Below are 71,224 nucleotides of genomic sequence, written 5' to 3' on the forward strand. Positions count from 1 at the left end.
CCCATATCTCAAGTGATGCGTGTTAATGTTCGGATCGAGTGTCAGGCCTCTTAACAAATCTGCCCTGTACAAAATAAGTCTTCACCATTGATTCTTATGTGTAATGTTATGGAACTGAGTATTGATCCAGGTGCTAGCGTAGGCCTATATTTCTGATTCTATCTATAGGGTCTGTCTTGCTGAATCAAATCTAATTGTATTAGTCACATGTGCCGAATACAACAGGTATCGTATTCACACTTACAGTGCAGTTGGAAAAAAATATGGATAAGAATAAGAGATAAAAGTAACAAGTAAGAGCAGCAGTAAAAAAATTATATATACAGGGGGTTGCCGTTACAGAGTCAATGTGTGGGGGCACCGGTTAGTTGAGGTAGTATGTACATGTAGGTAGAGTTAATTAAAGTGACTACGCATAGATGACAACAGAGAGTGGCAGTGGTGTGGACGGAGGGCAATGCGAGTAGTACGGGTAGCCATTTGACTAGTCTTATGGCTTGGGGGTAGAAGCTGTTTAGAAGCCTCATGGACCTAGACTTGGTGCTCCGGTACTGCTTGCCGTGTGGTAGCAGAGAGAACAGTCTATGACTAGGGTGGCTGGAGTCTTTGACAATTTTTAGGGCCTTCTTCTGACACCGCCTGGCATAGAGGTCCTGGATGGCAGGAAGCTTGGCCCCAGTGATGTACTAGGCCGTTCGCACTACTCTCTGTAGTGCCTAGTGTAACGGATGTGAAATGGCTAGCTAGTTAGCGGTGTTCGCGCTAAATAGCGTTTCAATCGGTGACGTCACTTGCTCTGAGACCTTGAAGTAGTGGTTCCCCTTGCTCTGCAGGGGCCGCGGCTTTTGTAGAGCGATGGGTAACGATGCTTCGTGGGTGACTGTTGTTGATGTGTGCAGAGGGTCCCTGGTTCGCGCCCGGGTATGGGCGAGGGGACGGTTTAAAGTTATACTGTTACATTAGCAATCAAAGGCCATACCAGGCAGTGATGCAACTAGTCAGGATGCTCTCGATGGTGCAGCTGTAGAACCTTTTGAGGATCTGAGGACCCATTTTCAGTCTCCTGAGGGGGAATAGGTTTTGTTGTGCCCGCTTCACGACTGTCATTGTGTGCTTGCACCATGTTCGTTTGTTGGTGATGTGGACACCAAGGCACTTGAAGCTCTCAATCTGCTCCAATGCAGCCCCGTCGATGAGAATGGGGGTGTGCTTGGTCCTCTTTTTCCTGTAGTCCACAATTATTTCCTTTATCTTGATCACATTGAGGGAGAGGTTGTTGTCCTGGCACCACACGGCCAGGTCTCTGACCTCCTCCCTATAAACTGTCTCGTTGTTGTCGGTGATGCATCAGCAGTTTTGTGAATAATCACAATACAGGTATGATGAAAATACTTAGCAGAGGAATTTGGTTTATCGTATAGGACTGTGAACCTGATGCTCTTTCAGTATGTTGCGGAGCTATGTCTTCTCAATATGTTTGTGTTCTGCACTGCCTCAGCATTGGGCAAAAAAAAAAAAAAAACACATTCGACAATGTTTTTTAATTTTTTAAAATTTGTTTACATAATTTGATATCTATAATCAATAGTGACCATACATAGATATCTATTTGACATGCTATGTATTCAGAAACATAGGATTTTATGATATTCCATTTCCCACCTAGCACTGCACTCTTTTGTTGTGCTCTCACGCTACGGTGCGAGATCCAGTCCCGACTGCGCGGTCGCAATATGCCTCAACTTGTCCCCTCCCCCGCGGACTGCCTGGCTTGAGATGAGTGGAAGATGTCGGTTTCGGGTCTGAAGGCCGAATTGAAGTTTTTGGAGTCAATTTTTGACCCAAACCACGAACGTTTCAGAATTATCGATTGGAAGCCTGATGAGCTTAGTTGTCAGTTTAATGTAACCGGTGAAAAACTCCTGATTATACATTGCAACATCACGGTAAGAAAGAAGCTAACGTTAGCTAGCCTGTTAGCACAGGACGAGAGGATAAACATGACGAATTTGGCATTTTCAACGCGAACACAATTTGTGTCACAAATCAGCTAGCTAACTAGATAATTAAACTACGAATGTGTTCAGAATTCAGTTTGTTTATACTTTAATAACGGGTCTTATATTCAGCTATAGTTAGCTATGCTATTTAGCAAACAACAAACAAGCTCATATGTGGTAAACGTTTAGTTAGTTGGTTGTTATAGACTAGCTAGCTAATGTTAGCTTGTTGGCTAATGCGTCTGAGAAAAAAAACAAACCCCAACTAAAATACATTTGACCCTCAACCAACCTATAAAATGAAAGCTAGCTGTTAATTGTAGCTTATTATTTTTATATATATATATTTGTTGTTGCTTATACAATAAGACAAGGTAACGTGACATGTGAACACGCAATTGCTGACTAATGCGGAATAAAAGTCCCCGTGTGAAAATGGTTGTTTTTTAGTATGAGCTATGGGTTTAGCTAATTGATGTCGCAACAACTCGGATGAGCTTTTAACAGCCAACAAATAAAACATCAGGACGTAACGTTACAAGTCAGCGCACGTGACTTCGTGACTAGCTTGTTAGTGCGTGTTGTGTAGCTATGGATGTTTTTCCCGAATGTGATCTAGCATTTCTTTATTCTGAAGTAGCTCCAGCTATCTAGCTAATCAAATCAAATAGTATTGACCCGTGTATACATATTTGGCAGATGTTATTGCAGGTGTAGCGAAATGGTTTGTTTCTATCTCCCAACAGTGTAGCAATACCTCACAATACAAATACCAATCCAAAGAATAAAAAATAAATACACTAAGGAAATGTCAGTTAACCAGTTATTTATGTTTTGTAGATATCGCTACACTGAACAAAAATATAAATGCAACATGTCAAGTGACGGTCCCATGTTTCATGAGCTGAATGAAGATCCCAGGCATTTTTCATGCTCACAAGAAGGTTGTTTGTCTTAAATGTTATGCACACATTTGTTTACATCCCTTTTAGTGAGCATTTATCCGTTGCCAAGATAATACATCCACCTGACAGGTGTTGCACATCAAGAAGGTGATTAAACAGCAGGATCATTACACAGGTGCACCTTATGCAGGGGGCAATAAAGGCCACCCTAAAATGTGTAGTTTTGTCACACAACACAATGCCACAGATGTCTCAAGTTTTGAGGGAGCGTGCAATTGGCATGCCGACTGCAGGAAATTCCACCAGAGCAGTTGAGAGATAATTGAATGTTCATTTGTCTTCCATAAGCTGCCTCAACGTCATTTTAGAGAATTTGACAGTATGTCTAACCGGCCTCACAACCACACGTAACCAGCCCATGACCTCCACATCCAACTTCTTCATCTGCGGGATCGTCTGAGACCAGCAACCCTGACGGCTGATAAAACTGTGGGTTTGCACAACCGAAGAATTTCTGCACAAACTGTCAGAAACCGTCTCAGAGAAGCTCATCTGCATGCTCGTCGTCCTCACCAGGGTCTTGACCTGACTGCAGTTCGGCGTCGTAACCGATATCAGTGGGCAAATGCTCACCTTCGATGGCAAAATGGCACACTGGAGAAGTGTGCTCTTTACAGATGAATCCCAGTTTCAACTGTACCGGGGAGATAGCGTTCTGTGGGCGAGCGGTTTACTGACGTCAACGTTGTGAACAGAGTACCCCATGGTAGTGATGGTGTTATGGTATGGGCAGGTACAAGCTACGGACAACGAACACAATTGTATTTTATTGATGGCAATTTGAATGCACAGAGATACCGTGACGAGATCCTGAGGCCCACTGTCGTGCCATTCATCCACCCTCCATCACCTTATGTTTCAGCATGATAATGCACGGCTCCATGTCACAAGGATCTTTACACAGTTCTTGGAAGCTGAAAATGTCCCATTTCTTCTATGGCATGCATACTCACCAGATGTGACCAGTCGAGCATGTTTTATTTAAGGTATCAGTAACCATCAGATTCAAGTCTGTATTCCCAGTCATGTGAAATCCATAGATTAGGGCCTAATTCATTTATTTAAATTGACTGATTTCCTTATGAACTGTATCTCAATTTAAAATCTTTGAAGTTGTTGCGTTTTTTAAATATTTTCGTTCAGTGTAGATAGATAGCTAGATGGTGTGTCAGTTCAGCGCTGCTCCATTACAGCTTTTCCTAGTAATGTGATCAACTGGTCACCACCTCTCTCCCGTGTTTTTTTTCTCTCAACCTCTCATTCCCAGGAGTCATACCCCTCTATACCCCCAATCTGGTTTGTTGACTCTGATGACCCAAGTCTGACAGAGGTGTTGGAGCGCCTGGAAGATGTCAGAAAGGGCACCTCTCTGGTAAGTCACTCACCTGTGTGTGTGTGTGTGTAGACTCTGGACCTCCCTCTTTACACCAACATAAAATGTGCTGCAGGGTGTAGCTACCAGCTCTCTTGGAAGGCATAGGCCCTAATAGCACGTACAAAATTGGTAGCTAAGTTTGGAAGGCATAGGCCCTAATAGCACGTATACAATTGGTAGCTAAGTTTGAAAGGCATAGGCCCTAATAGCACGTATACAATTGGTAGCTAAGTTATTGTAAATAGGGTCAGTTGACACTATACAGGGCCTTCAGAAAGTATTCACACCCCTAGACTTTATCACAGCCTGAATATAAAATTTATTAAATTGAGATTGAGATTTTGTGCCACTGGTCTACACACACTGTCAAAGTGGAATGTTGTTTTTAGAAATTAATAAAAAAATTTAAAAAATGAAGGTCTTAAGTATTCAACCCCTTTGTTATGGCAAGCCTAAATAAGTTCAGGAGTAAAAATGTGCTTAAGTTGCATGGACTGTGTGCTGCAGATTGCTGAGAATTTAAGATAAAAGCTCATTTTCTCACACATTTCAAACAGACATGGCTCAAAAACAAAGAACAAATGACAATTCCAAGTGAACTTACTTTTAAAGAGCACGACGTTCATGTCAATAGGAATAACATTAATGTTGTCTAACATTGTGTAAAGACACTATCAAAAAACAATTTACCCAACAACAAAAAAAACTACCGTGTTTAAAATGTAGTAAATTTGCCTAAATTACAGTCAGAATGTACCAAGTATAATTTATTATACTTATTTACATGTAATTCATATTTAGAAGTACAATTATCCAAAATGTGACTATATTCAAAGTATTCCAAAACCCACACAAAGTAGGCTATTTGATTGACAACGATTCTTACTTCTGTAAAAATTCAGAGACTATTTCAAAATGTAGGGAACCTCTCAATAAGATTTAGTACAGACCAGGCCTGACACACAATTTTAGAAATAGCCTACTTTGACAATTCAGTGAATGCAACACATTTATTAGAGATGCATTCAGTCATCTCTAACTCCTCTTCCTCCCTGCCTTTTGCTGACTCTCCACATCAGTTTCCCTGACTTCCACTGACCTGGAGGAACAGAGGAACAGGGGAGAGGAGAGAAGCAATAAATAGGATACAGTTGCGGTCCGGAACATAATCTCTCTCTCTCCCTCTTACATGATCTTCCTTCCTCATTCTTTTTCTCAACCATTTATGTAATAATAATCAATTGTGATCGTTACACGCCTCCCATTTCCCCCTCTCTCCTCCAGTTAATTCACGTTTTCTTGACTGACAGACTAACTACAGAGTTCACCAATGTTAGCTGAGTAGTTACTCATCTGGGACAGTTTCCAAATGAATTGTGTCTGTAGAAACAGGACAAAACAAGCAACTTGTTAGCTATAAATAAATATCCAACTGATCATATGAGCTCCACTGCACAGGCCTCTACTACCCTAACAGCTAAGCTGACAAATAATAGGAAACCAAGGCAATGTATAGCCTATGGATATCTTCACCGTAGCAAACATGACAAACCATAACCTACACCCAACCGATAAAAACAAATGACTCTAGCCTTAATTTCGGTGGCTAGATAGCTGGTGGTCTGTATTAGCAAGCTAGTGAAGGTTGATGCTTTGTGAGCACAACCCTAATTTACAGCAACATACAACTTTTCTTGCCTGGCAGACTAACTAGTTAGTCCCCCCCACACACACACACACACAAAAATGATTTTCGGTAGCTGACTATATACAGCTAAACACTGCAACTATTTCCATGACAAAGAGCAATCATTCTCGCTCGCCTGTACTAATAACCAAGTCATCGTGACATGATTTGCTAATCTGAGAGCTTAGTCACCATGAGGCCAATGGTGACTTTCAAAAAGTAAGTTTAATGGCTGTGATAGGAGAGAACTGAGGATGGATCAACAACATTGTAGTTACTCCACAATACTAACCTAAATTACAGTGTAAAGAAGGAAGTCTGTACAGAATAAAAAAAATATTCCAAAACATGCATCCTGTTTGCAATTAAGTCAAATAAATAAACTTCTTGTCCTGTTTACAATGTATTCTGTTTAGGGCAAATCCAACACAACACATCACTGAGTACCACGCTTCGTATTTTGAAGCATGGTAGTGGCTGTATCATGTTATGGGTATGCTTGTCATTGGCAAGGACTATAAGGAGTTTCAGGATAAAAGAAACTGAATAGCGTTAAGCACAGGCAAAATCCTAACAGAACTTGGCTCAGTCTGCTTTCAACAGACATTGGGAGACAAATTCGCCTGTCAGCAGGACAATAACCTAAAACTCGAGGCCAATTATTATATACTGTTGTTCGAGCCCTGAATGCTGATTGGCTGACAGCCGTGGTATATCAGACCGTATACCACGGGTAGGACAAGACATGTATTTTTTACTGCTCTAATGACATTGGTAACCAGTTTATAATAGCAATAAGGCACAATATGGCCAATATACCACAGCTAAGGGCTTTGACTAAGAACAGCCCTTAGCCGTGTATATTGGCCGTATAACACTACCCCTCGGACCTTATTGCTAAAATATACTGAGTGCACAAAACATTAAGAACACCTTCCTAATATTGAGTTGCACCCCCCCTTTTCCCTCAGAACAGCCTCAATTTGTCGGGGCATGGACTCTACAAGGTGTCAAGTGTTCCACAGGGATGCTGACCCATGTTGACTCCAATGCTTCCCACAGTTGTCAACTTGGCTGGATGTCCTTTGGATGGTTTGACCATTCATGATCCACACGGGAAACTGTTCAGCATGAAAAACCCAGCAGCGTTGCAGTTCTTAACACACTCAAACCGATGCATCCTGGCACCTACTATCATACCCCGTTCAAAGGCACTTCAACCTTTTGTCTTTCCCATTCACCCTCTGAATGGCGCACATACACAATCCATGTCTTTAATTGTTTTGAAGGATTAAAAATCCTTCCTTAACCTGTTTCCTACCCTTCATCTACACAGATTAAAGTGAATTTAACAGGTGACATTCAAACCCTCTAGTCAAGAGTTGGTGCGTTAATCTAAGTAACAAAGATCCCCATAAATGGAGGAAGGAAAGGAAGGAAAATAAAAATGACGAATGGAGGTAGTTTTGTGCCAACTAAAATAAGGGATTAAATATGTTTTTGTTTTTTTAAACAAATCTTTCCGGAATTTTCTTATACAGGTACTCTTAGATATTGGACAGACACTTCAAAAATGTATTCCTTACGATGTCGTTTTTTTTCTTCTAATTATGTGTTTGTTATTTAATGCATTTCTATGGGCTACGGTAGTAAAGTCCAAATTCAATATCTTATGAACTCTTATTTTATATTTTATATTTTATTTTTTAATAGCTAAAGCGGTACTACAATTCAACATCAAATAGCTAAATGATCCGTGGTATGACGTTCTTAAAACAAAGTCAACTTAGAATCCCTCTCTTTCATCTGGATTCACCTGGTCAGTCAATATCATGGAAAGAGCGGGTGTTCCTAATGTTTTGTACACTGGAGGTGCTTATCAAGGCAAACGTTAAATTTTCCCGGGTGGCCTAGTTAGTTTTGACATAAATCGGCTTGAAAATCTATGGCGAGACTTAAAAATGTCAACTTTGCAGTATTTTTGTTTTGTGTGTTAATTCTTACATTAGCCCAGAACGTTTTTGTGTTAATACATACAGCCGTAAATAACCTTTGGATATCAGAGTGGCGGTAAATCGCCAGAATTCCGACCAGAAATACAAATTTCCCAAATTGGATCCTTTGTTCGTACCCCCCAAGGCAATTGAACTCATCCCAGAGGCTGCTCCAAGACACCACCAGCGGAGAACTATTCTGAGTGTACTTCTAGTCCGACACGGGAGGCGTGCACACCATCCACCGCTTCCGAGTATATTACTCGCTAATGTTCAGTCTCTGGACAATAAAGTAGACGAGCTCAGGGCGAGGATCTCCTTCCAGAGAGACATCCGGTATTGTAACATACTCTGTTTCACAGAATCATGCCTCTCTCCGGATATACTGTCCCTGTCCATACAGCCAGCTGGGTTCTCAGTACATCGCGCAGACAGATATAAAGAACTCTCTGTGAAGAAGAAAGACGGACGTGTATGTTTCATGATTAACTACTCGTGCTGTGATTGTGATATCGTACAGGAACTTACGTCCTTTTGTTCACCCAACCTAGAATACCTCGACAATAGTCACAGCCATGTATTTTTTCCCCCTCAAGCCGATACCACAATGGCCCTCAAGGAACGTTACTGGACTTTGTGCAGACTGGATACCACATCCTGAGGCTGCATTTATTGTAGCAGGGGACTTTAACAAAGAAAATGAGGAAACCGCTACCGAAGTTCTATCAACACATTTGCCTGTACTATTGGCGCTTCAAAAACTCTGGACCACTCTCCTTTCCGGGATGGCTACAAGGCCCTACCCCTACCCTCGCTTCGGACAATCAGATCACGACTTCGTTCTGCTCCTCCCTATAGGCAGAAACTCAAACAGGAAGTACCCATGCTAAGGTCTATTCAACACTGGTCATGCAAAACGTCAGTACAGAGACAGTGGAGTCGCAATTCAACGGCTCAGACTCAAGATGTATGTGGCAGAGACTCCAGACAATCACAGATAACAAAAGGAAAACCAGCCAAGTCGTGTACACAGAGGTCTTGCTCTCGGACAAGCTAAATACCTTCACCCGCTTTGAGGATAACACAGTGCCACCGACGCGGCCCGCTCTCGAGGACTGTGGGCTCTTGTTCTCCGTTGCCGACGTGAGTAAGACATTTAAGCTCGCTAACCCTCGCAAGGCTGCCGGCCCTACGACATCCCTAGCCACGTCGTCAGAGCCTGCGCGGATCAGATGGCTGGAGTGTTTACGGATATATTCAAACTCTCTTTATCCCAGTCTGCTGTCCACACTTGCTTCAAGATGTCCATCATTGTTCTTGTACCCAAGAAAGTCATTTAATTTACCTTTGCTATCGCCCAGTAGCATGCACTTCTGTCATCATGAAGTCCTTTGAGATACTAGTTAGGGATCATATCACCTCCACCTTACCTGACACCCTACACCCACTTTTTGCATACCGCCCGAATAGATCAACTTACGACGCAATCGCCATCACACTGCCCTATCCCATCTAGACAAGAAAAATACCTATGTAAGAATGCTGTTAATTGACTACAGCTCAGCCTTCGACACCATAGTATCCTCCAAGTTCATCACTAAGCTCAGGGCCCTTGGTCTGAACCCCGCTCTGTACAACTAAGTCCTGGACTTTCTGACGGGCTGTCCCCATGTGGTGAAGGTAGGAAACAACACATGGAGAAGGTGAAATCTTCAAGTTCCTTGGTGTACCCATCACTGACCTCCTGAAATAGTCCACCCACACAGACAGTGTGGTGAAGAAGGCGCAACAGCGCCTCTTCAACATCAGGCGGCTGAAGAAATTCTACAACTTGATTGGAGTCCACCTGTGGTAATTTCAATTGATTGGACATGATTTGGAAAAGCACACACCTGTCTATATAATGTCCCACAGTTGACTGCATCTCAGAGCAAAAACCAAGCCATGAGGTCGAAGGAATTGTCCTTACAGCTCCAAAACAGGATGTGTCGAAGGCACAGATCTCGGGAAGGGTACCAAAACATTTCTGCAGCATTGAAGGTCCCCAAGAACACAGTGGCCTCCCATCATTCTTAAATAGAAGACGTTTGGAACCACCAAGACTCTTCCTAGAGCTGGCCACCCCGCCAAACTGAGCAATCGGGGGAGAAGGGCCTTGGACAGGGAGGTAACCAAGAAACCGATGGTCACTCTGACAGAGCTCCAGAGTTCCTTCAATAAACTCAATATTAGGAAGATGTTCATAATGTTTTGTACACTCAGTATGTGTAAAGTTTACGTACTGTTTTACTCATTTTAATATATATATATATATATATACTGTATTCTACTGTATTTTAGTCCGTGACATTCCTCGTCCTAATATTTATATATTTCTTAATTCCATTATTTGACTTTTAGATTTGTGTGTATTGTTGTGAATTGTTAGATACGACTGCACTGTTGGGGCTAGGAACATAAATAAATATGTGTATGTGACCAATCACATTTGATTTGATCAACCACCAACTTGACAGAGCTTGAAGAGTTAAAAAAAAAAAAAAAGTGCAAATATTGTACAATCCAGGTGTGTAAAGCACGTAGAGAATTTACCCAGAAAACCTCAGTTGTCCTCGTTGACTATGGTGATTATAACGTGTATTGACTTGGGTTTGAATTCTTATCTAAATCAAGATGTATACATTTAATTTTTTAATAATTAAAAAAATGAATTTTTCTCGGGCTTTGCCATTTAGAGTATTTTGTGTAGATCATTTAAAAAAAAAATAATAATAATAATAATAATTTATATCCCAATTTGTAACACAACACAATGTGGATAAAGTCTAGGGGTATGAAATACTTTCCAAAGGCACAGTACGTACAATTTAGCAGATGCTTTTATCCATAGCGACTTAGTCATACGTGCATCATTTTTTTCCCCCCGTATGGGTGTTCCCCAGCGGGAATGTAAACTAATGACCCTTGGCGTTACAAGTGTCATACTCTACCGACTGAGCCACAAAGAACACTGACTAAGTTGCTCTGACTCTCATGGAAATCATAATACCTCCTTCAAAAGTGTTTGATCATTTACAGTAAAACGTTGTAGGTATTGTATTATTGCGAAAAAGGGTTCAGAGATATTGTAGCTGCTGTAGAATGATAGTTGACCTGTTTATTATTTTCTTTCGCTCTTTCTCCCAGCTCCTACAGCAGCTAAAGCGTCTCATCTGTGACCTGTGTCGGCTGTACAACCTGCCACAGCACCCAGATGTTGAGATGCTAGATCAGCCACTCCCTGCTGGGCCCATCAACCCAGAGCGCAAGGTAGGGCTCATTTTAGAATTCAATTATATTTCTATGGTAAGCCTGACAACCTCATATAAAAAATTATCTAGAATTGGTGGAACCCACAGTTTTGAAGCCAGACGATATTCAGTTGGTTTTGAATCACATTTTTAGATACATATTTCTGGCGAACATTATTTGCATCAGATTTAAATTGAAATATAGTGATTTATGGATGGCGAGCCTTGTATTCTGGGCTTGGGTAACATTCCATACACCATTGATACAAACACAAAGTATATATATTTTTTTTGTGTGTTATTTTTCCCACTTTCCCGTATAGCATGGACCAGCGGATGAAGTGACATCCGAGGAGGAGGATGAAGAAGAAATGGGCGAGGTGTGTGTGTCTGTACATGTTTACCTACGAATGTACCAGGGTTGGGCAGTTTTACGGTTGCGTCATCGATCGACGGACTCTTGACAGCCATCGTCGATGGTGACGGCATCGCGATGTCACAAACAGGGTTTAGCATATTTGAATTTGACTGCACCTCCGGAGTCTGGCAGCACAATAGCACAGCGCTGTTCTGCACACAGCCGGGTGATGTGCCAAATGGCCTATTTGCCGTAGCTTACATTTTCAATGCAAGCACTGCCTTCAGAAAGTATTTCATAAGCCTTGACTTATTCCACATTTTGTTGTTACATCCTGAACTCTAAATAAATATAATCCAAATATTTCTGACCCATCTACACAATACCCTATAATGACGAAGTGAAAACATGTTTTTTAGACATTTTTGTAAATTTTATAGAACATTTAAATACAGAAATCTCATTTACATAAGTTTTCACACCCCTGAGTCAATACTTTGTAGGAGCACCATTGGCAGCGATTACAGCTGTGAGTCTTTCTGGGTAAATTCTCTAAGAGCTTTGCACACATGGATTGTACAATATTTGCCTATTATTATTTTTAAAAATTCTTCACGTTCTATCAAGTTGGTGGTTGATCCTTTCTAAACAGCCATATTCAAGTCTTTTCAAGCCAATTTAAGTCAAAACTGTAACTAGGCCACTCAGGAACAATCAATGACGTCTTGGTAGGTAACTCCAGTGTGTATTTGTCTTACTGTACATTATGAAGCCGATTGTCCTTCTAAAAAGGTGTATTTTGTCTCCCAGTATCTGTTGGAAAGCAGACTGAACCAGATTTTTCCTCAGGGTTTTTTGCCTGTGTTTAGCTCTATTTTTATTTAATTTTTTATCCCAAAAAACTCCATAGTCTTTGCCATAAACAAGCATAACCATAACATGATGCAGCTTCCACCATGCTTGAACATTTTTGAAGAGCTGTACTCAGTGATGTGTTGTGTTGGATTTGCCACAAACATAACACATTGTATTCAGGTCAAAAAGTACATTTCTTTGCCAAATATTTTGCAGTTTTACTTTAGAACATTGCAAACATGTTTTGGACTATTTTTCTGTACAGGCAACAAACAAAAAATCGCTCTGTGATTTAGGTTAGTATTGTGGAGTAACTACAATGTTGTTGATCCATCTTTAGTTTTCTCATATCACAGCCATTAAACTCTGTTTTAAAATCACCATTGGCTTAATGGTGAAATCCCTGAGCGGTTTCCTTCCTCTCCGGCAACTGAGCTAAGAAGGACGTCTATATCTGTGTTCTAGTGACTGGGTGTATTGATACACCAGCCAAAGTGTAATTTAATAACTCCACCATGCTCAAATGGATATTCAATGTCTTCTTTTTAAAATGTTTTACCCATGTGTGGAGATGAGGTAGTCATTCAGAAATCATGTTAACCACTATTATTGTTCACAGAGTGAGTCCATGCAACTTATGTGACTTGTTAACCCGTATCCGGGAGCGTAATCATAGCCTCAAGCTCATTACCATAACGCAACGTTAACTATTCATGAAAATCGCAAATGAAATGAAAGAAATATATTCACTCACACGCTTAGCCTTTTGTTAACAACACTGTCATCTCAGATTTTCAAAATATGCTTTTCAACCATAGCTACACAATAAGCATTTGTGTAAGAGTATTGATAGCCTAGCATAGCATTAAGCCTAGCATTCAGCAGGCAACATTTTCACAAAAACAAGAAAAGCATTCAAATAAAAATAATTTACCTTTGAAGAACTTCGGATGTTTTCAATGAGGAGACTCTCAGTTAGATAGCAAATGTTCATTTTTTTCCAAAAAGATCATTTGTGTAGGAGAAATTGCTCCGTTTTGTTCATCACGTTTGGCTAAGAAAACCCCCCGAAAATGCAGTCACTTACAATGGCAAACTTTTTTCCAAATTAACTCCATAATAGTGACAAACATGGCAAACGTTGTTTAGAATCAATCCTCAAGGTGTTTTTCACATATCTATTCGATGATAAATCATTCATGGCAGTTGGGTTTCTCCTCAGGAGCAAACGGAAAAGTACTGCAGCTGGAGATTACGCAATAATTGCGACTGAGGACACCAAGCGACCACCTGGTAAAGGTAGTCTCTTATGGTCAATCTTCCAATGATATGCCTACAAATACGTCACAATGCTGTCGACACTATGGGGAAACGACAGAAAGTCGAAGCTCATTCGTGGCCCATTCACAGCCATATAAGGAGTCATTGGAACACAGCGCCTTCAAAATCTGGGGCACTTCCTGTTTGAAATTTCATCTTGGTTTCGCCTGTAGCATCAGTTTTGTGGCACTCACAGACAATATCTTTGCAGTTTTGGGAACGTCAGAGTGTTTACTTTCCAAAGCTGTCAATTATATGCATAGTCGAGCATCTTTTCGTGACAAAATTTCACGCTTAAAACGGGAACGTTTTTTTATCCAATAATGAAATACCGCCCCCAGAGTTCCAAGATAAAGCTTTTTTTTTTACTGAACTTATTTAGGCTTGTCATAGCAAAAGGGTTGAATACTTATTCACTCAGCTTTTTATTTGTATTTATTTTGTAAAAATGCTGAAAAACATAAATCCACTTTTGACGTTATGGGGTTGTGTGTGTGTGTGTAGGCCAGTGACACAATCTCAATGTAATCAATTTTATATTCTGTCTGTAATACAACAAAATGTGGAAGAAGTCAAGAATACAATGTATTAGGTGGTTAGACTGTTGTCTTGCGTTATGTTATTAATAATGTAGCTTGACACATGACTTGCGCTCCCGAGTGGCGCAGCGGTCTAAAGGCACTGCTATCTCAGTGCTTGTGGGGTCACTGTAGTCCCTGGTTCGACTCCAGGCTGCATCACATCCCGGCCGTGATTGGGAGTCCCCTAGGGCGGTGCACAATTTGGCTCAGCGTGGTCCGGGTTTGTCTGGGGTAGGCCGTCATTGTAAATCAGATTTTTTTTTCTTTTTCTTAACTGACTTGCCTTTAAAAATGAAGTTAAATAAATGCCTATTAAAAAATAATAATAATTTGACATAGATATAATTGTTTTTAATAAGTGATTTAAGTATTTTTATGGACAAAATATAAAATGCCCTACCAATTCGTAAATCATTCTGTCGCCTAGACTAGCCTAAATAACAAGGTGTAACACTGTTTAGGCCTAGCAATGTGTCCTTGTAATATTGCCTTCTTCCCGCCAATTGACCCCTATCGTCTATTCCTGCCATGTTTGGATTGGACGATCTGTCATTTTAATACCGCCCAACCCTACTATGTGTAATGATATGGAGACCGATAATGTCCACATTCATCATAAACTTCTTGTGCTGTATATACATTCTCTTGTGTTTTCTATACAATATGCAATAAAACTGTAGATTATGTTCAGCAGGACATTGAAGACTTGGACCACTATGAGATGAAGGAAGAGGAGCCAGTGGACGGGAAGAAGTCAGAGGACGACGGAATAGAGAAGGTAATTACCCCACATGCATCTCTGTCTACAAAACATTAAGAACACTTGCTCTTTCCATAACAGACTTACCAGGTGAAAGCTATGATCCCTTATTGATGTCACTTGTTCAATCCACTTAAGTGTAGTTGAAGAGGAGGAGACGGGTGAAAGAAGGATTTTTATGCCTTGAGACATGGATTGTGTATGTGTGCCATTGAGTGCTTGAGGTGTCACTACAGACCCGGGTTTTATCCCGGGCTGTGTTGCAGCCGGCCGCGACCGGGAGACTCATGAGGCGGCGTACAATTGGCCCAGTGTTGTCCAGGTTAGGTGAGGTTTTGGCCACCCGAGATGTCCTTGTACCATTGTACCCCAGCTACTACTGTGGCGGGCCTGGAGCATGCACGCTGACACGGTCACCAGGTGTGCTGTGTTTCCTCCCAACACTTTGGTGCGGCTGGCTTCCGGGTGAGCATTGTGTCAAGAAGCAGCACGGCTCGGGTGGGTTGTGTTTCGGAGGACGCACGTCTCTCGACCTTCGCCTCTCCCGAGTCCGTACAGGAGTAGCAGCAATGGGACAAGACTGTAACTACCAATTGGATACCACAAAATTGGGGAGAAAAGGGAGGGGGGGGGGGGGGGGAGGTGCCAACAAAAAAATCTGTGTATCAACAATAATCCACCACCCAAAGGACATTCAACCAACTTGACCATACTGTGGGAAGCATTGGAGTCAACATGGGCCACCAGCCCTGTGGAACGCTTCAATCACTTTTGGATGAAAAGGGGGTGGTGGGGGGGTGCAACTATATTAGAAATGTTTTTTTTTATGTTCAGTGTATATAGTTGACTTTTCGTTTTACCGTCTTCCTTAGGCTGGTTTGCGTCTGTTCAGCTATTACGTTCCATTCCTTGTACTCTGTGTCGTTTACCAAAGAGGCCAATAGCGTCTGGCTCCAGCAGAAGCCCTTTTCAGGAAACGGACGCTGCGAGACCTACGAGCTCAGACAAGACGCAATGGTGCAAGAGGACTAGCTAGTGTTTTACCTTTTAGCTATATTGTAGAATTAATGGAAACGAACACTAGGCTTTGGCATTATGAGTACTCTGTTTCTCTGTAAATAATTGTAATATTGAAGGTAAAAAAAAAACAGGGAAAAATCCCTAACCAGGAAATGTAAAACAGAGAAAACAGAATTCAGGAAATACAAAATATAATTTTACGGAAACCCCCCTGATAGTTTATTAACCATTATTTGACCAGGTATATTTACAGGACACATCTCTTGTACACCAATGACCTGGTGAAGTGTTTCATGGTAGAGGAGAAGAATGTGCTTATTTGAAAGCTATACAAAAAAAACCTTTCAGTTTTTAAAAAGTAGCTGATTTTGTCTGGTCGAAACCAGTCTGTCAAAAGTTGCTAGCTAATGTCTAAATTCGCTAACTAAATACATAAATGCAATTGTGACCCTTCGCTAAGCCCCGCCACCCTTGGTTACTGTTGCATTTTCCTGGGAAGTCCCTATTTTCCCATTCAACCACTGCCGAAGTCCCCTCACAATGATCTCAAACTGTTTTAAATACTCAATGAAAATGAACACAGACTACCCCCTTGCTAATCAGGAAACTCTTGGGTGTGTTGTGGTGGACTTGTCATTACAATTGGTTCAGTGGAACCCTGTCAAAATGTTATTTCCAACCACCAATGACCAACTCGGCCATAAATCCCAGCTGCATATTGAATGTTGAGATTGACGAAAAGGCCAGTCTCTTTGGAAAATGACATGGAGTGGCGTGTTAGACTGTTAGGCGTGTTAGACTGTTAGGCGTGTTAGACTGTTAGGCGTGTTAGTCTGTTAGGCGTGTTAGACTGTTAGGCGTGTTAGACTGTTAGGCGTGTTAGACTGTTAGGCGTGTTAGACTGTTAGGCGTGTTAGTCTGTTAGGCGTGTTAGTCTGTTAGGCGTGTTAGACTGTTAGGCGTGTTAGTCTGTTAGGCGTGTTAGTCTGTTAGGCGTGTTAGTCTTCCCTACAGGTTATTTTTTTATGCCTCTTACATTTTTTTTTACACAATACCTTTTTTTATACTTTTATTCGCTAATGTAATTCATAGGAGAAATTTGCAAGTAACCATTTCATTATACATACATACATACATCTTTTACTATTGTTTTACTATCTTATTTATATATATATATATATTTACAAATAAATTATTTTTTTCATCTAACTTTTTATTATTAAATGAAGCACTTCCTACTGCATTTCTTTTTTTGGTACGAAATGTGCTATATAAATACAATTTGATTTGAAGGAGAACCTGGCCATCCTGGAGAAGATCCGTAAGAACCAGAGGCAGGACCACTTGAACGTAAGTGCTCATTCGGTAAGGTTTCTTTCTTCTTTTTCAGGGGGGGACGGGAACATTTCTACAGTTATATAGTGTCTCTGATTTTTTTCTTCTTAACCTAGTCCATGGGGACCACCAGCCATGTTTAATCCAGTCCAAAAAACTAGCTCGCCTGATTCAACAAGTTCACTAATCATAAAGCCCATGATTGGCTAAATCAGGTGTGTTGAGTGTTTTGGAATAGATTAAAAGTAGGTGTGGTCCCCGGGAGGACTGGATTGAGAAATGGTGCTCTGTTAGCCTGGTTCTGATCCCAGTGGTGTTGCGATGCCTGTTTCAGGGTGCCGTCTCTGGTTCCGTTCAGGCCTCCGATCGTCTCATGAAGGAACTCAGGGAGATCTACAGATCACAGAGTTACAAGACAGGTGAGTCCTGGCCTGGTTCAGTTTAGGACTGGGCGATATATCGAATTAATTCGTTTTTTGTTTGTTGTGATTTTCTTTTTTTCGCTTCTTTTTTTTTTAAAACCTCACGCCAACTAATTTGAGAGATCATATCTTCCTCTCTGACAAGCGGTTTCAACTCACTATTTACATTTGATGTTTGGTCCAAAATAATTGGTGTTATGGACACAAACACATTGAGACATTACTTTACTGTAATAGAGGAGTTCACTTCTCTATCAATACCCTTTTTATGTCTCAACTAGTCAAATTGCCAGCAGATCAGACACTGCTGAAATACTCCATCCCTTTAGTGTCTACCCCTCCCCAGTTGGCCCTCCCCCTTTAGTGTCTATCCCCTCCCCAGTTGGCCCTCCCCCTTTAGTGTCTACCCCTCCCCAGTTGGCCCTCCCCCTTTAGTGTCTATCCCCTCCCCAGTTGGCCCTCCCCCTTTAGTGTCTATCCCCTCCCCAGTTGGCCCTCCCCCTTTAGTGTCTATCCCCTCCCCAGTTGGCCCTCCCCCTTTAGTGTCTATCCCCTCCCCAGTTGGCCCTCCCCCTTTAGTGTCTACCCCTCCCCAGTTGGCCCTCCCCTTTAGTGTCTGGGCCTCCCCCTTTAGTGTCTGGGCCTCCCCCTTTAGTGTCTGGGCCTCACCCTTTAGTGTCTGGGCCTCACCCTTTAGTGTCTGGGCCTCACCCTTTAGTGTCTGGGCCTCACCCTTTAGTGTCTGGGCCTCACCCTTTAGTGTCTGGGCCTCCCCCTTTAGTGTCTGGGCCTCACCCTTTAGTGTCTGGGCCTCCCCATTGGCCCTCCCCAGTTGGCCCTCACCTTTTTTTAGTCATTCAGTTTTTGTAATGATTTAGTTTGTCCCCATTGGTTCAAACTGTACAGTGTCTACTCCTCCCCATTGGTTCAAACTGTTCAGTTTCTACTCCTCCCCATTGGCTCAAACCCTTCAGTGCTTGTAGATCTGGGCTGATGAAAACAATCATAACATGTTTATTAACTCCTTAGGGTCCATTTCCACGCTCCTTGGAAAACTTGTATTGGCATAATTGGGAGAGAAAAAATCCCCATCAAAATCCACCTGTTTTTTACAGTGATGTTCACCTGTATATATCTTGTTATTAATTTCCAGGTATTTATTCAGTGGAGCTAGTCAATGACAGCCTTTATGAATGGCACGTCAAAATAAGAACGTAAGTATTCAGATCCGGGTATTATTTCATAGAGATGTGTAGTTTCCTAGCTGTCCAAGTCCGGATAATATAGTCTAATCATTCGGTCATTTATTTTAACAGGGTAGACCCAGATAGTCCGTTACATAGTGACTTGCAAGTTATGAAGGAGAAGGAAGGGGTGGACTACATTCTGCTCAGTTTCTCATATAAAGTAAGTTTAATTTGTTGATCGATTTAAAAAAAAAAAAAATAATAATAATATTACTTTTTTTTATATACGTTCATTTGTCTTTTATTTGACGTGAAAGAGGTTTTGAGCTAAAAATATTTCTTCTTGTTTGACTCTTGCAGGATAACTTTCCTTTTGACCCACCGTTCGTACGGGTCGTCTCTCCTGTGCTGTCTGGCGGGTGAGTGCTGCTCAGTGATGTCCTTGGAGGGATCGGTTCGTTGTGTCCTTGGAGGGATCGGTTCGTTGTGTCCTTTGAGGGATCGGTTCGTTGTGTCCTCGGAGGGATCGGTTCGTTGTGTCCTCGGAGGGATCGGCTCGTTGTGTCCTCGGAGGGATCGGCTCGTTGTGTCCTCGGAGGGATCGGCTCGTTGTGTCCTCGGAGGGATCGGCTCGTTGTGTCCTCGGAGGGATCGGCTCGTTGTGTCCTCGGAGGGATCGGCTCGTTGTGTCCTCGGAGGGATCGGCTCGTTGTGTCCTCGGAGGGATCGGCTCGTTGTGTCCTCGGAGGGATCGGCTCGTTGTGTCCTCGGAGGGATCGGCTCGTTGTGTCCTCGGAGGGATCGGCTCGTTGTGTCCTCGGAGGGATCGGCTCGTTGTGTCCTCGGAGGGATCGGCTCGTTGTGTCCTCGGAGGGATCGGCTCGTTGTGTCCTCGGAGGGATCGGCTCGTTGTGTCCTCGGAGGGATCGGCTCGTTGTGTCCTCGGAGGGATCGGCTCGTTGTGTCCTCGGAGGGATCGGCTCGTTGTGTCCTCGGAGGGATCGGCTCGTTGTGTCCTCGGAGGGATCGGCTCGTTGTGTCCTCGGAGGGATCGGCTCGTTGTGTCCTCGGAGGGATCGGCTCGTTGTGTCCTCGGAGGGATCGGCTCGTTGTGTCCTCGGAGGGATCGGCTCGTTGTGTCCTCGGAGGGATCGGCTCGTTGTGTCCTCGGAGGGATCGGCTCGTTGTGTCCTCGGAGGGATCGGCTCGTTGTGTCCTCGGAGGGATCGGCTCGTTGTGTCCTCGGAGGGATCGGCTCGTTGTGTCCTCGGAGGGATCGGCTCGTTGTGTCCTCGGAGGGATCGGCTCGTTGTGTCCTCGGAGGGATCGGCTCGTTGTGTCCTCGGAGGGATCGGCTCGTTGTGTCCTCGGAGGGATCGGCTCGTTGTGTCCTCGGCGGGATCGGCTCGTTGTGTCCTCGGCGGGATCGGCTCGTTGTGTCCTCGGAGGGATCGGCTCGTTGTGTCCTCGGAGGGATCGGCTCGTTGTGTCCTCGGAGGGATCGGCTCGTTGTGTCCTCGGAGGGATCGGCTCGTTGTGTCCTCGGAGGGATCGGCTCGTTGTGTCCTCGGAGGGATCGGCTCGTTGTGTCCTCGGAGGGATCGGCTCGTTGTGTCCTCGGAGGGATCGGCTCGTTGTGTCCTCGGAGGGATCGGCTCGTTGTGTCCTCGGAGGGATCGGCTCGTTGTGTCCTCGGAGGGATCGGCTCGTTGTGTCCTCGGAGGGATCGGCTCGTTGTGTCCTCGGAGGGATCGGCTCGTTGTGTCCTCGGAGGGATCGGCTCGTTGTGTCCTCGGAGGGATCGGCTCGTTGTGTCCTCGGAGGGATCGGCTCGTTGTGTCCTCGGAGGGATCGGCTCGTTGTGTCCTCGGAGGGATCGGCTCGTTGTGTCCTCGGAGGGATCGGCTCGTTGTGTCCTCGGAGGGATCGGCTCGTTGTGTCCTCGGAGGGATCGGCTCGTTGTGTCCTCGGAGGGATCGGCTCGTTGTGTCCTCGGAGGGATCGGCTCGTTGTGTCCTCGGAGGGATCGGCTCGTTGTGTCCTCGGAGGGATCGGCTCGTTGTGTCCTCGGAGGGATCGGCTCGTTGTGTCCTCGGAGGGATCGGCTCGTTGTGTCCTCGGAGGGATCGGCTCGTTGTGTCCTCGGAGGGATCGGCTCGTTGTGTCCTCGGAGGGATCGGCTCGTTGTGTCCTCGGCGGGATCGGCTCGTTGTGTCCTCGGCGGGATCGGCTCGTTGTGTCCTCTGAGGGATCGGCTCGTTGTGTCCTCTGAGGGATCGGCTCGTTGTGTCCTCTGAGGGATCGGCTCGTTGTGTCCTCTGAGGGATCGGCTCGTTGTGTCCTCGGCGGGATCGGCTCGTTGTGTCATTATCCATCACAAATGCAAATCATTCTGAACTACTGTTTTAACCAATGAGACTAGTTTGATGATAAAAGGAACATGACCTTTTTTTTTAAACAATTTAAAAAATATATATATTTATTTTATTTTTTATTTTACCTTTATTTAACGAGGCAAGTCAGTTAAGAACAAATGATTATACCTACTGTGATATGTAGTTGTCATACATAGCTACTTTATGTTGAATACACTCGTTTGTTGACTGTCTGCTAAATGACAAGAATGAGATGGGCCTAATCGTTGTCTGGTTACGTGGACCGGTCCTGGTACTTCTCCGTCTTGAACTGGTACTGAGCTAATACTTCTCTTCATTCATTCTGTTTCAGTTACGTTCTTGGCGGAGGGGCCTTGTGTATGGAACTTCTCACAAAACAGGTCTGTAATCATATTTAACCATTCACACAATGTTCATCCCTAACCAAAGTGGTTGAGGAAGTTGGCTCTTTCTCTTAGCTCAATTGTCTTCCCTCCTTTGTTGCTCTCTTCTGACAGAAAGTGACCAGGTGAAAATCGGCCTAATGATGTATTTCTTTACAGGGCTGGAGCAGTGCCTATTCCATAGAGTCTGTGATCATGCAGATCAATGCCACTTTAGTCAAAGGAAAAGCCAGAGTGCAGTTTGGAGCCAATAAGGTAGGCTAATGCATTCAACATCCTGGTAATTGGTACCAGTGTTATGAGGTTGTTGAAGATGAGTCTGATCTGCTTTAATTAATTAATTAATTACTTTTCAGAACCAGTACAACCTTGCCAGAGCACAACAGTCATACAAATCCCTGGTCCAGATTCACGAAAAGAATGGTAAGTCCCAACTATCAATCCATATGAGGTTGAATGATGTGAAATATTGATAATATATATACACCAGTGGGTACTATGGCAACCTCCTGTGTTATTTTTGTTCAGGCTGGTACACACCTCCTAAAGAAGACGGCTAAAGAAGGCACTCCTCATACTCACTGGGAACAGAATAATGTCTTTGGGTCAAAAACTTTCTTTTTTTTTTTTTTGAGGGGGGGGGGACTATTTTCTCCCTTCTGACTTATCAGGAGTAAGTAAATAATTTTTCTCCTGGAAACCAACTGACAAAATTCTTCCATCTCGCCTGTCGTCGTCGTCGGCTCAGTTAACCAGTATCTCTGCCTGGTCCAACAACAGGCTAGCCCCCCCCCCTGTCCCCGTCGCTCTCACATCACTCCACTTCCTCTGAGGGCCGTGTTTGTGGAGACTGAGGGCATCGTGCACATCTTTTTTTTTCTCTACGCAGAAAGGTTCTTGTTTTCCCTTCGCTTAAAAATGTGGAGAATGTTATTCTTCTTCTGTACATACGCTGGTGTGACAACGTGGGCTTGACCATAAAATCACCATCTGTTTCTCCTGGGAGAGAGAGAGAGAGAACACTGATGTTCTGACAAGACGAGAGCTAGTTGGTTTGTTCGTAGCCATGTCCTTCTCTGTTTTTAGTGTGACTCTGTCAGCTCTGACCTTACAGCCACGGCATGGTCAGTGGGATTTAACTGAACGCTCTGAGGTGACTGTTTGAATTTAAAGCGAAGATGATGATGATGATGATGATGTTTCAGTGATGTCATCTTTCGTGACACTGCTCCTTATTCCTCCTCACTTTGTGTAATATTTACTGGTACAAATTGCAGGCATTGTTAAAATATTATACGCTTAAAATTGTAATTGTACTTGCTGGCTTGTTTTAATGTCCCATGAGCCAGATTGGTGACAAAATGGTGTGTGACTAGGATGCAGGAGGGGCTTTAAACTGAGTCTGAGGTTCTGTCCTAAATAACGTCCTATTCCCTACACACTAAACTACTTTTGACCAGGGCCCTATGGGAATACAAACATAGAATGTTGACCAAGCTCTTAGAAATAAAGCAAAGCATCGTTGCTATGGGTTTCAGATAAATGGTTGGGCAAAAGCAGTAAACTATGTAGCCCAGGGCTGCCCAACCCACTTCCTGGAGATCTACTGTCCTGTAAGTTTTCAGCCCAACCCACTTCCTGGAGATCTACTGTCCTGTAGGTTTTCAGCCCAACCCACTTCCTGGAGATCTACTGTCCTGTAGGTTTTCAGCCCAACCCACTTCCTGGAGATCTACTGTCCTGTAGGTTTTCAGTCCAACCCTCTTCCTGGAGATCTACTGTCCTGTAGGTTTTCAGTCCAACCCACTTCCTGGAGATCTACTGTCCTGTAGGTTTTCAGTCCAACCCTAATTTAGCAGTTCTGATTCAGCTAGTTAAGGTCTTGTTGAACAGGTGGGTTTTAAAATAGGGTTGGACTGAAAACCCACAGGACTGTAGATCTCCTGGAAGAGGTTTGGGCAGTCCTGATATAGGGAATCACTTAATACCATCTCCTTGCTGTCCTGTAGCATGCAGCTATTGATCTCCAGTCACCACACCCAGTCCGAATATTATTCATGTACTATATTTGAACTGGGCTCCACCTGTCATTTTGTAAATCCATGTACCTGTCTTAAATATAACATTGGGGGGGGGCAGAACAGGTGTGCTTACCGGCCACAGGCTGATGTCTCAGAATGCAGGAGGATGTCTCTGGTGTGAGGCCAGAAGGTTTTGTGTCTGTCTCAAACGGCACCCTATTCCCTACATAGTGCACTACTTTTTGACAAGAGCTCTATTGGTCCCTGGTCTAAAATATTGCAGTATCTTGGGAATGGGGTGCCATTTTGGATCTAGGTGTTGTGTCTGACATAGCACTGTATTCTCTTCATAGTGCACTATATAGGGAATGGGATGCCATTTTGGATCTAGGTGTTGTGTCTGACATAGCACTGTATTCTCTTCATAGTGCACTATATAGGGAATGGGGTGCCATTTTGGATCTGGGTGTTGTATAAGCATTATGACCCTCTTGTTTTATTCGTATGGAATGCAAACTAGGATAGTTTAGTTTCTCCCAACCGACACTGAGGTTAATATTCCTTCTCGTTCTCTTTCACAACGCGCTGTTCTTCGACTTGCACCGTTAAAGGTATAGATAGCCATCTAAAGTTATCGTTAGCTCTGCTAATGCAACCCTGTAGAGAGTGGTTAGCGCCATGCTAACATTAAGAGGCCTTTATGAGTAGATAACAATCCAGTGTTTTTATTTGGTGGTTGGTGGGTCTGCTCGTGACATGGCGACCACTTGTTGTACTGCGTTTAAAGACACTGGTGGTTCCAGATCTGTTTTGTGCGTTCTTTCCAAAATGCCACAGGACTTGGCAAGACCGCACAAAACATACCTGGGACCAACCAGGCTAGAGCGTAGTATACGAGGCTTCCGTGGCACAACACACATGAGACGTAGAGGGATGAAAGATGCTGTGGCTATGTACCGTTCACTCTATCCATTCCTGCACCAAACTTGTAAAGCTCTGATTTAAATTTTTTACCTCTCCCTCAGACAAACACCCTCCTTCAGTTACTAGTTAGTAGTCAGTTTACTATAGTCAGCTTTCATTGGAGGTTGAAGCATTTGTGAGACTTACACAATTGTATGTTTTCAATCGATCATGTTATTATTACAGGACAGTGTTTTCATTGGGCTATAGCAAGGCAGCCCAACCCTCTGCCTGGAGATCTACTGTCCTGTTGGTTTTCAGTCCAACCCTCTGCCTGGAGATCTACTGTCCTGTTGGTTTTCAGTCCCACCCTCTGCCTGGAGATCTACTGTCCTGTTGGTTTTCAGTCCCACCCTCTGCCTGGAGATCTACTGTCCTGTGGGTTTTCAGTCCAACCCTCTGCCTGGAGATCTACTGTCCTGTGGGTTTTCAGTCCAACCCTCTGCCTGGAGATCTACTGTCCTGTGGGTTTTCAGTCCAACCCTCTGCCTGGAGATCTACTGTCCTGTTGGTTTTCAGTCCAACCCTCTGCCTGGAGATCTACTGTCCTGTGGGTTTTCAGTCCAACCCTCTGCCTGGAGATCTACTGTCCTGTGGGTTTTCAGTCCAACCCTCTGCCTGGAGATCTACTGACCTGTAGGTTTTCAGTCCAACCCTCTGCCTGGAGATCTACTGACCTGTAGGTTTTCAGTCCAACCCTCTGCCTGGAGATCTACTGACCTGTAGGTTTTCAGTCCAACCCTCTGCCTGGAGATCTACTGACCTGTAGGTTTTTAGTCCAACCATAATTTATTGGTTTTGATTCATCTTGTTACGGTCTTGTTGAGCAGTTAATTCGTAGTGAACCTACAGGACGGTAGATCTCCAGGAAGAGGGTTGGGCTGAACCTACAGGACGGTAGATCTCCAGGAAGAGGGTAATATATTCTAAATTCTATAGCTTCCTAAATTGAAACACAGTTCACTATTTGGAGGGGGATCTTCCTTGTCCTGGTAAAGTAATAACATCTTATGCATGTCCCAGATGACACCCCTATTTCCTTTTATATAGTGAACTACTTTTTTTTTTTAGTAGGGCTTAGGTCAAATAAGCTGACGTTTGGGAGGTAGAATACAAGGCTTGGCTGAACATATAAACAGTGGGGAGGTTCTGTGTTTTTCACCTTGTATACCAAGAATGTTGGGCTAAATATCTATTTTTTTTTTTTGTTGTTTTTTTTGTTTTGTGTACTAATAAGAAGGATTACTGTATTATACTGTGTAAAGTATAAATTGCTCTTATGAACTGATGTGGAAGTTTTGGAATGACGTTTACTTACCCCTTGTTTTTTTTTGTTTAGCGTTTCTCATGTAACACATCTGCAGTGCAACTATAATATGTCTCCCAAATGGCACCCTATGGAGTGCACTACTTTTGACCAGGGCCAATAGGGAATATGACACACTTCTTTTGTCCCAGGGAATAGGGCGCACTTATTTTTACCAGGGCCAATAGGGAATATGACGCACTTCTTTTGACCAGGGAATAGGGCGCACTTATTTTTACCAGGGCCAATAGGGAATAGGACGCACTTCTTTTGACCAGGGCCAATAGGGAATAGGGCGCACTTCTTTTGACCAGGGAATAGGGAATAGGGTGCACTTCTTTTGACCAGGGAATAGGGCGCACTTATTTTGACCAGGGAATAGGGCGCACTTATTTTGTTACCAGGGCCAATAGGATATAGGGTGCACTGCTTTTGACCAGGGCCAATGGGGAATAGGGCGCACTACTTTTGACCAGGGCCAATGGGGAATAGGGCGCACTTCGTTTGACCAGGGCCAATGGGGAAATAGGGTGCCATTTGGGATGCGCTCTTGTGTTTTGTCCTATGGGGTGTCTCACCCTTTCTGCAAAAGCAGTTTTGAACTGAACGAAACTCGGGTAAACAAACTGTTTACCTTTTGGAGGGGATATTCTGTGGCCCAAATAGCAACCTATTCCCTATCATTTTGATCAGAGCCCCATATAGGGAATAGGGCCCTGGTCAAAAGTAGTGCACTATATAGCGTGCCTGGGGACACCCAGGGCCCTTTCTGCATGTCCACCCCCTATGCTTTGACTGGTATCTAAAACATTATGGGCATCTGCTGTATGTTTGTCTTTTAGCCTCTTAACTAATACATATATGCAGACCTGGCTACTATGGGTTTTTTGATAGTGCAAGAGGTCTTTTAAATATCTCATATGTAATATGTTAAATATATATTTGCACAAAATGGCAAGGATGTGCCTCAGTGGTCAATATATACCTAAAATAACAAATCAAGTCCTTCAAGAACCTCACCTTTTCTGAATCAGGGGGAAACATTCTTATTTCAATATCAACTCTTCAATTCCTTATCGATCGATAGCGGTCTGAATGATGTTTCCAGTCTGAATCACACAGGCTGTGTCTCCCTCCTCCACCTTCATCCCAAAGTGTACGACTTGCATACTTAATGTCATGGATTTACATTTGCTGGAGGGAGTTTACACCATTTGTTAAAACTACGACCGTTGAGCATGCGGCTGCCCATTTTCTGGAGAAATGTGGAAAATGGCGATGTTTGCCACAGGTTGTTGTATTTCTAGGGGTCGACTGGGGGGTGGAGTGGGGGGATGTTTTTAATTCTGTACTACATCTACTTAACTCCAGATGACCGAGGTTCTGTCTTAAATGGCACAATTTTATTCCCTACATAGTGCACTACTGTTGACCAGGGCTCTGGTCTAAAGTAGTGCACTACGTAGGGAATAGGGTGCCATTTGAGATAAGCCAAAGGCTTGTCCCGTTAACTTCTGCACAGAATTGATTGTTAGTATACGATTATAACTTCACATGATGAATCCATTTAAAGTAACTTAGGGTCAACTGAGTAGAACATTTTAGCACGTCTCTAGAACCCTGCGGATACCCAGATCCTGTCCAGATTACACCCCAGCCCCCTTTCCTACCCCCAGACACGGACTTGTGGAGAACTGAGGCTGTATGTATTGTGTCTTTAGCAGGAGTGGCAGATCTAGGCTCATTCCTCTTCATAGATAATTATGACTGTGGACAGGAGGGACCTGATCCTAGATCAGCTCTACTACTCTTGACGTTGGATACTCTTTACCCTGATTACAATTTGCTAGAGGTTAAGCAATATGATAGGATAGGTGGATATGTTGCCGTATTGCTTACACGTGCCCAATCCTTTCTGATCTAGGGGGGTAGGTAGAGAGGGGGGGGGGGGGGGGGGGGTCTGTTTCTGGACAGGGCCCAAATCTCTGGTCAGGGTTTAGGAGCTCAATCACTTTGGGGTAGTCAGTCAGTTCAGTTCATTCTGTGATGAATAGGTTTCCATGCTTCTCTGTGACTGGACCAGTGTTTTTGATAAAAAAAAAAAAGTTAATTTATCTTCTCTTATCTAGACTAATTGTGAATTAATTTTCTGCTCGTCAGCAAATGGTGGACAGATTGTCACGTTTTGCACCGTTGGGCATGCTTTCGGTTTGTGTTCATATTTTTTTTTTTTTTTTTTTTTCCATTTCAAAACGAATTTTGACCATGTACAGTAATTTATAAACTTGCATCAAGTTTATGAATAAAGAATTTTAAGATTATTTGTTGGTGATTTTGTTTTTGTTTTTTTGTTACTTTCATTTCTTTTGTTGGGGTGGAGTGGGAGACAACTATGTCACGTCAATAAACTAGTTTGTTTCGTGAAGGGTTGGCTACCAATACAAAAAAAAACAACACTTTACTGAAATACGTTACGGTGTCACTTCACGAGGATAAGCAGCGAATGGCTTCAGTTTAAGGTTTGGGGTTTGTAGTCAATTACTTACTTAAAAAAATATATATAGCTTGTAGTATTCCTTCACAGCCACGGGGGGGGGGGAGGGGCTGATTTTAAAGTTGCACTTGTGCTCAAATCACAAAGTAGCAGCTGACCATATTACAGATTGTACTTTGTAAATTAAGGCTATAGATTATTAGAATAACTCGTAGATGCCATTGGGAAACACTGGCATCTATCCCAAATCTTATTTTGCTCCTTAAACATGTACAGTACAGCCTTTTGGTTCCCCAGGATTGGGGAAACACTGATATAGACTAACATCCAGCCACCATAATGAGGTTTGGGGAAGAGAGACAACTAGTCTGCATCTGTTAAGGAAAATAAATGGTCAAAAAAGAACAAGGGATGGATTGCTAGTTGTCAGTTCATCGGTTCTGAGTGTTTATAGTTGTCAGATCTATGGGAGTCTGATATCAAGCCAACTCATTGTCATGACAAGAGCACAAACACATCTGGGACCAGGCTATAGGAGACAACAGGTCTGGGACCAGGCTATAGGAGACAACAGGTCTGGGACCAGGCTATAGGAGACAACAGGTCTGGGACCAGGCTATAGGAGACAACAGGCTGGGACCAGGCTATAGGAGACAACAGGTCTGGGACCAGGCTATAGGAGACAACAGGTCTGGGACCAGGCTATAGGAGACAACAGGTCTGGGACCAGGCTATAGGAGACAACAGGTCTGGGACCAGGCTATAGGAGACAACAGGTCTGGGACCAGGCTATAGGAGACAACAGGTCTGGGACCAGGCTATAGGAGACAACAGGTCTGGGACCAGGCTATAGGAGACAACAGGTCTGGGACCAGGCTATAGGAGACAACAGGTCTGGGACCAGGCTATAGGAGACAACAGGTCTGGGACCAGGCTATAGGAGACAACAGGTCTGGGACCAGGCTATAGGAGACAACAGGTCTGGGACCAGGCTATAGGAGACAACAGGTCTGGGACCAGGCTATAGGAGACAACAGGTCTGGGACCAGGCTATAGGAGACAACAGGTCTGGGACCAGGCTATAGGAGACAACAGGTCTGGGACCAGTCTATAGGAGACAACAGGTCTGGGACCAGTCTATAGGAGACAACAGGTCTGGGACCAGGCTATAGGAGACAACAGGTCTGGGACCAGGCTATAGGAGACAACAGGCTGGGACCAGGCTATAGGAGACAACAGGTCTGGGACCAGGCTATAGGAGACAACAGGTCTGGGACATTATGGCCACACTGCTGATCTTAATATTTGTTTTATTTTTTAATAAATGTAACCTTTTATTTAAGTAGGAAAGTCAGTGAAGAAAAAAATTGTTACTTACAATGACAGCCTACCCCAGTCAAACCTGGACGACGCTGGGCCAATTGTGCACCGCCCTATGGGACTCCCAATCACGTCCGGTTGTGATACAGCCTGAATACTGACTGGCCAGGTCGTGACAACAGAAAGGTTCTGGTTTAGTCCCCCAAATATCTGCACTTAAGAAAGTATCATTGGAATCTTTTCTACTGTATCTTGGTCTATGCCGCTCTGACATTGCTCGCCCAAATATTTATATATTCTTAATTCCTTTACTTAAGATGTGTGTATTGTTGTGAAATTGTTAGATATTACTGCACTGTCGGAGCTAGAAACACAAGCATTTCGCTACAACCGCAATAACATCTGCCAAACACGTGTCTGTGACAAATAAAGCATGATTTGATTTTGTATTTGGTAGTTTCATGACACATCGTGCGTTGAATGCATATTATTTAAAATGGTCTAAATATTGTATTGTAACCGATTTCTGGGATAAGTCTATGCTGGATATGGACGACTGATTCTCACATTAATATGCAACCCAGAACTGTCAGGTCAGTGAATTTGAAACGGCCCCTTGCGGCTAATAGAACCCATCTATATTTTTAACTGTGTCTGATCGCTGATCACAGGATTTTGAGGTCTGCAATACCGATTGGGTTTCCTTTATCGTTAATACTAAACTTTTTAATACATTTTCACCTGAAACTGTAAATCGATCCTTATTCTTTAGAGTGAAAGTTGGTTTACTCAATTTTGATTGGGTTGATGTAAAAAATATATATAATAATTATGGTCCATTGAACCTTACAGTACTTCACAGTCCACATCATTTTTGTGGGGATCGCTTGTCTATGCCGTCGCTATGATGTGGACTGTCTGCCTCTGCTTTTGTATCCTGATCCAAGGTAAGTTTACAGATATGCTATTTAATCTATTTATATCAACACATAGTTGATGTAACCTGGTCCCAGGTCTGTTTACCTCTGTGGTTACCATACCAACCCTCATGGAACAGCGGGGGGGGGGGGGGGGGACTGTAAAAGAGACACGCAGGTACAGACACGGATACGCACACAAACCATAGGCGATGGCAAGACGGCACAAACAGGAACACATCTGGAACCAGGCTAGAATCGATCTAGACTGAATAGTGGTTATTGTCTCGTGGGAATTGTCCGTTTGAAATATTATCTTCCCTGCTGGTTTAGGTGCAGACTCAGAGGAGAGGTTGGGATTTTAGATTGTTCTGGGTACGTTAGGGAATATGGATGCAAGCAGTAGAATCAGATTTTACAAAAACATCAAAATAACCCTTATGGAACAGCGACTGTGAAGAGAGACACGCGGGTACATACACGGATACGCACACAATCGCTAGCACACTACACGCACGTACATTGAAATAACATTGTATAGTGGTATACATTTTGAATTGTAGATATGTAGTAGTGTAATAATGTTATATAATGTACTGTTTTATGTGTAATATAAGTGCCTTAATGTGTTTGGACCCCAGGAACTAATGGGGATCCATAATAAACCCCAGGAAGAGTAGCTGCTGCCTTGGCAGGAACTAATGGGGATCCATAATAAACCCCAGGAAGAGTAGCTGCTGCCTTGGCAGGAACTAATGGGGATCCATAATAAACCCCAGGAAGAGTAGCTGCTGCCTTGGCAGGAACTAATGGGGATCCATAATAAACCCCAGGAAGAGTAGCTGCTGCCTTGGCAGGAACTAATGGGGATCCATAATAAACCCCAGGAAGAGTAGCTGCTGACTTGGCAGGAACTAATGGGGATCCATAATAAACCCCAGGAAGAGTAGCTGCTGCCTTGGCAGGAACTAATGGGGATCCATAATAAACCCCAGGAAGAGTAGCTGCTGCCTTAGTAGGAACTAATGGGGATCCATAATAAACCCCAGGAAGAGTAGCTGCTGCCTTGGCAACGCCTAATGGGGATCCATAATAAACCCCAGGAAGAGTAGCTGCTGCCTTGGCAGGAACAAATGGGGATCCTTAATAAATACAAAACAGATTATTGGTTTATTTATTGGGAATAGGATGCGTTTCCATAATATATCCTCTTCCTATACAGTGCATTCTGAAAGTATTCAAGACCCCTTGACTTTTTCCACATTTTGTTACGTTACAGACTTTCCCTCATCAATCTACACACAATACCCCGTAATGAAAAAGTCAAAATAGGTTTTTAGAATTTTTTGCAAATGTATTCAAAATAAAATACAGAAATACCTTATTTACATAAGAATTCAGTCCTTTTGCTCCGAGACAGTATTGTGTCAAGGTACAGATCGGGAAGGTTACCAAAACATTTCTGCGGCATTGAAGTTCCCCAAGAACACAGTGGCCTCCATTATTCTTAAATGGAAGAAGTGACCAAGAACCAGATGGTCACTCTGACAGAGTTCCTCTGTAGAGATGGAAGAACATTCCCAAAGGACAACCATCTGCAGCACTCCACCAATCAGGCCTTTATGGTAGAGTGGCCAGACGGAAGCCGTGCCTCAGCTCTCCACCAATCAGGCCTTTATGGTAGAGTGGCCAGACGGAAGCCACTCCTCAGCTCTCCACCAATCAGGCCTTTATGGTAGAGTGGCCAGACGGAAGCCACTCCTCAGCTCTCCACCAATCAGGCCTTTATGGTAGAGTGGCCAGACGGAAGCCACTCCTCAGCTCTCCACCAATCAGGCCTTTATGGTAGAGTGGCCAGACGGAAGCCGTGCCTCAGCTCTCCACCAATCAGGCCTTTATGGTAGAGTGGCCAGACGGAAGCCGTACCTCAGCACTCCACCAATCAGGCCTTTATGGTAGAGTGGCCAGACGGAAGCCACTCCTCAGCTCTCCACCAATCAGGCCTTTATGGTAGAGTGGCCAGACGGAAGCCGTGTCTCAGCTCTCCACCAATCAGGCCTTTATGGTAGAGTGGCCAGACGGAAGCCGTGCCTCAGTAAAAGGCACATGACAGCCCGCTTGAAGTTTGCCAAAAGGCACCTAAAGGAACTTAGATTCTCTAGTCTGATGAAACCAAGATTGAACTCTTTGTCCTGAATGCCAAGCATCACGTCTGGAGGAAACCTGGCACCATCCCTACAGTGAAGCATGGTGGTGGCAGCATCATGCTGTGGGCATGTTTTTCAGGGGCAGGGAATAGTCAGGATTGAGGGAAAGATGAACGGAGCAAAGTACAGAGAGATCCTTGATGAAAACTTGCTCCAGAGGGCTCAGGGCTTCAGACTGGGGCGAAGGTTCACCTTAAAAACAGGACAATGAATCTAAGAACACAGCCAAGACAGCTCAGGAGGGTCTTTGGGACAAGTCTCTAAATGTCCTTGATTGGCCCAGCCAGATCCCAGACTTGAACCTGAACATCTCTGGAGAGACCTGAAAATAGCTGTGCAGCGACGCTCCTCATCCAATCTGACAGACTTTGAGAGGATCTGCAGAGAAGAATGGCAGAAACTCCCCAAATACAGGTGTGCCAAGCTTGTAGCTTCATACCCAAGAAGTCTCAAGGCTGTAATCGCTACCAAAGATGCTTCAACAAAGTACTGAGTAAAGGGTCTGTATGCTAATGTAAATGTGATATTTCAGTTTTTTTTTATTTTTAATAGATTTGTAAACATTTCTAAAAACGTTTACATTATTGGGTATTTTTTAAATCCATTTTAGAATAGCCTAGTGGTTAGAGCGTTGGACTAGTAACCGGAAGGTTGCAAGTTCAAATCCCCAAGCTGACAAGGTACAAATCTGTCGTTCTGCCCCTGAACAGGCAGTTAACCCACTGTTCCTAGGCCGTCATTGAAAATAAGAATTTGTTCTTAACTGACTTGCCAGGTTAAATAAAGGTTAAATGTGGAATAAGTCACCGCTCCTCATTATTGACTTTCCAAATGCCCTGTATCCTCGTTTTTTATTTTATTTGTATTTTTATTTTATTTCACCTTTATTTAACCAGGTAGGCCAGTTGAGAACACCTTTATTTAACCAGGTAGGCCAGTTGAGAACACCTTTATTTAACCAGGTAGGCTAGTAGAGAACACCTTTATTTAACCAGGTAGGCCAGTTGAGAACACCTTTATTTAACCAGGTAGGCTAGTTGAGAACACCTTTATTTAACCAGGTAGGCCAGTTGAGAACACCTTTATTTAACCAGGTAGGCTAGTTGAGAACACCTTTATTTAACCAGGTAGGCTAGTTGAGAACACCTTTATTTAACCAGGTAGGCTAGTTGAGAACACCTTTATTTAACCAGGTAGGCTAGTTGAGAACACCTTTATTTAACCAGGTAGGCTAGTTGTGAACAAGTTCTCATTTACAACTGCGACCTGGCCAAGATAAAGCAAAGCAGTGCGGCACAAACAACAACAACAGAGTTACACATGGAATAAACAAGAGTACAGTCAATAACACAATAGAGAAAGTCTATATACAGTGTGTTCAAATGGAGTGAGGAGGTAAGGCAATAAATAGGCCGTAGTAGCGATGTAATTACAGTTTAGCAAATTAACACTGAAGTGATAGATGTGCAGATGATGATGTGCAAGTAGAAATACTGGTGTTTGCAAAATAATAGAAAAGTGGGTGTTGTTATCGTGACCAGTGAGCTGAGATAAGGCGGAGCTTTACCTAGCAAAGACTTATTGATGACCTGGAGCCAGTGGGTCTGGCGACGAATATGTAGCGAGGGCCAGCCGATTAGAGCATACAAGTCGCAGTGGTGGGTAGTATATGTGGCTTTGGTGACAAAACGGATGGCACTGTGATAGACTGCATCCAGTTTGCTGAGTAAAGGGTTGGAGGCTATTTTGTAAATTACATCGCCAAAGTCGAGGATCGGTAGAATAGTCAGTTTTACGAGGGTATGTTTGGCGGCATGAGTGAAGGAGGCTTTGTTGCGAAATAGAAAGCCGATTCTAGATTTAATTTTGGATTGGAGATGTTTAATATGAGTCTGGAAGGAGAGTTTACAGTCTAGCTAGACACCTTGGTATTTGTAGTTGTCCACATATTTAAAGTCAGAACTAATATACTACTATATATAGTATATAGAACGGCAGGTAGCTTAGAGTGTTGGGCCAGTAACCTAAATGTTGCTAGTTCGAATCCCAGAGTCGGCAAGGTGAAAAATAATCTGTCGATCTGCCCTTGGGCAAGGCACTTCACACTAATTTCTCCAGGGTCGCCGTCAATAATAGCTGATCGCTAGCTCTGACCCCACTCTCCGAGGGTGTCACAGGGGGAGTCGGGATATGCAACAAAAAAAACTGATTTCCAGGTCACACCTCAGACTCGTACCGGTTACCCACTTGTATATGCAATGAAACATATTTGACCTATATCTTCACACCTCACCTTTTCACAGGGCATCTATTGTACATTACAACACATTCTGTCAATTCAGAAAGAAAACTGACACTCCAATTCAGAAAGAAAACGGACACTCCAATTCAGAAAGAAAACTGACACTTCAATTCAGAAAGAAAACTGACACTTCAATTCAGAAAGTAAACGGACACTCCAATTCAGAAAGTAAACTGACACTCCACTTCCTCATTGCTGTCTTTATTTCCAGGTGGTCTATGTGCGGAGTCCGAGGAGAGGTTGCTGAAGTGGCTACTGAGTAGAGAGCGTTACAACAAGCTGATACGACCGGCCAGTAACCAGTTTGAACCAGTTACCATCAAACTGCAGGTCTCCCTGGCACAACTGATCAGTGTGGTGGGTTGATTGGATTGGATTCTGTTGCACTTTACTGTTTTGCTTTGTTATTCTATTGTATCAGTGGGGTGACCGTTCAGTTCTTTTATTTTCATTTGAGTTTATATAGAAATTACAAAACGTCATGGAATTCATAAAAGTTTAATACATATTTAACAATATGTCTTCCCTTTGTAGCATGACAGGGAACAAATTATGATCACCAATGTCTGGCTAACACAGGTGAGAAGAACGATCATCAGTATGTAATGTGGTGTCATTATTGAACACAACATTATGGTGAAGGTGAGTGTTTTACCTCTTGCTACTACTAATAACCATCCTTCTCGCCGTAGAACTGGGTGGATTACAGGTTGTCATGGGAGCCCTCAGACTTTGATGGGATTGACAAGCTCCGCATTCCGTCCCGTCATATATGGCTCCCAGATATTGTACTGTACAACAAGTTAGTATCAAACCCTCCGGGAAAAGCATGTGCTTTAAAAAAAATGATTGTGTAGTCAATTGTGCGGTGCTGCTGGGAATTCACAGACAAAGTCAAAAGATATTCAACGCTGTTATCGCTAAAATCGCTAAACGCTAAAATCTCACTGACGTGTCCTCCCTCCAACTGTAGTGCTGATGGTATCTATGAGGTGACGGTCTTCACCAACGCCATCGTCCTGTCCAACGGCACCATCTTCTGGCTCCCACCAGCTATCTATAAGAGTGCCTGCAAGATCGAGGTCAAACACTTCCCATTCGACCAACAGAACTGCACCCTGAAGTTCCGCTCGTGGACCTATGACCACACTGAGGTAATACATGGAAATGCATTGTGCTTTATCCTTGATAATGTGGTCCTCTGTAGCTCAGTTGGTAGAGCATAGCGCTTGCAACGCCTGGATATCAAATCAAATCAAATCAAATTGTATTTGTCACATACACATGGTTAGCAGATGTTAATGTGAGTGTAGCAGGTTTGGGTTTGATTCCTGGGACCACTCGTACTTAAAATGATACAAATTTTTAGCTATATTGAATATGTCCGGATTTCTCTATTGAGGCGTAGAAATGGTACATCATGCAATGTGGTTGGAAGAAACATGGGAAAGTTATGCTGCTTTAAAAGGTGATACACATGTAGAAGAAAATGCCCTTTGAAAGATTTTGCTGAGATTTTTACCCTTCCTAGAGAGCTCTTCTTTAATTACGCCCATTCAGCATCGTTCACGCCCTCTTAAACCTTAACCCCACCCACCCACCCACACATCAAATCAAATTGTATTTGTCACATGCGCCGAATACAGTGAAATTATTACTTACAAGCCCTGAACCATCAATGCATTTTGAAGAAAATAAGTGTTAAGTAAAAATCTAAGTTTATTTGTTGCGTACACAGATTAGCAGATGTTAATGTGGCTGGGGGCAGTATTGAGTAGCTTGGATGAAAAAGGTGCCCAGAGTAAACTGCCTGCTACTCAGTCCCAGAAGCTAAGATATGCATATTATTAGTGTATTTGGATAGAAACACTCTGAAGTTTCTAAAACTGTTTGAATGATGTCTGTGAGTATAACATAACTCATATGGCAGGCAAAAACCTGAGAAAAAATCCAACCAGGAAGTGGTAAATCTGAGGTTTGTCGTTTTTCAACTCATTCTCTATTGAAGATACAGTGGGATATTGGTCCTGTTGCACTTCCTAAGGCTTCCACTAGATGTCAACAGTCTTTAGAACCTTGTTTGATGCTTCTACTGTGAAGTGGGGGCTCATAAGGGCTGTTTGAGCCAGGTGTCTGGCAGAGTGCCATGAGCTCGTGACGCTCGTTCACGTGAAAGTTAGCTCGCGTTCCATTGCTTTTCTACAGACAAAGGAATTCTCCGGTTGGAATATTATTGAAAATGTATGTTAAAAACATCCTAAAGATTGATTCTATACTTCGTTTGACATGTTTCTACGGACTGTAACGGAACTTTTTTACTTTTCGTCTGCTCGTGCGTCATGAATTTGGATTGGTGAACTGAATGCGCTAACAAAAGGAGGTATTTGGACATAAAGATGAACTTTATGGAACAAATCAAACATTTATTGTGGAACTGGGATTCCTGGGAGTGCATTCTGATGAAGATCATCAAAGGTAAGGGAATATTTATAATGCTATTTCTGACTTCTGTTGACTCCAACATGGCGGATATCTGTTTGGGTTGTTTTGGTCTCTGAGCGCCGTACTCAGATTTTTGCATGGTGGGCTTTTTCCGTAAAGTGAAAAAAAAATGAAGGGTATATTAATTCTCTCTCTATTTCAGATTTTTGTGACTCCTCTCTTTGGCTGGAAAAATGGCTGTGTTTTTCTGTGACTTGGCTCTGACCTAACGTAATCGTTTGTGGTGCTTTCACCGTAAAGCCTATTTGAAATCGGACACTGTGGTGGGATTAACAAGAAGTGTATCTTTAAAATGGTGTGAAATACTTGTATGTTGGAGGAATTTTAATTATGAGATTGCTGTTGTTTTGAATTTGGCGCCCTGCACCTTCACTGGCTGTTGTCATATCGATCCCGTTAGCGGGATCTCAGCCCAAAGAGGTTTTAAAGCAGGTGCAGCATGTGTTTCTAGCTCCAGCAGTGAATGTCTAACAGTACAAAATACTAATACACACAAAAATCCCAAGAAGAAGAAATTAAGCAAATGTACAGACCAACAAATATTGTTTACATCAACAACATGGGAATCACTACAAAACTTATTGTATGACCTCTTATATACTATATTAGGCCCGGCCTTTGTAACTTTGGTTTTCCTAGCTATGGCTACTATATTGTGTTCACTACATGCATGAGTAACGGAGTACTTGAACGGACGTCAAAGTTCGATCTTTAACCAGAGATCACATTTTTTCCCCAAATACTGTAAAACTATTTGGAGGAATGTGCATTATGGCTGCCCGAATTGGCAAGTGAAATTTTGTATTGATGGCAACGTTCATTTGTTTTTTACATGTGCATTTGTGGGGCACACAAAAAATACTATGCTGTCCTGTTTCTGCCTGCTAAATGGTAGCAGGGTGAACAGGCCAGGACTCGGCTGGCTTAGTATTTTTTGTGTGCCCCACAAATGCACATGTAAAAAACAAATGAACGTTGCCTTCAATACAAAATTTCACTTGCCAATTCGGGCAGCCATAATGCACATTCCTCCAAATAGTCTTACAGTATTTGGGGAAAAAATGTGATCTATGGCACTATGGTGTTGAAGGCTGAGCTGTAGGCAATGAACAGCATTCTTACAAACATATTGCTCTTATCCAGGTGGGATAGGGCAGTGTGCACTGCAGTGGCGACTGCTTCGTCCGTGGATCTGTTGGGGCGGTATGCAAATTGTAGTGGGTCTAGGGTGTTGGGTAAGGTGGAGGTGATATGGTCCTTAACTTGCCTCTCAAAGCACTTCATGATGACAGAAGTGAGTTCTACGGGGCAATAGTCATTTAGTTCACTTACTTTCGCTTTCTTGGGTTCAGGAACAATGGTGGACATCTTGAAGCAAGTGGGGACAACAGACTGGGATAGGGAGCGATTGAATGCCTCTTTAAATTCTCCAGTCAGCTGGTCTGCACAAGCTCTGAGGACGCGGCTTGGGATGCCGTCTGGGCCACAGTCTTGCCACGGAGATCGGGAGTACACAGTCTTCGTGAGCGACGGGGGCCCAAGTCGGCAGCTCAGTGTTTTCCTCGACACGGGGTGTCGTGTCTTTGGCTATGTCGGATTAAGTGATATGACATGCTGTTCTATAAAATCCTTTCTCTGTAATTAATATTACCTGATTGAGCTAATCATGTAAATGTAATTAACTAGAAAGTCGGGGCACCACAAAATAATATTTATAGAGCAGTTATTTTCTGAATAAACTCGTTAAAGACCTAGTAATATTTGACATCAATAGCAGTCAATAGTAATCGTCACCTTATTTCAGTCTCATCTGAAAGTTGTAAATTCTTGGTTATCTTCACAAACCCTGGCTAACAAGTTGAATCAGCAATATAAAATTGGGTTTAATTATTTATTTACTAAATACCTAACTAATCACACATAATTACATATACACAGAATGAATCATACCTTAATTACAAATTATGTCATAAAGGAAAACGTCCCTAGCGGGCGGAACAGATATGACTTTGTTACACAAAGGAAAGGGGGCTGGGTTTGAGTGAAAGAGCGGGAAGACTGAAGAACAAGGGGAGAAGCGATGTCTCTATCGGGCCGTAGGCAACTACTCTATCGTAAATATAGAATCTTATGCATTCTAAATTACCGCCCATTTGGAAAAGGAAAATGCAATAAATATACACTCTGAGCTGCGCTTCGGTAGGTTGGTGCTAGATGGAAGGCCGTGTTGCCCAACATGAAGAATGTCTCTGGTGGTAAATTGGATACGTTGTAGTAACGTCATTTTGTGGTAGACGGGATACTCTATCTGTTCTTTCCTAGCCCACGTTTGCAGCTGCTGTTGCTAACTCAACGGCTAGGAGGTATCACTTCTGTAGTGAATAAGAGTTCAAAGTTCATACCATTCGCCCTGAGCTCGTCTACTTTATTGCCCAGGGACTGAACGTTAGCAAGTAATATATTGGATGGCTTGCTCGCCACCTGCACTTGAATAGAACCAAACTTCTCCTCCGGTGTCAACGTTTTAGTGGAGCCCCCGGGATGAATAGAGCTGCCTCGGGAAGCACAAACAAAGGATCCAGGTCAGGAAGGTTGAATTTCTGGTGATCTCATGTGGTGTTAGGGGGCGCTATTTAAATTTTTGGATGAAAAACGTTCCCGTTTTAAACAAGATATTTTGTCACGAAAAGATGCTCGATTGACAGCTTTGGATAGAAAACACTCTGACGTTTCCAAAACTGCAAAGATATTGTCTGTGAGTGCAACAGAACTGATGTTGCAGGCGAAACCCAGATAAAAATCCAACCAGGAAGTGCCGCATTTTTTGAAACCGCCTCATGCCAATGACTCCTTATATGGCTGTGAATGAGCTACGAATGAGCTTACGTTTTCTACGTATTCCCCAAGGTGTCTACAGCATTGTGACGTCTTTTTGCGCATTTCCGTTGAAGAATAGCCGTAAGGGACCATATTTAGCAAGTGGTCACATGGTGTCTCCCGCAGAAAATCTTGCATAAAATACTGAGGTAACCATTTTTCCAATCACTTCTTATGAGAAACCCATTGCCTCGACGGATATATTATCGAATATATATGTGAAAAACACCTTGAGGATTGATCCTAAACAACGTTTGCCGTGTTTCTGTCGATATTATGGCGCTAATTTGGAAAAAAGTTTGGCGTTGTAGTGGTAGCATTTTCCGGTCGATTTCTCAGCCAAGCATGATGAACAAACGGGAGCGATTTCGCCTACAAAAATAATATTTTTGGAAAAAAGGAACATTTGCTATCTAACTGGGAGTCTCCTGAGTGAAAACATCCGAAGTTCTTCAAAGGTAAATGATTTAATTTGGTTTCTTTTCTTATTTTCGAGAAAATGTTGCCTGCTGCCAGCAGAGCCTAGCATAGCATTATGCCATGATAAACTTACACAAATGCTTGTCTAGCATTGGCTGTAACGCATATTTTGAAAATCTGAGATGAAAGTGTGATTAACAAAAGGCTAAGCTTGTGGTTTAATATATTTCATTTGCGATTTTCATGAATAGGAAAAGTTTCTAGGGGTATTTATGTCCGCTGTGTTATGCTAATTCGTTTGAGGCTATGATTACGCTCCCGGATCCGGGATTGCTAGTCGCAAGAAGTGTTCTTTTCGGTTGTACGAAATAATACTAGAAATGTTCACTGTAAGAAATAACACAAAAAAAGCTAACTACTGGAAACCTGGCTTGGAGCTAGAAACAGAGCGAATGTATCTGTTGGCGCCATCTTGTACAGCGCCAACATGTAAACACATGCGATTCAGCATGGCATTGTCCTCCAGAGTCTCTCTACTTATCCCAGCTAAATCCAGGGCAGCAATGTTTTTGAGAGCTGTAGCAACACTTTGCAGTTGTCCAAAGCTATAACTTTACCTCAAGTCTGCGGTAGCAAAGATTTTCTATGTACTGACCAGCGAAGCTCCCATTGTGTTATAGACTGAAGCCTGTGACATGACAGACCAATCAGGACTATCTTGGCATGTCCAACCATTCTATTATCTCAGCCAATCCCGACTAAACAGGAAGGATCCTTTACTTCTCACTGTATAGCTCAATGCTTCTCTTTGGCTGAACTAGTCTCATCAGTTTATTTATTCATATTTGCAGGTCCAACAAGTTTATAATTAAGGCGTATGAATGTTCACATGTTCAAGAAGGCATTTCTGCCAATTTTCTTTGTTTTTTCAGACGACCCTACTGCGAAGTAGGAACTGTCGTCAAATGCCTTAGATCATGTAACCTGTTACGTGTGTGTATTGTTTCAGACGATGTATTTTAATTGTCAAATCTAAATCCAATCAAATCAGGTGGATCTGGTCCTCAGGACAGGTGTGGCCAGTATGGATGACTTCACGCCCAGTGGAGAGTGGGACATCTTGGCTTTACCCGGGAGACGTACTTTCTCCAGCTCAGAGCCCATCTACGTGGATGTGACCTACGACTTCCTGATCAAAAGGAATGAATATATAGTGTCATTTTTTAAATCTTATTCTTCGACTGTTTACAATATATTAGTTTTGTTACTTTTTCTAGTCCTTATCATAAGATGTTATTATTTTTTACAATCGAGGGCCACTTTGGAAATACTTGTTTTTATTAATGCTTTCATGTGCTGTCATCTGGAATCATAGGCTACACAACTTGTATTATTTGTACCTCAGATAAGATTCAATTAAATTCTGCTCAATTCAATTTATTTCCAGGAAGCCGTTGTTCTACACCATAAATCTGATTATCCCCTGTGTCCTCATCACCTCTCTGGCTGTGTTGGTCTTCTACCTGCCCAGTGACTGTGGAGAGAAGATCAGTCTGTGTGTCTCTGTACTGTTGGCCCTCACTGTGTTCCTGTTGCTGATATCTAAGATCGTACCGCCAACCTCGCTGGACGTGCCCCTGATTGGTAAGCTCTGTGCCAGGGCCAGTATTAACAAAGGGTTAAGGATTTAGTAGGAGTGCTGATCTGGAATCAGTTTGACCTTTTTTTAGATCATAATGAATAAGATTATATTGCCAGTGGGGACCTGATCCTGGATCAGCACTTCTGCTTTGTGCACACAGGTCCTGATATTCACCAAGGTGCTGGTGACCTTCTCCATCACCATTATGTGATGGCTCATGCATAAGCTTAGTGTTAAGTAGGGCTGCAACAATAGTACTTAATTATTTATTTTTTTATCCAACTTATCTGAGAAAATATTATTTGACTGTTGAATGTACAGTGTAAATTAAAAGAAAGGTCAAGTTCAACATTTTTATTAGGAAAAACAATGACATTTTTAAATGAGATGCTTCTTCACACTCTTTTCTCTGATCTGCTAGGTAAATACCTGATGTTCACCATGGTTCTCGTAACCTTCTCCATCGTCACCAGTGTGTGTGTTCTGAACGTCCATCACCGTTCCCCCAGCACACACACCATGCCCCACTGGGTTAAAGTTTTGTTCCTGGACTGGCTGCCTGCCCTGCTGTGCATGAGGCACCCCCAGAACAACTCGGCCAGACAGCGGCTCCGTCAGAGGAGGCAGCAGTCGGTCCAGAAGACCAAGGAGGCTAGCCCAGGGATGGACCCTGGCGTGGCCTCCTCTCCTTCCTCTTCGCCATTCCTCCTATCTCCTGGGTCCTACTACCTCAGAAAAAGGTAATTATACTATTTCTATCATGCACCATTATTATTATTATTATTTATTTTTCTTTTGTTTTATTGTGGTCAGGTGATCACCAGAAGATGTAATCAACAGATTATGAATTTACTGTAAAAAAAAAAAACCTGTAACAGATGGTTCCCTTGACATGTAAAGAAAATGTATAATTTATTCATTGAAATTAATTAATTCATTCAGGAGTGTGAGGACACAAGAGGGGTTTCTGCCCACGGAGAAACTGTCTGGTCGCCCGTGGTGTGGCAGCTCCAGCTCTGACTTCAGTCACAGTCCTGACCTACAGGAAGCTGTGGACGGGGTGCGATACGTCGCTGACTACATGATTAGAGACGACGACAACAAGACTGTGAGTCAATCTGGTCTTATTTGAATTGCTGTTTTTGTTTGCTGCAAAAATTGGTTTATCGTATCTATCACATCAGAAATGCAGAAAATCAGAACACAATAAGATGGTAGGTTGGAAAAGCTACTTTTCTGTCCAATATAAAAACTGAAATCTGTCTGGAAGGACCATTTTTCTTCTGTCCAGCTGGAGATTGAACTTCAAAGCTCTTCAGTCTTTTGTTTTTATGTGTGTATGTGTCGTAATGTTTTTGGACCCCAGGAAAGAGTAGCTGCTGCCTTGGCAACGCCTAATGGGGATCCATAATAAACCCCAGGAAAGAGTAGCTGCTGCCTTGGCAACGCCTAATGTGGATCCATAATAAACCCCAGGAAGAGTAGCTGCTGCCTTGGCAACGCCTAATGGGGATCCATAATAAACCCCAGGAAAGAGTAGCTGCTGCCTTGGCAACGCCTAATGTGGATCCATAATAAACCCCAGGAAGAGTAGCTGCTGCCTTGGCAACGCCTAATGGGGATCCATAATAAACTCCAGGAAAGAGTAGCTGCTGCCTTGGCAACGCCTAATGGAGATCCATAATAAACCCCAGGAAAGAGTAGCTGCTGCCTTGGCAGGAACTAATGGGGATCCATAATAAACCCCAGGAAAGAGTAGCTGCTGCCTTGGCAGGAACTAATGGGGATCCATAATAAACCCCAGGAAAGAGTAGCTGCTGCCTTGGCAACGCCTAATGGGGATCCCTAATAAATACAAAATACCTGTGGGCGGAGCTACAGCTCTGATATTAAACTTTCTTCTGCAGCATTTTGTACAGTTGATCATCCTCTCTCTTTTTTCACTTGTTCTGCAATGAATGGATGGATGTGTGAATGAATGGATGGATGTGTGAAAGAGTGAGTGGGTGGGTGGGTGGGTGGGTGGGTGGGTGGATGGATGGGTGTGTGAGTGGATGTGTAAGTGGGTGGATGGATGTGGGTGTGTAAGTGGATGTGTAAGTGGGTGGATGGATGTGGGTGGGTGAGTGGATGTGTGAATGGATGTGGGTGGGTGGGTGGATGAATGTGGATGGATGTGGGTGGGTGGATGGATGTGGGTGTGTGAGTGGATGTGTGAATGGATGTGGGTGGATGGATGTGGGTGGTGGGTGGATGGATGGATGTGGGTGGATGGATGTGGGTGGATGGGTGGATGGATGGATGTGGGTGGATGGATGTGGGTGGGTGGGTGAGTGGATGTGTGAATGGATGTGGGTGGGTGGGTGGATGGATGGATGTGGGAGGATGTGGGTGGGTGGGTGGATGTGTGAATGGATGTGGGTGTGTGGATGGATGGATGTGTGGGTGATCATGCTGCTTTACTCCCCCAGACATTTGAGTCTCTTCTCTAGACCGTTCTCTCTCTCCTTTTCTGACCCTGTGTTCTCCAGGTGATTGAGGACTGGAAGTACGTGGCGATGGTATTGGATCGTCTGTTCCTGTGGATCTTTGCAGTAGGCTGTATAGCCGGTACTCTTGGGATCTTCCTCCAACCTTTCTTCCAGCATCAGACCATTCCCATCCGGAATCTCAGCAGCCCCACCTCATCAAGGGACGTCATCTTGAAGGATTCCGTTGTTTAAAAATATATATATAATCCATGTAAAACAAAATGTTTAGCTTTAAAAGCGGAACCCCACCACATGAAATGATCTGAAGGACTTTACTGTCAACTGGCTAATGCCGCTACTATTCTTAGCAACAATTTATTACAATAATGATGAAACAAATGATCCGGGATTCCTGCCGTCGTTATACGGGGGGAGTCAGTAGCTCAAGGAAAAGGTGTTTATGTTAGACAGAGCAGTGTCTGACTGCTGTCGGCTGAGGAAGATGCTTTGAATTGACTGTGTTCGGTAAAGAGATGTTTTGTGATGATGGATAGACTTTAATTAACAACATGGTTAACATTATGCATGTCCCCTAAACTAGAAATGAACAACATGGTAACATCATGCATGTCCCCTAAACTAGAAATTAACAACATGGTAAAATTATGCATGTCCCTTAAACTAGAAATGAACAACATGGTAACATCATGCATGTCCCCTAAACTAGAAATGAACAACATGGTAAAATGTTGAATGTCCCCTAAACTAGAAATGAACAACATGGTAACATTATGCATGTCCCTTAAACTAGAAATGAACAACATGGTAACATCATGCATGTCCCTTAAACTAGAAATTAACAACATGGTAACATCATGCATGTCCCCTAAACTAGAAATGAACAACATGGTAACATCATGCATGTCCCCTAAACTAGAAATTAACAACATGGTAACATCATGCATGTCCCTTAAACTAGAAATGAACAACATGGTAACATTATGCATGTCCCCTAAACTAGAAATGAACAACATGGTAACATCATGCATGTCCCCTAAACTAGAAATGAACAACATGGTAACATCATGCATGTCCCTTAAACTAGAAATGAACAACATGGTAACATCATGCATGTCCCTTAAACTAGAAATGAACAACATGGTAACAGCATGCATGTCCCTTAAACTAGAAATGAACAACATGGTAACAGCATGCATGTCCCTTAAACTAGAAATGAACAACATGGTAACAGCATGCATGTCCCTTAAACTAGAAATGAACAACATGGTAACAGCATGCATGTCCCTTAAACTAGAAATGAACAACATGGTAACATCATGCATGTCCCTTAAACTAGAAATGAACAACATGGTAACAGCATGCATGTCCCTTAAACTAGAAATGAACAACATGGTAACAGCATGCATGTCCCTTAAACTAGAAATGAACAACATGGTAACAGCATGCATGTCCCTTAAACTAGAAATGAACAACATGGTAACAGCATGCATGTCCCTTAAACTAGAAATGAACAACATGGTAACAGCATGCATGTCCCCTAAACTGAATGTCACAAACTGAGAAAATATATGAAGTGTGCTGCCACCCTCTGCCAATGTTATGAATTTAAAGTGATGTCGTAAAGTAGGCTACTCAACAACACGCTGAATGGATGATTGGTTTGAACATTCGCAGGTTCTTATCATGAGGCGTGTTGTGATCTCTCAAGTTTTAATCCTCTGTGCTCATTTGCCTTGTGGTGACAATATTACATCATCGCAGGTCAAATTTAACTAATGTGCTGCCTGTGTTTATGAAAGAGTGGCGTGGGGGAGGGGGGGGGGGCTTTATTCATCGCACTTTTCGAGGTCTATCTAATGAAACATAACCTAATGTGAAGGTCTACATATTCATCTCATACTCATACAGTCCCAATTCATTTTATGACATGAGTGGTCTGCGTAGCCTGGAGAAATCCAGTCTGTTTGTGCTAACATTCCACTCCTTGTCATGCCAAACAATGACACAAGAGTACAAGGAGTAGAATGTTAGCACAAAAAAAAAGGTGATGGATTTCAGGCTATGTCCTGTGTGATTTATCAAACAATTTCTTAGGATGTATGAGCAGTAGGAGTTGATACATAGCTTAGTTCCAGAGCGGTTGGTGTTGCCATGACAACGCCGATGGTGATTGTCAAACCAAACTAACAGACTTGACAAGACGGCACTGTTACGAAACCAACGACTAGCCTGCTGATATTGTTGCACTCGCTTTGTCTAGGGGTCACGTCTAGCCTCACGTCCACCAAACCAACCAGCAGCCTCACGTCCACCAAACCAATCAGCAGTCTCACGTCCACCAAACCAACCATCAGCCTCACATCCACCAAACCAATCAGCAGCCTCACGTCCACCAAACCAACCAACAGCCCCACGTCCACCAAACCAACCAGCAACCTCAAGTCCACCAAACCAACCAACAGCCTCATGTCCACCAAACCAACCAACAGCCTCACGTCCACCAAACCAACCAACAGCCTCACGTCCACCAAACCAATCAGCAGTCTCACGTCCACCAAACCAACCATCAGCCTCACATCCACCAAACCAATCAGCAGTCTCACGTCCACCAAACCAATCAGCAGCCTCACATCCACCAAACCAACCAACAGCCTCATGTCCACCAAACCAACCAACAGCCTCACGTCCACCAAACCAACCAGCAGCCTCAAGCTCTCCAAGCTGACACTCTGACTGATCAGCGTCATTGGCGGCACCAAATGTGCTTATCAAGTCTTGGCTTAGCACCAAGACTCGTTTGCTGCCACCTGGGGATGGAGTGTGCAAGAGTATCCTGGGTTGTGTGTGTGTGTGTGTGTGTGTGTGTGTGTGTGTGTGTGTGTGTGTGTGTGTGTGTGTGTGTGTGTGTGTGTGTGTGTGTGTGTGTGTGTGTGTGTGTGTGTGTGTGTGTGTGTGTGTGTGTGTGTGTGTGTGTGTGTGTGTGTGTGTGTGTGTGTGTGTGTGTGTGTGTGTGTGTGTGTGTGTGTGTGTGTGTGTGTGTGTGTCCTAACATTGACCTTCCCCCCCATTTCATAACAGTAACAACAGATCTGGGACCACCAGACCAGCTGCTCCTCCTATCCGCAACCCATTCTGTGCTTCCTAATGTGATTTTCAGCAGTCAGAATATACTATGGCATAATGGCTGGTTGCATAACCATAAACCCTCCCCCAGATAAGACCTGGGTTCAGATACTATTTGAAATCGTTCAAATACTTTTGTGCGTTTGCTTAAGTCTGTTTGGAATGCCGGATTTGAACATTTTTCTACCGGTTTCATCCCCACAGCAAAGCTCTATGAAAGCTTATTCACAGCTAAAGTACTTCAAATTATATCAAATTGTATTTGAACCCAGGTCTGACCCAGATGTATCATATGATCTTGCGCAACTATGAGTCTATCTGAATATGACCCAGTATAACATTTTTTTTTAATATATTTTTTTGTGATATCCAATTGGTAGTTACAGTCTTGTAACATCGCTGCAACTCCCGTACTAACTCGGGAGAGGTAAAGGTCGATAGCCATGCTTCCTCCAAAACACGACCCCGCCAAGCATGAGCCAGTATGAAATTGTGATCTAGGATAGGACCAGGATGACAGTATATGTTAGCATAGATTAGGTTACCTATTAGTTGAATGTTGACCTGACAGATCAAAAACAAATGTATAAAAAGGACCAAATAGAGATTTTTATTATTTGATTCCTATACATGTCTGATGTTATAGAATGTGATCAAAACTATAGCCGATAGCTAGTTAAGTAATGGGATTGATTGACATCTACTTCCTTGTATTTTATTAAGGTTTCCAGTGAACAATTCACCATGGGTGAGTGGATATATCAACCAACCCTGATCTCATTGGCTGTACTGCTTGTCACTCTGTCCAATAGTGTCTATAGGGGTAAAATCCTGGTGTACCCATTGGACGGAAGCCACTGGGTCAACATGAGAGTCATCATGGAAGAGCTTCATTCCAAAGGCCATGACATCACAGTGGTGCAAGTGTCAAACCACTGGTACATTTAAAAAAAAAAAATTAAAAAAAACTATTTCACCTTTATTTAACCAGGTAAGCCAGTTGAGAACAAGTTCTCATTTACAACTGTGACCTGGCCAAGATAAAGCAAAGCAGTGCGACAAAAACAACACAGAGTTACACATGGAATAAACAAAACATACAGCCAATAACACAATAGAAAAAGCTATGTACAGTGTGTGCAAATGTTTTTTAATTTTTTTTATTTAACCTTTATTTAACCAGGAAGGGCTCATTGAGGTTAAAATCTCTTTTTCAAGAGCGCCCTAGCCAAGATAGGCAGCACCAAGTCATTACAAAAAAATTACAGACAGACAACATGAAAAACTACAAGTAATCTAGTAAAAACCATTGAATTCACAAGAGTATAAAACAGCAAATTAAAAACATTGACAGGTCAGGCAATCAGCCTCAAAATCCTTCATCAGTGATTTAAAAACACCAATCGGGACAAGTTCTTCCAGTTTAAAAGTATTTTGTAAGGTGTTCCAAGACGATGGCGCAGAGTACATAAAAGCCCTTTTACCAAATTCAGTTCGGACATTTGGAACAGTTAGCAGGATAAAGTCCAGCGAACGAAGAGAGTACCCACCACATTTCTGAACAATAAAAATGCACATATAAAAAGGTAGTAAACCCAAAATGGCTTTTTAAATAAAAGTATACCAGTGACTGAGCCTACGAGTGACTAGAGAAGGCCAGCCAACCCTGGTATACAAAGTGCAGTGGTGCGTAAGGGTTTTGCAGTTTAAAATAAAGCTCAAAGTGCCATGGTAAAGAGTGTCAATTGATCTCAAACACTGAGCGGAAGCATTCATATATAAAATATCCCCATAGTCTAGTAAAGGCATAAATGTAGCTGATACTAGCCTCCTTCTGGCTTCAAAAGAAAAACAGGCCTTATTCCTAAAATAAAATCCCAATTTCAGCTTCAATTTTTTTGTAAGTTGTTGAAAATGCAATTTTGAAAGAGAGGCCGTCATCAATTAAAATGACAAGATATTTAAATGTAGTAAGGTTGGGGAGGTAAGGCAATAAATAGGTCATATTGGCAAAATAATTACAATTTAGCATGAACACTGGAGTGATGGATGTGCAGATGATGATGTGCAAGTGGAGATACTGGGGTGCAAAAGAGCAAAAAAATAAATAACAATATGGGGATGAGGTAGTTGGGTGTGCCATTTACAGATGGGCTGTGTACAGGTATTGTACAATGATCTGTAAGCTGCTCTGACAGCTGATGCTTAAAGTTAGAGAGGGAGATATAAGTCTCCAGCTTCCGTCTCCAGCTTCCTTTGCAATTCATTCACGTCATAGGCAGCAGAGAACTGGAAGGAAAGGTGGCCAAAGTAAGTGTTGGCTTTGGGAATGACCAGTGAAATACATAAAGCAGAATTCCCCCCACTACACCTACATCACCATCCTTTAACACTGGTGCCTTCCATTAAAACATCTTTGGTGAAGTAAACATCCGAAAATCATGCTTCACTCAAGGACACTTGAAGTGTCCTTTTTCGGATTTCACAAGAACATGGCTGAAATGATTGCTCGGGTCCTTGAAGACAGCGAGTTGATCCATTCTCACCAGGATGGAAGTTTTACGGATCCTGGGATTGGTGGAGGGACGATCTTCCTCTGGTATACAGTGTCAGATGGACCATCCACGGTGAAGCTCATTTGGTCATCGCCCCGTCACCTCTGTCCTACATCACATTCACACCCACAGAGTTGACAGACAAGATGAAATTACCCCGGAGAGTCACCAACGTCATAGCTTACATTCTCGAGACTTAGGGCACACAGAAAGTATTCACCCCCCCCTTGACTTTTCCCATATTTTGTTGTGCTACAAAGTGGGATCAAAATGGATTTAATTGTAATTATTTTTACACAAAAACATTCTAACAACATTTGTAAATATATATCTTGATCAGATAAGTATTCAACCCACTAAGTAAAAACATGTTAGAATCACCTTTGGCAGCGATTACAGCTCTGAGTATTTCTGGGTAAGTCTCTAAGAGCTTTCCACACCTGGATTGTACAATATTTGCCCATAATTTTTTTTCAAAATTCTTCAAGCTCTGTCAAATTCGTTTTTGATCATAGCCAGACAACCATTTTTAGGTCTGTAACTGTAACTCAGCACTCAGGAAAATTCACTGTCTTCTTGGTAAACAACTCCAGTGTATATTTGGCCTTGTGTTGTGCTGAAAAGGTTATTTAATCTCCCAGCGTCATGTGGAAAGCAGACTGGACCAGGTTTTCCTCCAGGATTTTGCCTGTGCTTAGCTTCATTCCATAAATTTTTTATCCTGAAAAACTCCCCAGTCCTTAACAATTACAAACATACCCATCACGATGCAGCCACCACTATGCTTAGAAATATGGAGAGTGGTACTCAATAATGTGTTTAGATTTGCCCCAAACATAACCCTTTTGTATTCAGGACAAAAAGTAAATTGCTTTTCCACATTCTTTGCAGTTTTACTTTAGTGCCTTGTTGCAAACAGGATGCATGTTTTGGAATATTTTTATTCTGTACAGACGTACTTCTTTTCACTCTGTCAATTAGGTTAGTATTGTGGAGTGACTAAAATGTTGTTGATACATCCTCAGTTTTCTCCTATCGTTAAACTCTGTAACCATTTCAAAGTCACCATTGGCCTCATGGTGAAATCCCTGAGCAGTTTCCTTTGTCTCCGGCAACTGAGTTAGGAAGGGCACCTGTATCTTTGTAGTGACTGGGTGTATTGAGACATCATCCAAAGTGTAATTGGTAACTTCCATCATGCTCAAAGTGATATTCATTGTTTACCCATCTACCAATAGGTGCCCTTCTTTGTGAGGCACTGGAAAACCTCCCTGGTTTTTATGGTTGAATCTGTGTTTGAAATTCACTGATCGACTGAAGGACCTTACAATTATCTGTATGTGTTGGGTACAGATATGAAGTAGTTATTCAAAAATCAGGTTAAACACTATTATTGCATACAGAGTGAGTCCATGCAACTTATTTTGTGACTTGTTAAGCAAATGTTTACTCCTGAACTTATTTAGGCTTACCCAAGAATGTTTGTACCATGTTTTGTGCTGCTACCACGTTGTGTTGCTGCCATGTTGTTGTCATGTTGTGCTGCTACCATGTTGTGTTGCTACCATGTTGTTGTCATGTTGTGTTGCTACCATGCTGTGTTGTCATGTGTTGCTGCCTTGCTATGTTGTTGTCTTAGGTCTCTCTTTATGTAGTGTTGTGTTGTCTCTGTTGTCGTGATGTGTGTTTTGTCCTATATTTATGTTATTTTAAATTTTTAATCCCAGCCCCCATCCCGCAGGAGGCCTTTTGCCTTTTGGTAGGCCGTCAATGTAAACAAGAATTTGTTCTTAACTGACTTGCCAAGTTAAATAAAGGTTAAATAAATACATAAAAATAACAACGGGGTTGAATAGTTATTGACCCAAGACATTTCAACTTTTCATTAATTTGTAAAAAATGAAACACTTTGATATTATGGGGTATTGTGTGTAGGCCAGTGACAAACATCTCCAACAACAAAATGTAGAAAAAGTGAATGGGTGTGAATACTTTCTGAAGGCACTGTACTCCATGGCATTTATCACAGAACCTGGTACAAACCGGTTACAACGCCGCCTTCCAGAAAGCAGATTTCTGACTCATGCCGAATATGGGTGGGTTCCTCTTCCACAGGACCTGGAGGACTTTGGTCATGATTTATTTTATTTAACTAGGCAAGTCAGTTAAGAACAAATTCTTATTTTCAATGACGGCCTCGAAACAGTGGGTTAACTGCCTTGTTCAGGGTCAGAACGACAGATTTTTACCTTGTCAGCTCAGGGGATTTGATCTTGCAACCTTTTGTCGTCCTCCTTGTCGGCCTCATTCTCGCCTTCGACCCGCCCGACAACCTCTCCAAGGTTTAGGCGAGGGGAGCAGCTAAGATGGTTGACATCGTCACTATGGACAGAGAAGTGGTTGTCATGCAGAGGTTGCCTAGACTGCACAGAGGCCAAGCCATTAAACCACTCTACAAGGCAGTGTTTCCAAATCGACTTTGTTAAGAGACATAAAGGAGGTCGTCACCTGAGGACAAACTCCCATAAAATGTCCTGGATTGTGTCCCCACTTCAGCTGATATGAAAGCGACTCTGCTGATGTGGGTGTTGCTCGTAACCCCGGCTTGCCTGGCAGACGTAAGATGGGTTTTGCGTTTTGTAGGATTAAAGTGAAGTGATTAAGTCATGTTTTGAGATATGAATATATTCATTGATCAATCAGCAAATGATCAATACCATTCATATTTTATCCATAAAATGAATATTTTATCAATATCAAAATATATATTTTTGTATATAATGCGTCATTCTCAATTTTCTTGAACATATGGATTCAAAAAAAATTATAATGCGGTATACTCGAGAGACAGACAGTGACATAGAGGAGGGAAAATGTCATGATGACCTCATTCGTCGTATCAATCATGATTGGCCGACATTCTGTCACTGTAAATGGAAAGTTATCTTCTGCTGCGAGGATCGTTGAAACCCTATGGCTGCTTCAGAAGTAATGGGCCCACTTTTACCCGGAGGGTGGAAAGCTTCCTCTTCCTTTGTAAGTTACTTTGTTATCATGTTTTTAGAATAGTACGTAGCCTGGTCCCAGATCTGTTTGTGTTGTCTTGACAACTTATGTGGGTCTTTAATAGTTGGAAAGACAAGCACAGATCTGGGATCAGGTCGGATGCGTTTACTACTCCCGATGTTTCTATTAATATTTGAACCCTAACAATTCTATCCTTACTGGGGCAGGTTGATAACAAACTGCCCCTGTCGACAAAAGGCAGGATGCAGTGTCTATCACTCCAGACATTAGTCCCTGGACTGAGACAATCAGAAACTGAGTAACGACCAACTGAGCTTCAAACTGACCTTTGACTCCCACAGCACCGGGTCAGTTCCATGCCAGATATTCTGTGCTGGGACCAATGATAACCTGCTAAATTGTCATAATCCATTGAACACAGGGACTAACTCACGCACAAGTAAAATGGCCTTTGTTACTTTGTACCCTTGTCCTGGTCTTAGAATGTCCACAATGTAACCAAAGCTCAAAACAAGAGGTGACACATTAGACAGCCCAGTAACCAGGGTTGGGGTTAAAACTGGGAGTCGATATTTATGTCCACAGCTCCTGCTGGGTCTCAGAAATTGTGCCAGATGTCGTGTGTGAGTCCATCTGCTGTTGGGCAAAGAGAGGTACAGACGTCACCTAATTGAATAAACACATCATTTGTACCGATGTTTGTAAAAGCTCCTATTTGATTGTTGAGTATAAATTATAGCTGGGCTATTTGATGTCAACGCAACCTGACCAAATCTATCCAAAAAAATTAGGAAAAAATGATTTTATTAGTCGATATAACTACCTTACATACAAACGTGACCATACCTTAACACATTTTAATATTTACAAAAATTGGGACACATTTTGACACCTACAGAGAACATTTCTAAAGCGCAGATAGACCTACAAAAATACCCCCCCCCCCCCCCATTGCTACGATAAAAAACTGTTCATCAGAAAAGTATCATTTCCAAACGTATAACATTCATGTACAGTTTGCAGGAAAGGTAAAAGTCACTGGACCCTGAAGAAGGCTACAGGCCAAAACATGTTGGTTTTTAACAAGAACAAGCATTTCTATCGCCAAGAGTTGGCGAATTTCCTCCTCTCCTCCAGTTTGCACCTCTGTTCATGCACCTTGGTTGGAGAGGGAGGTACCGGCAGTGTTCACTTCCCTTTAGAAGTTGCTGGAGAAACAAGGTCTTGCTGTCTTGAGGCATTTGTAGAGAAAACATTATGAATTCTCTTCCCCTTAGCTTCAAAAAACAGGTTTTGGCTTAACGATGTTGTTCGAAGTCATGTCATCTCATACATCTCGTAAGTGTTGTTGACTTCCTGCAGTTCCTCTTCCTGCTGGCAGCTCTCTCTGATCACGTACACTATGAGTCCCACACAGATGAATATCAACAGAGCAATACCAATAACCTAGAAGGAGAAGAAGACTTCATTAGAAGAAAATACATCTTGTGGATGTAGTGGACATGAGTCGGTCAGGGGGCCTCCTGAGTGGCGTAGCGGTCTAAGGCACTGCATCTCTGCTAGAGGCGTCACTACAGACCCTGGTTCAGCGGTCTAAAGGCACTGCATCTCTGCTAGAGGCGTCACTACAGACCCTGGTTCAGCGGTCTAAAGGCACTGCATCTCAGTGCAAGAGGCGTCACTACAGACCCTGGTTCAGCGGTCTAAAGGCACTGCATCTCTGCTAGAGGCGTCACTACAGACCCTGGTTCAGCGGTCTAAAGGCACTGCATCTCAGTACTAGAGGCGTCACTACAGACCCTGGTTCAGCGGTCTAAAGGCACTGCATCTCAGTGCTAGAGGCGTCACTACAGACCCTGGTTCAGCGGTCTAAAGGCACTGCATCTCAGTGCTAGAGGCGTCACTACAGACCCTGGTTCAGCGGTCTAAAGGCACTGCATCTCAGTGCTAGAGGCGTCACTACAGACCCTGGTTCAGCGGTCTAAAGGCACTGCATCTCAGTGCTAGAGGTGTCACTACAGACACCCTGGTTTGAATCCAGGCTGTATCACAACTAGCCGTGATTGGGAGTCCCATAGGGTGGTGCACAATTGTCCCAGCGTTGCCAGGGTAGGCCGTCATTGTAAATATGAATTCGTTTTTTACTGACTTGCCTAGTTAATTTTATTTTATTTTTATGGTCACGTGAGGAGGTAACTCTGCCTGCGAACTTCAAAACCAGTGTCTGCCCAGTGCCCAATAGTGAATTTCCTATTGGTCTAAGACGTTGGTTGCTCCCGTGGGAGACCTGGGTTTGTATCCCGTGTGCTACTTGGAAAACAGAACTGTGTTTTCTTGCTTACAAGTCAACCCCCCCAGGAAAACCAAGACACACATACAGATGGGATGAAAGCACAGGGTCAACCGCAGTGCTTCAACCCTGGAGCAATGCCTAAGTGCATTGCTCATGGGCACAATGTCAGGAAACAATATGTAGGAAATGTTTCCCGTTGGACCCGGGAATCGAACCGGCGAGCCTCCAGTTGTCTGGCCCACCTCTATGCTACCTATCACCCCACATGTACGAGGGTCAAGGAAGAATATGCCTGTTCAGTATAGACACACATTACAACAACAAAAAATATCTATTCATCATGAACACATTTTTTTTTAATAGTTTTATGATATACTTTACTTTTCTTAATGGCACAGACACCAACAATAAAAATCAGGGGCCGGTTTACCAGACCCAGATTAAGCATAGTCCTGGACTAAAAATCCTTGTCATTGAAACATTTCCATTGATAGTGTGTTTTAGTCCAGGACAAGGCATAATCTTCATCCGGGAAACTGATCCCAGTGTGTTTTCCTCACCTGAGACTCCACAAATAATTCCTGAGAGTGCACCATGAGATCCTGCAGCGTGCCGTCGTCATGCGGCGGCTCACACCACTTCTGAGGAGCCGCCTTGTCAACAATCACAAACCTGCCGTTCCAGTCTGTTAGCGCGCACGCAAAGTACTGTCCATCCAGGAAGAGCAGGATCAGCCAGACGATGGGCGGAACCAGGCTGGAGATGGACACTGTCCTGGGGCAGCCGCTCAGGTCGTACCTGCAGTCCTGGATGATTAGCATCAGCATGAAGGCCATGATAGCTGGAATGACGAAGAAGGCGGAAGAAAACAGCCCGTTCCATTTGGGGTCGCACGGACACTCGAACTCCAGCTCAACCAGCTTCTCCAAGCCCATCAGGATGAAGCCGAAAGCCACGTTGGAGACCAAGGGGCTGTTGCCGAATTCACTCTTCAGTCGGGAGAGCCATTGTTGCCTCCTTTCCATACTAGATGACACTACATAAAGTGTGAACAGAGACTGAGAAGTCTGAGAGAGGAGAGCGGTGGTAGAATATGCAGACATGCAGGAGCTCCAGTGATGCATGATGGTTAACACTGGTTTTGTGGGAAGGCTTTGCCCTCGAGGCACAGAATACACATTTCTGGTCTCGTTGGTTGACATCAAAGGAAGGCGTAGCCGCTGTGTCTGGGTTTATACAACCCATTGGCCCTGTGGGGCTGACAGACATGGTGTCCAGGGAGATGAACCCTCCCCTCAGACCCCGAGAGAGGGTGGGTGCTATAGAGTGGAGGGAAAGTTTATGTCACGGGAATGTGATGTCTCTACAGGTTTAGGATCTTAATTTGCCCAGTTTCTCACAGCAGGAAACTAATCCTGCAGCAATAGGACATTTTTATTATTGTGTGGATTATAATTAATGGATATTTTTGTATCGGTTGATACATTTTTAGTTAGGGCAAATTAAGTCTGACATTTTTAAGTGGAAGCCTTTTTAAACCTTGAATACAATCCACGTTTGCATTTCCTGCTGAGCACGACATCTCCTGCAACAACAAGGTGATCAAATTAAGATTCTACACCTGTATATTGTATGCAGATGTGAATCTGGAATGTTCTATGCATATGGTATTATACATGTTGAGGGTTGACATTTAAATATGTAATATATATTGTGGAGGGACGCATACAGTGCTTAGTAAAAGTCTACACACCCCTTGCACAGTCTTCACATTTTGCCGCCTTAAAAGAAAATCTAAACATTTTATAAAATTAGATTTATTTCCTACCGATGTGCACAACCTATTCCACATTTCTAAAGTGAAGGAAAAATTTGAAATAATTTTCCAAGTGAATTAAAAATGAAAAACAAAAGCACCTTTGGCAGCCATTACAGCTGTGAATCATTGTGAATTAGATTCTACCAACTTTGCACAACTCTTGGCCACATTTATTCATTGTGTTTGTCAAAATTGCTCAGCTCAAGCTCAGTAAATTTGGTTGGGAGTCATTGATGAACAGCAATATTCAAACCTTTGCAAAAACGCAGTTAAGTAACACGGTAAATTAAAATTATATATTTTTATTTTTAAATAGTACTAAAAAAAGATTCAAACTACAGGGTTGGGTCAAATCCAATAAAACAGAATACAAAGTGAAATCCTCTATATTTTCAAGTATTTTGGTGGCAGCATCATGTTATCTTGCAATATTGTGGTGGCTGCATCATGTTATGGGTATGCTTGTCACCGGCAGGGACTTGGGAGTGTGTCAGGATCAAAATAAATATGAAAGGAGCAAAGCCCAGGTAAAATGGCAGAGTTTCCTCTAAGTCTTCTGAATACCTATCTCTGAGTTAGAGTTGTGTTTGTAAGTGGTACAATAACAAAAATTCTAATGCCAAAAACACTGTGTAGTGGGTTGTACAGTAGGTTATGTAGTGGGTTTTATATTAGGTTATGTAGTGGGTTATGTAGTAGGTTGTGTAGTAGGTTATGTAGTGGATTATGTAGTAGGTTACGTAGTGGGTTGTGTAGTGGGTTATGTAGTGGGTTTTATAGTGGGTTGTGTAATGGGTTGTGCAGTAGCTTGTGTAGTGGGTTGTATAGTAAGTTATGTAGTGGGTTTTATAGTAGGTTGTGTAGTGGGTTGTACAGTAGCTTGTGTAGTGGGTTGTACAATAGTTTGTGTAGTGGGTTGTATAGTAAGATATGTAGTGGGTTGTATAGTAGGTTATGTAGTGGGTTTTATAGTAGGTTGTGTAGTAGGTTATGTAGTGGGTTTTATAGTAGGTTGTGTAGTGGGTTTTATAGTAGGTTATGTAGTGGGTTTTATAGTAGGTTATGTAGTGGGTTTTATAGTAGGTTATGTAGTGGGTTTTATAGTAGGTTATGTAGTGGGTTTTATAGTAGGTTGTGTAGTGGGTTTTATAGTAGGTTATGTAGTGGGTTTTATAGTAGGTTGTGTAGTGGGTTGTGTAGTAAGTTATGTAGTGGGTTTTATAGTAGGTTGTGTAGTGGGTTGTGTAGTAGGTTGTGTAGTGGGTTTTATAGTAGGTTATGTAGTGGGTTGTGTGTAGTGGGTTGTATAGTAAGTTATGTAGTAGGTTATGTAGTGGGTTATGTAGTGAGCTGTGTAGTAGGTTGTGTAGTGGGTTATGTAGTAGGTTATGTAGTAGGTTATGTAGTGGGTTATGTAGTGGGCTGTGTAGTAGGTTGTGTAGTGGGTTATGTATTAGGTTGTGTAGTAGGTTATGTAGTGGGTTTTATAGTAGGTTGTGTAGTGGGTTTTATAGTAGGTTGTGTAGTAGGTTATGTAGTGGGTTGTGTAGTGAGTTGTGTGTAGTGGGTTGTATAGTAAGTTATGTAGTGGGTTGTGTGTAGTGGGTTATATAGTAAGTTATGTAGTGGGTTGTGTGTAGTGTTGTGTAGTGAGTTGTGTAGATCGGTAGGGGGAAGAAACGAAAGTATTTGAGATGTAATTTTAAGGACTGTGCAAAGGGTGTGTACTTTTACTCGCAACAGTAAAGTGCCATAAGACATGATGTGTATCTTATTGATCTAAAACGTTATTCAAGGAACGCTATCTGAAAAGATGCTTTAAATGTTAAAAAAGAAGACAAATGTCATTTAAAGGAAACTCTATAGTAGACCACAGCCATATCGAAATGTTATATATTTAATACAATGTGTATACATTAGTAATTACCATAACATTAAAATAAGTTTTTATTAGATCCATAAAAAATATATATATCTGGACAAGTATATACAGTAGTATTGTATATATTATGGATCCCCATTAGCTGCCGCCAAGGCAGACCATAACATACCAAGGCAGACCACAACATACCAAGGCAGACCACAACATACCAAGGCAGACCACAACATACCAAGGCAGACCATAACATACCAAGGCAGACCACAACATACCAAGGCAGACCATAACATACCAAGGCAGACCACAACATACCAAGGCAGACCACAACATACCAAGGCAGACCATAACATACCAAGGCAGACCACAACATACCAAGGCAGACCATAACATACCAAGGCAGACCACAACATACCAAGGCAGACCATAACATACCAAGGCAGACCACAACATACCAAGGCAGACCATAACATACCAAGGCAGACCATAACATACCAAGGCAGACCATAACATACCAAGGCAGACCACAACATACCAAGGCAGACCATAACATACCAAGGCAGACCATAACATACCAAGGCAGACCATAACATACCAAGGCAGACCATAACATACCAAGGCAGACCATAACATACCAAGGCAGACCACAACATACCAAGGCAGACCATAACATACCAAGGCAGACCACAACATACCAAGGCAGACCATAACATACCAAGGCAGACCACAACATACCAAGGCAGACCATAACATACCAAGGCAGACCATAACATACCAAGGCAGACCATAACATACCAAGGCAGACCACAACATACCAAGGCAGCAGCTACTCTTTCTACTCTTTGTTGTGTTGTGTTTATCACTGATTGTCTAATATAGCATCCATGATTTGTTTCATTGTCTATTTTGTCTATATGTAAAAATAAAATAAAATAAATAAGAAATGACTAGTTGATTTGGTAGATCTATTTCCGTAGTATTTTTGCAATGCTACTCGTTGCGATAAACGTCAGATTCAAATGAGAACAAGTGGGGTTTTTTTGTGTTTAAAAAAACTAAACATTAGAAGTATTATTTATCATACACTGTCAATAGGGCGGCAGGTAGCGTAGTGGTTAGAGTGTAGAGGTGGCAGGTAGCCTAGTGGTTAGAAGGTAGAGGTGGCAGGTAGCCTAGTGGTTAGAGTGTAGAGGTGGCAGGGTAGCCTAGTGGTTAGAGTGTAGAGGTGGCAGGGTAGCCTAGTGGTTAGAGTGTAGAGGTGGCAGGTAGCCTAGTGGTTAGAGTGTAGAGGTGGCAGGTAGCCTAGTGGTTAGAGTGTAGAGGTGGCAGGTAGCCTAGTGGTTAGAGTGTGGAGGTGGCAGGTAGCCTAGTGGTTAGAGTGTAGGGGTGGCAGGTAGCGTAGTGGTTAGAGTGTAGAGGTGGCAGGTAGCCTAGTGGTCCATACATTTTCCCTGACACCCAAAAGTACTCGTTACAATTTGACAGGAAAATGGTCCAATGGTCACGCACTTTGTCAAGAGAACATCTCTGGTCGTCCCTAGTCCCTCTTATCTGGCAGACTCACTAAACACAAATGCTTTTGTTTGTAAATGAATGGCTGAGTGTTGGAGTGTGCTCCTGGCTTTTAAATTTTTACTCAAGTTTAATACTTGAGACTTTTTTTTCTCTCCACCACTGATCTACAGTATCTGTACATTAGGTGGCAGCAGAACTGCACTGTTCTAGGAACGCTCGGACAACATTCAGACTACAAATTGGTTCGTTCTTTTTGCTGGTTTACCTGAAATATGGGGTAGCAATGAATCGATTCATGCTTGTACTGTATACATATGAACCACATTTGTGTTGAAAGTTTTCTGTCATTGCCTTTCAACTTTACCTTTGTATGAGCTTGCAATTAATTGTAGGCCTAATTCTTTCAGGGATGGTCAAAAAGCAATGGAAGGTGTCATGTAAAGTTAACATGAAGGGTTTACAGTAGGCCTAGTGTTTATCATTTAGCCTAGGAGAGAGAAATGTTTTGGTCATTCAGACACAAGATAAGATCGATCATTTCCAGAATGATTGCCACCATGTACTAATGCTGTTGACAGTGAAATTGGATTAAAAGTCCCAGTAAAGCCTGACTGCAAACTGAGGTCAGGGCTTAGCCAGGTGTCTGTGTGTCCGTTTCAGACTGTGGTGGGGTCATCTTGACAAGTCAATCGTTCAAATAGGCAATTTATAACGGGTTGTAGTCTTAACATCTGGAACATAACAAGTCACAATTGCCTTATTTTTTAAAAAGTTCATCCAAGTGTTTCTTGCGCTGATTTCGAGAACCTCTGTCCAACTTTCATCACTCAAACTCTCCAGTCGCATTTAGTTATGCACACGCCAAAGGGGATTTATTTACAATTATAAACTGGGTGGTTTGAGCCCTGAATGCTGATTGGCTAACAGCCGTATACCACGGGTATGACAAAACATTTTTACTGCTCTAATTACGTTTATAATAGCAATAAGCCACCTCGGGGGTTTGTGATATATGGCCAATATACAAGGGCTGTGTTCAGGTGTAACAGTACAAATTTAGACCGTCCCCTCGCCCATAGCCGGGCGCGAACTAGGGACCTTCTGCACACATCAACAGTCACCCTCGAAGCATCGTTACCCATCGCTCCACAAAAGCCGCGGCCCTTGCAGAGCAAGGGGAACTACTACTTCAAGGTCTCAGAGCAAGTGACGTCACTGATTGAAACGCTATTTAGCGCCCACGCTAACTAAGCTAGCCGTTTCACATCCGTTACACAGGCACTCTAACAGCCCTTTGCCAAGGTATATTGGCCATTTACCACACCTCCTCGGGCCTCGTTATTTAATCATAGCAGTCAAACGAGTTAAATCGACATCCATTAATGGAAAATTATCTGGCGAGTGTAGTTTATTCAAATTAGTTTAGTTAGTTAGTTATTGGATAAATGTGGCAACTCCCTCTTGCTGCGAAAACCCCCCATATTGGGACAGTTTTCAGGCCTTGTGGGTGGGTTTTGAGTGGTTAGTCTAGACATTTTTGAACTGGCAAACCTGCCGGCATAACATGAGCAGTTAGCACCGACCGAGCTGTGAAACACAGCTTCAGCTTGATCACCAAATGAATTGGGAAATAAATGAAACCCTCACCAGCTAGCTAACAATCTATTTTAGTTTCACTGTCCGATCATTCAAAAAAGGGGGCAAACGAATTTTTTTTTTACCTTTCCACAAACGGTCTGGTAATGACTAATGCATGGCCAGTGTGTTAGCATGCTAGCCAGCCAGCTTGCTAGAGTTGCTATTCTTCTAAATGCGGTGGTCACTGGATAAACTAACTATGAGTTGGAACATATTTAGCTGAAAACGAACTGGAAACTAGTTGTTGTTGCCCATGGTGGAATAATAACTAGCTAACCCGATGGCTCCGGAAGCCTACAGTATGTCCCCTGGCATGTCGAGCTAGTTGAGTTTCATAAGAAAATGCCCGATATGAATCAAACACCGTAGCATGCCCTCCTCGGCGGGATTGTCAGATTCGTATTTCAATTGTTACTAACAAATAACTGATTGAAGTTGGTGGTTACTACTGGTTTCAGATCCAAGGCGAGAGAAATTGTCCGCCATGTTGTATGTTTTGGTAAGGGCTCAGAGTGACTTCATGCACTCAAGAAGGCTCAACCAATCATCCGACGGGTTCTATGTCAAGACTCATGGATATTCATGAGTTTCCCCCTTCCTTCCTTCCTTAGCACAAACCATGATTAAATTGTTCCACCTGGGATCTCTCTACCCCCCTATTTCAGTTGAAATGTAAGATGGTAAGGGTTATTGTTAAGGCTAGGGTAAGAGCAGGGGTTAAGGTTAGGCACTGACCATTTTATCACTGCGCACCAGGCACTGCACAGGTGGCGTCAGCACCCTTCTGGTGAGCGAGCGCGCCGCTGTTTTTGCGTGACCTGATTGGAGAATTAGACGGGGCCGCTCTCTTCCATCAGCTCGGTATCTACCCGGTAACCCGGTCCACTCACACAATCATTCAGACCACCCCACCCCACCCAATTTCCCCGCTACCGGCATCTACAATCGTCCACCCGAGTCGATGCTAGCTGGAAAAAGAAGAGCAGAAATTATGTCGGTCTCGGTGGCGTTCATTGGAGTGCTGATGCTTCATTTGGTCTCCTCACAGAACGGTAAGAATGTGAAGTGCACGCCTGCCTGCCTGCGGATTGATAGAAATACCGGGACATCATGGCTTCATGCGGGTTTTTGACTGGAGACACAATGATTAAGCTTTAAAATCATATCGTTGCTCAGGATTGTAATTTTGTGCGTCAAATCATTGCAGTGAATATTGACTTATATTATCCACATGATTTTCAGTGCATAGTAGAAAATAGAACCCTCTTATATATTTTATTTAATTATTTATGTTCATACCCAGTCAATGCAGTGAATAGAATGACAGAATAAAGGATTTAAATGTAATGAAATTAGAACGGAATAATATCTCCCATGCGAGATATTTGACCGTTATAAACGGTCAAATAAACCATATCTTTGATGGTTTCCGTTATTAATATAAACACTACTACTTTAAAATTAAACATCCAGATAAACATTTAGACTAGTTAATCTGTATCCACAAAATACATTTTGTAGTTTGTACGTTAAATCTTTATGACTGTTAAATCGTCATTAGAATGTGAAGGGGACTTGAACGTGATCGGAGGGGCCGTTGGTTGGTTTATAACAAGGACAAATACGTACAGAAGGTTAAAGGAGAGGGGCAGGATTCAGAAATCATCATGCACAGTAAAGTAAGCTGTGATATCATCGACCATCCATAGTCTATGTCCTACCAGCCCCCCCCCCCCAAACAAAACAAAACGTTCTCCCTCCTTGTCATTTCAAATAACAAGTAGGCTACATTAATAGTACATTCACCTGCGACTGGTCAGGTCATGGTACATCACTAGTGGCAGTTGGTGCTGTTTAAGATGAGGGAGGACAATCATTTTTTAATGAGCATGGCCTTGTTTCTATTAAAGCATATCGGATGACTGCTATTCACATTCCATTCACCCAGTTCAATGTAACATGGATAGGTTTGGCCTAATACATGATACTGTTCCCTATACCCATCATGGGGGGGGGGTTAGCCAGCTAGCCATAGCCAGCTAGCTAACATATCATCCCTCTGTTCACTGGAACTCCTAAATGTGCACACACTTGCGCGTTCACCTTTTGTTGTCTGTTTAGGGAAGCTTACAGTTTATCCTACCATTTCTACCTATCCGTGTGCCAGTTATGATTATTTTTACATGTCAATTTTTGTGGAACAGTTTCATTTAAATAATAACGTTTTTGGGTTTCTCAAAATCATTGTCGTGTGGTTAATACTTAGAATCTGAAGTAAAATGATGAAAATATTACAATTTAAAATGAACTACGGTGAGAGCACTAGCCTCTGTCATACAGACAGATTGATACTCTGTGATCCATTGGCGGCTAAAGACACGAGAGCATAGAATTCAGATATAGCCTATAGGCTAATGAAGCAGGAGACCTATAATTCCCATAGAACTCAGAGATAGCCTATAGGCCAATGAAGCAGGAGACCTATAATTCCCATAGAATTCAGAGATAGCCTATAGGCCAATGAGGCAGGAGACCTATAATTCCCATAGAATTCAGAGATAGCCTATAGGCCAATGAAGCAGGAGACCTATAATTCCCATAGAATTCAGAGATAGCCTATAGGCCAATGAGGCAGGAGACCTATAATTCCCATAGAATTCAGAGATAGCCTATAGGCCAATGAAGCAGGAGACCTATAATTCCCATAGAATTCAGAGATAGCCTATAGGCCAATGAGGCAGGATACCTATAATTCCCATAGAATTCAGATATAGCCTATAGGCCAATGAGGCAGGAGACTTATAATTCCCATAGAATTCAGAGATAGCCTATAGGCCAATGAGGCAGTAGACCTATAATTCCCATAGAATTCAGAGATAGCCTATAGGCCAATGAGGCAGGAGACCTATAATTCCCATATCATTCAGAGATAGCCTATTGGCCAATGAGGCAGGAGACCTACAATTCCCATATCATTCAGAGATAGCCTATAGGCCAATGAGGCAGGAGACCTACAATTCCCATATCATTCAGAGATAGCCTATAGGCCAATGAGGCAGTAGACCTATAATTCCCATAGAATTCAGAGATAGCCTATAGGCCAATGAGGCAGGATACCTATAATTCCCATAGAATTCAGATATAGCCTATAGGCCAATGAGGCAGTAGACCTATAATTCCCATAGAATTCAGAGATAGCCTATAGGCCAATGAGGCAGTAGACCTATAATTCCCATAGAATTCAGAGATAGCCTATAGGCCAATGAGGCAGAAGACCTATAATTCCCATATAATTCAGAGATAGCCTATAGGCCAATGAGGCAGGAGACCTATAATTCCCATAGAATTCAGAGATAGCCTATAGGCCAATGTGGCAGGAGACCTATAATTCCCATAGAATTCAGATATAGCCTATAGGCCAATGAGGCAGGAGACCTATAATTCCCATATAATTCAGAGATAGCCTATAGGCCAATGAGGCAGTAGACCTATAATTCCCATAGAATTCAGAGATAGCCTATAGGCCAATGAAGCAGTAGACCTATAATTCCCATAGAATTCAGAGATAGCCTATAGGCCAATGAGGCAGGAGACCTATAATTCCCATAGAACTCAGAGATAGCCTATAGGCCAATGAGGCAGGAGACCTATAATTCCCATATAACTCAGAGATAGCCTATAGGCCAATGAAGCAGGAGACCTATAATTTCCATCATCAACTAAGATACCATATTAGCCTAAAACTGAGAAATAAAAACAGTAGAAAACAGTTATTTCAATCAAATTAATCTCTTTTCTCTGTCTGTCTGCCTCCCTTTAAAAAAAAATCTGTCTTGACTTGAGCTATTGTTAGTGAAGTTCAACATTGTATTAAATCATCACAGGGTCTGCCTGGAAACGGTCGCTAAAACTTGCAACATTGTAGCAACTAGCCTATTCCAGGCCCTAAAAGGTTCCTGTGCCAGTGAGCTCGGGACAGAAAGATGTTTCCACTGGGTATATGGGATCATGATATTTTGCTCTTTCACACTGAGGCTTAGTGATTTTTTGAGGCCGGGAGTGTTGGAAAGATAATATATATTTTTAAATACTGAGAAATTATCATTCGCAATGGAGTTTTACAAAACCAGACTTTGTTGACTTGTGTGAGGCGATGAAAAAACAAGTGGTGTACGTGGGGAGTTAAGAGTTAAACGGAAAAAAAGATGTTGACAAAATGGGCACTTTCCTACATATTTATGCATTCTGGAGACACACCATACCCCCCCCCCCCCCCCCCCCCCCTGTTCTTGATGCAACATTTTAAAATATTCTTAAAACACATTTATCTTCACACATATTTTTGACGCTTTTCTCCGACAGCTGCAACTCAAATCAGCTAGACGTGTTCCCACGCTCACTGCCCAAATTGCCGGCTTCCCAAAACACACTTTGATTTTAAACAATCCACAGCGATTGTTTTGTTTGTTTGTTAAAGAAGCTAATGATCCTCATTAAGTCATGCTCCCTCGTGAAGTATTTCAATAAACTTTTTTGGGGCAGGAATGATTTATATAATTTTGGCGAAACATCAATATACTTTAGAGTAATTCAGCATTCAACAACTTTCCTTTCTAATTCACTAGAGGCTGAAACCAGAGATCTGTATATAATGATGAGATATTCATCTCTTCACCCTAAAAATCTGCATTCCAAAGGCAGGGAGGCAGGTGAAAAGCTTAGGTCTGCTTATTATTCCCATAGAAAAGTACTGGTTTTACACTGGACAGATTTTGGCGAGAGTGAGACCTCTCGCTTCACCTCTTCCTCTTTGCTGAAACTACCGTGCATTCAGCAAGTATTCAGACCCCTTGACTTTTTCCAGTCAGAGTAGCTCCACCAGTCCATTTTGCTGCATGTGTCTATTTATAGACTTGAGATGCAGCAGGACAGCACTGGGACAGGTGCCCCCCCCCGCACTATGGCTTTATTAATGTCGTCCCCTATCCTTGAAAAGAAGAGTGGATTGGTTAACTCTTCACAGAGAGAGAGAGATGCACAACAAGGCACTGTGGAATGGAATTGATTTCATTCTCAATGGAGTCGTACTTTACTCTGAAATAGCCCACCCACTGCAGGTAAATCCAGTCCCTATAGAGCTGAGTTGAGATGTGTTTCACCTGTCCTAAGTCTTTAGATAAAAGGTTTAGAATGGAACACTACAGCCTAGTGGGATGGAAGCTTCTATTCTGTTCTGTTGATACATTTAGAATGGAACACTACAGCCTAGTGGGATGGAAGCTTCTATTCTGTTCTGTTGATACAATTAGAATGGAACACTACAGCCTAGTGGGATGGAAGCTTCTATTCTGTTCTGTTGATACATTTAGAATGGAACACTACAGCCTAGTGAGATGGAAGCTTCTATTCTGTTCTGTTGATACATTTAGAATGGAACACTACAGCCTAGTGGGATGGAAGCTTCTATTCTGTTCTGTTGATACATTTAGAATGGAACACTACAGCCTAGTGAGATGGAAGCTTCTATTCTGTTCTGTTGATACATTTAGAATGGAACACTACAGCCTAGTGGGATGGAAGCTTCTATTCTGTTCTGTTGATACATTTAGAATGGAACACTACAGCCTAGTGGGATGGAAGCTTCTATTCTGTTCTGTTGATACATTTAGAATGGAACACTACAGCCTAGTGAGATGGAAGCTTCTATTCTGTTCTGTTGATACATTTAGAATGGAACACTACAGCCTAGTGGGATGGAAGCTTCTATTCTGTTCTGTTGATACATTTAGAATGGAACACTACAGCCTAGTGGGATGGAAGCTTCTATTCTGTTCTGTTGATACATTTAGAATGGAACACTACAGCCTAGTGGGACGGCAGCTTCTATTCTATTCTGTTCTATTCCGTTCTGTTTATACTTTTAGAAGGGACCACTTTAGCCTACTGGAACCTAGTGACGTGGAAGCTTCCACAGTAGGCCTATTTTATCATACCTGCTAGTTATTGAATGATTCAGCAAGCTGGCTCATAATCCCATTGTTCAGATTCAATGGAACTGTATTTGTACGTGATACAGAGACGTGTTGTTCTCACAAGGCAAGATCCTGTTACTGTGTATCAGTTACTGTTGAAGCCATATCTTTCCCTGAATGCCTCCGGAGTTGTGCAATGGTCTGAGGTGCTGCATCTCCCTGCTAGAGGCGTCACTACAGACCCTGGTTCCATTCCAGGCTGTATCACAACCGGCCGTGATTGGGAGGAACCATAGGGCGGTGCACAATTGGCCCAGCGTTGTCCGGGCTTGGCCGGTGTAGGCCGTCATTGTAAATACAAATTTGGTTTTAACATCTGTCTGTCTAGAGGCAGGCCAAACACACCTGTCTGTCTAGAGGCAGTCTAAACACACCTGTCTGTCTAGAGGCAGGCCAAACACACCTGTCTGTCTAGAGGCAGGCTAAACACACCTGTCTGTCTAGAGGCAGGCTAAACACACCTGTCTGTCTAGAGGCAGGCTAAACACACCTGTCTGTCTAGAGGCAGGCTAAACACACCTGTCTGTCTAGAGGCAGGCTAAACACACCTGTCTGTCTAGAGGCAGGCTAAACACTCCTGTCTGTCTAGAGGCAGGCTAAACACACCTGTCTGTCTAGAGGCAGGCTAAACACACCTGTCTGTCTAGAGGCAGGCTAAACACACCTGTCTGTCTAGAGGCAGGCTAAACACACCTGTCTGTCTAGAGGCAGGCCAAACACACATGTCTGTCTAGAGGCAGGCCAAACACACATGTCTGTCTAGAGGCAGGCTAAACACACCTGTCTGTCTAGAGGCAGGCTAAACACACCTGTCTGTCTAGAGGCAGGCTAAACACACCTGTCTGTCTAGAGGCAGGCTAAACACACCTGTCTGTCTAGAGGCAGGCTAAACACACCTGTCTGTCTAGAGGCAGGCTAAACACACCTGTCTGTCTAGAGGCAGGCTAAACACACCTGTCTGTCTAGAGGCAGGCTAAACACTCCTGTCTGTCTAGAGGCAGGCTAAACACACCTGTCTGTCTAGAGGCAGGCTAAACACACCTGTCTGTCTAGAGGCAGGCTAAACACACCTGTCTGTCTAGAGGCAGGCTAAACACACCTGTCTGTCTAGAGGCAGGCCAAACACACATGTCTGTCTAGAGGCAGGTCAAACACACATGTCTGTCTAGAGGCAGGCTAAACACACCTGTCTGTCTAGAGGCAGGCCAAACACACCTGTCTGTCTAGAGGCAGGCTAAACACACCTGTCTGTCTAGAGGCAGGCCAAACACACATGTCTGTCTAGAGGCAGGCCAAACACACCTGTCTGTCTAGAGGCAGGCCAAACACACCTGTCTGTCTAGAGGCAGGCTAAACACACCTGTCTGTCTAGAGGCAGGCCAAACACACCTGTCTGTCTAGAGGCAGGCTAAACACACCTGTCTGTCTAGAGGCAGGCTAAACACACCTGTCTGTCTAGAGGCAGGCTAAACACACCTGTCTGTCTAGAGGCAGGCTAAACACACCTGTCTGTCTAGAGGCAGGCTAAACACACCTGTCTGTCTAGAGGCAGGCTAAACACACCTGTCTGTCTAGAGGCAGGCTAAACACACCTGTCTGTCTAGAGGCAGGCTAAACACACCTGTCTGTCTAGAGGCAGGCTAAACACACATGTCTGTCTAGAGGCAGGCTAAACACACCTGTCTGTCTAGAGGCAGGCTAAACACACCTGTCTGTCTAGAGGCAGGCTAAACACACCTGTCTGTCTAGAGGCAGGCTAAACACTCCTGTCTGTCTAGAGGCAGGCTAAACACACCTGTCTGTCTAGAGGCAGGCTAAACACACCTGTCTGTCTAGAGGCAGGCTAAACACACCTGTCTGTCTAGAGGCAGGCTAAACACACCTGTCTGTCTAGAGGCAGGCCAAACACACATGTCTGTCTAGAGGCAGGCTAAACACACCTGTCTGTCTAGAGG

General features: G+C 42.9%; 4 protein-coding genes, 1 long non-coding RNA gene and 1 pseudogene across 13 annotated transcripts in view; 4 read left to right on the plus strand and 2 right to left on the minus strand.

The window, feature by feature from the left end:
• Positions 1 to 1,667: 1,667 nt before the first annotated feature.
• On the plus strand, positions 1,668 to 23,454 carry LOC110521229 (ubiquitin-conjugating enzyme E2 Q2). Of its 8 annotated transcripts, none has more exons than XM_036968639.2 (14): positions 1,668 to 1,946; positions 4,233 to 4,337; positions 11,208 to 11,330; positions 11,635 to 11,691; positions 15,117 to 15,203; positions 17,499 to 17,570; positions 17,875 to 17,959; positions 19,116 to 19,176; positions 19,279 to 19,369; positions 19,510 to 19,568; positions 21,877 to 21,925; positions 22,088 to 22,183; positions 22,285 to 22,351; positions 22,457 to 23,454. In XM_036968639.2, the coding sequence occupies exons 1-14, from the start codon at positions 1,788 to 1,790 to the stop codon at positions 22,486 to 22,488; spliced, it is 1,143 nt and encodes a 380-aa protein (XP_036824534.1). In that variant the 5' UTR covers positions 1,668 to 1,787; the 3' UTR covers positions 22,489 to 23,454. The 8 variants fall into 8 exon arrangements, with proteins under 8 accessions (XP_036824534.1, XP_036824536.1, XP_036824535.1 ...); XM_036968641.2 differs by having other exon boundaries at positions 17,499 to 17,555; XM_036968640.2 differs by having other exon boundaries at positions 15,120 to 15,203.
• A 1,673-nt stretch (positions 23,455 to 25,127) lies between these two features.
• LOC149983689 (uncharacterized) lies at positions 25,128 to 28,773 on the minus strand. The gene is made up of 2 exons (XR_016495067.1): positions 25,800 to 28,773; positions 25,128 to 25,758 (listed from the first exon to the last, which is right to left on the minus strand). It is a non-coding gene; the product is annotated as an uncharacterized LOC149983689 (long non-coding RNA).
• Positions 28,774 to 30,936: 2,163 nt separating this feature from the next.
• On the plus strand, positions 30,937 to 48,124 carry LOC110521230 (neuronal acetylcholine receptor subunit beta-4-like). Its single transcript, XM_090233404.1, has 11 exons — positions 30,937 to 30,979; positions 35,670 to 35,815; positions 35,993 to 36,037; positions 36,151 to 36,260; positions 36,432 to 36,612; positions 42,309 to 42,396; positions 42,668 to 42,901; positions 43,321 to 43,639; positions 43,842 to 44,007; positions 45,431 to 45,509; positions 47,652 to 48,124. Exons 1-11 carry the CDS (start codon positions 30,937 to 30,939, stop codon positions 48,122 to 48,124), a joined length of 1,884 nt encoding a protein of 627 aa, XP_090089530.1.
• Positions 48,125 to 49,258: 1,134 nt separating this feature from the next.
• LOC149983690 (UDP-glucuronosyltransferase 2A2-like) lies at positions 49,259 to 51,269 on the plus strand (annotated as a pseudogene).
• Positions 51,270 to 55,062: 3,793 nt separating this feature from the next.
• On the minus strand, positions 55,063 to 57,620 carry LOC118945790 (uncharacterized). Its single transcript, XM_036968921.2, has 2 exons — positions 56,950 to 57,620; positions 55,063 to 55,542 (listed from the first exon to the last, which is right to left on the minus strand). Exons 1-2 carry the CDS (start codon positions 57,589 to 57,591, stop codon positions 55,414 to 55,416), a joined length of 771 nt encoding a protein of 256 aa, XP_036824816.2. The 5' UTR covers positions 57,592 to 57,620; the 3' UTR covers positions 55,063 to 55,413.
• Positions 57,621 to 63,846: 6,226 nt separating this feature from the next.
• The window catches only part of LOC110521231 (neuroplastin), a 59,738-nt gene continuing 52,360 nt past the window's right edge, over positions 63,847 to 71,224 (plus strand). For both annotated transcript variants that reach the window (XM_036968919.2, XM_036968920.2), the window contains exon 1: positions 63,847 to 64,289. In XM_036968919.2, coding sequence (XP_036824814.1) covers positions 64,199 to 64,289 — 91 coding nt within the window. In that variant the 5' untranslated portion in view covers positions 63,847 to 64,198. The remainder of the gene's footprint in view (positions 64,290 to 71,224) is intronic.

This window comes from Oncorhynchus mykiss, chromosome 4 (assembly GCF_057628025.1).
Source record: "Oncorhynchus mykiss isolate SJ-2025 chromosome 4, ASM5762802v1, whole genome shotgun sequence".
NCBI classification, from domain to species: Eukaryota; Metazoa; Chordata; class Actinopteri; order Salmoniformes; family Salmonidae; genus Oncorhynchus; species Oncorhynchus mykiss.

Bases quoted from the DNA above. Each gene is read 5' to 3' on its own strand.
- LOC110521230 (XM_090233404.1), top strand. From the start codon at position 30,937: ATGATGTGGACTGTCTGCCTCTGCTTTTGTATCCTGATCCAAG. The intron at 42,397-42,667 runs GTACTTTCTCCA...ACCTCAGATAAG, and splicing joins CTTGGCTTTACCCGGGAGAC to ATTCAATTAAATTCTGCTCA. The intron at 45,510-47,651 runs GTACTCTTGGGA...CGCTTTGTCTAG, and splicing joins TGCAGTAGGCTGTATAGCCG to GGGTCACGTCTAGCCTCACG.
- LOC110521229 (XM_036968639.2), top strand. From the start codon at position 1,788: ATGTCGGTTTCGGGTCTGAAGGCCGAATTGAAGTTTTTGGAGTCAATT. The intron at 21,926-22,087 runs GTCTGTAATCAT...ATTTCTTTACAG, and splicing joins TGGAACTTCTCACAAAACAG to GGCTGGAGCAGTGCCTATTC. The intron at 22,184-22,284 runs GTAGGCTAATGC...ATTACTTTTCAG, and splicing joins TGCAGTTTGGAGCCAATAAG to AACCAGTACAACCTTGCCAG.
- LOC118945790 (XM_036968921.2), bottom strand. From the start codon at position 57,591: ATGTCAACCAACGAGACCAGAAATGTGTATTCTGTGCCTCGAGGGCAA. The intron at 55,543-56,949 runs GTGAGGAAAACA...TTCTCCTTCTAG, and splicing joins AATTATTTGTGGAGTCTCAG to GTTATTGGTATTGCTCTGTT.